General features: G+C 40.6%; 6 protein-coding genes across 6 annotated transcripts in view; 1 reads left to right on the forward strand and 5 right to left on the reverse strand.

The window, feature by feature from the left end:
* LOC308094964 (small ribosomal subunit protein uS7) overlaps nt 1-5,902 on the reverse strand; it is a 6,334-nt gene extending 432 nt beyond the window's left edge. Inside the window, exons 1-5 of the mRNA XM_080441796.1 lie at nt 5,851-5,902; nt 3,575-3,681; nt 3,088-3,297; nt 1,858-1,986; nt 530-628 (exon numbers count right to left, since the gene is read on the reverse strand). Of these exons, the coding sequence (XP_080297922.1) occupies nt 530-628; nt 1,858-1,986; nt 3,088-3,297; nt 3,575-3,681; nt 5,851 (546 nt within the window). The 5' untranslated portion in view covers nt 5,852-5,902. The remainder of the gene's footprint in view (nt 1-529; nt 629-1,857; nt 1,987-3,087; nt 3,298-3,574; nt 3,682-5,850) is intronic.
* A 1,701-nt stretch (nt 5,903-7,603) lies between these two features.
* Nucleotides 7,604-18,411, reverse strand: ppt2b (palmitoyl-protein thioesterase 2b). The gene is made up of 8 exons (XM_080442107.1): nt 17,912-18,411; nt 16,270-16,423; nt 15,610-15,705; nt 14,140-14,247; nt 13,165-13,248; nt 10,650-10,734; nt 9,815-9,869; nt 7,604-8,860 (listed from the first exon to the last, which is right to left on the reverse strand). Exons 1-8 carry the CDS (start codon nt 18,095-18,097, stop codon nt 8,717-8,719), a joined length of 912 nt encoding a protein of 303 aa, XP_080298233.1. The 5' UTR covers nt 18,098-18,411; the 3' UTR covers nt 7,604-8,716.
* Nucleotides 18,412-19,869: 1,458 nt separating this feature from the next.
* Nucleotides 19,870-34,524, reverse strand: cratb (carnitine O-acetyltransferase b). Its single transcript, XM_080442885.1, has 15 exons — nt 34,161-34,524; nt 33,122-33,349; nt 32,511-32,629; nt 31,237-31,290; nt 29,858-30,023; nt 28,442-28,616; nt 27,758-27,848; nt 27,167-27,254; nt 26,515-26,615; nt 25,342-25,461; nt 23,273-23,395; nt 22,717-22,852; nt 22,529-22,591; nt 21,944-22,081; nt 19,870-21,376 (listed from the first exon to the last, which is right to left on the reverse strand). Exons 1-15 carry the CDS (start codon nt 34,200-34,202, stop codon nt 21,173-21,175), a joined length of 1,848 nt encoding a protein of 615 aa, XP_080299011.1. The 5' UTR covers nt 34,203-34,524; the 3' UTR covers nt 19,870-21,172.
* A 13,373-nt stretch (nt 34,525-47,897) lies between these two features.
* Nucleotides 47,898-52,348, reverse strand: nrm (nurim). The gene is made up of 4 exons (XM_080442111.1): nt 52,091-52,348; nt 51,026-51,219; nt 50,381-50,557; nt 47,898-49,384 (listed from the first exon to the last, which is right to left on the reverse strand). The coding sequence occupies exons 1-4, from the start codon at nt 52,239-52,241 to the stop codon at nt 49,070-49,072; spliced, it is 837 nt and encodes a 278-aa protein (XP_080298237.1). The 5' UTR covers nt 52,242-52,348; the 3' UTR covers nt 47,898-49,069.
* Nucleotides 52,349-52,787: 439 nt separating this feature from the next.
* On the reverse strand, nt 52,788-55,140 carry limd1b (LIM domains containing 1b). Its single transcript, XM_080441593.1, has 7 exons — nt 55,105-55,140; nt 54,652-54,753; nt 54,332-54,399; nt 54,135-54,194; nt 53,702-53,832; nt 53,519-53,570; nt 52,788-53,101 (listed from the first exon to the last, which is right to left on the reverse strand). Exons 1-7 carry the CDS (start codon nt 55,136-55,138, stop codon nt 53,018-53,020), a joined length of 531 nt encoding a protein of 176 aa, XP_080297719.1. The 5' UTR covers nt 55,139-55,140; the 3' UTR covers nt 52,788-53,017.
* Nucleotides 55,141-58,938: 3,798 nt separating this feature from the next.
* The window catches only part of cdcp1b (CUB domain containing protein 1b), a 14,767-nt gene continuing 2,300 nt past the window's right edge, over nt 58,939-71,405 (forward strand). The window contains exons 1-13 of the mRNA XM_080441302.1: nt 58,939-59,177; nt 62,467-62,691; nt 63,593-63,943; nt 64,063-64,281; nt 64,514-64,864; nt 66,451-66,666; nt 66,910-67,266; nt 67,563-67,922; nt 68,386-68,583; nt 68,993-69,355; nt 69,667-70,026; nt 70,713-70,797; nt 71,361-71,405. The exon at nt 71,361-71,405 is cut by the window's right edge and continues 2,300 nt beyond it. Of these exons, the coding sequence (XP_080297428.1) occupies nt 59,111-59,177; nt 62,467-62,691; nt 63,593-63,943; nt 64,063-64,281; nt 64,514-64,864; nt 66,451-66,666; nt 66,910-67,266; nt 67,563-67,922; nt 68,386-68,583; nt 68,993-69,355; nt 69,667-70,026; nt 70,713-70,797; nt 71,361-71,405 (3,197 nt within the window). The 5' untranslated portion in view covers nt 58,939-59,110. The remainder of the gene's footprint in view (nt 59,178-62,466; nt 62,692-63,592; nt 63,944-64,062; nt 64,282-64,513; nt 64,865-66,450; nt 66,667-66,909; nt 67,267-67,562; nt 67,923-68,385; nt 68,584-68,992; nt 69,356-69,666; nt 70,027-70,712; nt 70,798-71,360) is intronic.

Raw genomic sequence — 71,405 nt, forward strand, 5'->3', positions numbered from 1 at the left:
AGCTACTATGCCACAACCCCCGTGGTGACGACACGTTGGCAAGCACTATAGAAACATGTTGTGCATATGTACGTAGTGTAAATGAAGTGTATACGATGAAAATAAAAATATTAGCTGATCTACAAGCTCACAACGTGCCACATCGGATTCGGAATGGAATGTTAGTTAAACAGAAATGTCTCTGAGTTGGTGATTGACTGAACCATGAAAGACGGTCAGCCAATGAATAAACAAAGAGCTTTAATCTGCGAGCACTCTAGCACACCAGGACAACGGGACAATGTCTAGGCGTGACTCTAGCCTCGCTTTGTGAAGGATAATATAGGATAATATTCTGAAACTCAGCTCTACAACAGTTACTTTGAGGTATTTCACACCATTTCAGTGATAAAGCAGGGCAATAAGCTGCTAGACAGAAGAGGCTTAACCAATTTCAACCTGGCATCCCAGTTTTGGGCATGTCATATTGAAACATTTTCAAAACATTAAAAGAGAAAGGTCAAGTATTCGCTTAGTTATTAAAAGGTACCTTGGCTGCATTGATCAGCTCATCAGCCAGACACTCGGCGATAGTCTTGATGTTCCTGAAAGCAGCTTCTCTCGCTCCCGTGCACAGCAGCCAGATGGCCTGAGAAACACAGGATAACAGCATTAGATACGGAATCAAAGCTATAGAATACATTAACATGTTATGTAAATAAAATGTCTCTTAGTTGGTGATTGACTGAACCATGAAAGACGGTCAGCCAATGAATAAACAAAGAGCTTTTCTCTGCGAGCACTCTAGCACACCAGGACAACAGGGGACTGTCCAGGTGTGACTCTATAGCCTCGCTTCGTGTAGGAATTACAATGCTGACTGATAGCAGACACTAACCAGCTCTACAACAGTTGCTTTGAGGTAGGAATTGAAAAGAAAGAAAGAAAAAGGGTAGCACATCCCAAATCAATATTATTCACATTTCCACTTTTATTGGCACAACCACAATAAACTTTGGTGTGTGCTTGTGATGTACTACCTTTTAGGGATTTTTTCAATTCCTATTTTTGATATGTATACTGGATTTTGGGTCTAGCACCCCACTGAGAAAACCATTGTTGATGCACAACCTCTTTTTCTTATTTGGGAGGTATTTTACACTACCGGTAGTTCAGGGATACATTTTAAAGTTCAGAAAATATTGAAGACGTCCAAATCTGCATTCTTAAGCATATTGAACACCGACTGGAATCCATTCCAGACAGAATCTGTTTTGCGGAGCAGTAGGTGTTAATGGAGCAAACGCATGAAAGATGTAAAATGATTTGTTACCATGAGCTATACCTGAAAATGTGGTTGACTGTCAAATTTACCTGAACTAGTAAATATATATGTGGACTTCTGAGCTATGATTCCCCTCTACATCCACCCTGGTGGCCTGTGAAAGATGGTCAACCCTGGTGGATGAAGAGTGGGTGACCCACTGTTTGGTGTACTATAGAGACTAGTGATCTCATCAGGTTCATTTAATTTTAGAAGGATTTCACAGTATTGATGCAGGGGTTCTGGCGCAACTTCACTCGCTAGCATATTGCATGAAAAATGTCATGGTGGATAACTGGAGAAAAGGAATTCCAGCAAGACTTGCAGCAACTTTGACACGTTTCAGCCTATGATTCTTCATGAGGACCTTGATGGAGGCCACATATTTACTAGTTTACAAAGAAAGTGGCTTTCCTACAGTACTACAAGTGTTGCTGAAAGTCCTTTCCTCCAAGAGGATCTTCACTGCCACTACACCGAGCACAATGGTCCTCCTTGTGGTCAAAACTGGATGCAGCAGTTGTGATACTGGACAGAGGCTGTGGGCTAAATACCTGGTTGACTCTACGGAGGGGGGACACATCCACAGCCTGTCTCCTGACTGTTCCGGCACGACCAATACGAGTAGAGTCCTCACGCGGTCCACTGTTGATGATGGCGTTCACCAGCACCTGGAGGGGGTTCTGAGAAGAATAGGAAATGCATCAGATGGGCACGTCAACCACACCACACACACCTTTCTGAATTAGACTGGATGCAGTGTTATCCTTGGTATTTCTCTTTATACTAAGGCGAGTGAATTGGCAGTAGAAAGGTAGGGGGAGAGAAACACTGGCTTAATCACTCAACCTGGCATGACTAAATTAGCTGATCTACTAGCTCACAACGTGGCACATGAAATATGAACATGTTAGTGAAACGGAAATGTCTCTGAGTTGGTGATTGACTGAACCATGGAAGAAGGTCAGCCAATGAATAAACAAAGAGCTTTAATCTGCGAGCACTCTAGCACACCAGGACAACGGGACAATGTCTAGGCGTGACTCTAGCCTCGCTTCGTGTAGGATCATATAGGACAATATTCTGAAACTCAGCTCTACAACAGTTACTTTGAGGTATTTTGCACCATTTCAGTGATAAAGCAGGGTAATAAGATGCGAGATACAAGAGGATTAACCAAATTCAACCTGGTAGCCCTGTTTTGGGCATGTCATTCTCAACCTGTGGGTCCCCACATGATTGGGTGAGGGGGCGGGGATCCCCAGTTTACTTTAATGTGACAAGACTTTTAATACTTTAAAAAAAATAATGCATGTAATCAACACTATACAACAAAAAACGGTCAAAAGGACCAATTGTCAAAAAATATAAAAAAGATCAAAAACTTGTGAAAATAGCTCATCTACAAGCTCACTTTATTTTCACAATATTTATCTGTGGAACAGAGTTAAACTAAATATAATGGCCTGAAGTGCTTGCCAGGGTGGGGTGGGGGGGGGTTACAATGCGATTATTTTGGGAGTCCCCAGTTCAAAATGTGAATTTTTGAGGGGGTTCCCATATGATTATTTTGGGGGGGTCCCCAGTTCAAATATAATTATTTTGAGGGGGTCGCAGCCTGTAAAGGTTAGGAACCACTGCACTAACAGAGCAAAGGACTAATTAATCTTGGACAAAGCAATCACAATAATCGGGACAATAAAAAAATCAATTGACAATTACTCTTCACCTGGGGGACTACAAAAAGATTACTTTTTCTTAAATTACCATCCATCAATACACACCTCTCCTGTCAGCAGGTGGATGATCTCGAAGGCGTGCTTGACGATGCGCACGGTCATCAGCTTCTTGCCGTTGTTGCGGCCGTGCATCATCATGGAGTTGGTCAGACGCTCCACGATGGGACACTGGGCCTTACGAAAGCGCTTGGCGGCATAACGGCCACCGGAGTGGGGCAGGTACTTAGCGTACTTTTCTTTGACAGCAATGTAATCCTGGATGGGAATGAGGTGGGGGTGTACAAATTAAACTTGTCATTATAAAGCACTGTCAATACTTAGTGGGAAAAAAAACTTCACTGATGAACATGGTAAAAGTAGTGTCTCTGAGTTGGTGATTGACTAGGTCATTAAAAGACTACAGCCAATGAATAAACAAAGATCTTCAATCTGCGAGTACTTAAGCACACCAGGGCAACAGGAAAATGTCTAGGCGTGACTCTAGCCTCGCTTTTAATCATTTTAATACATTTAGAAAACAACCCCAAGTTACCTGCAGGGAGATGTCATTGATCTGGACATCATCAGTGCTCCATTTCCCAAAGAGTTTGATTTCTGGGGTCTCAGCCACAGCTGGAGCGGTCTCCCAGTTCTCAGCCACTGCAGGAGAATATCACATACATTTAAAGCTCAAACTCATGTACACAGGCATACACAAAAAATACATTAAGACGTCCCGTTTACAGCCCAACTCCAAGGCGAGGAGGCAGCTAGTTAGCAACGTTTGAAGTGTGTGTGGCAATGTTTCATCCATCTGCCAGAGCAAGACCAAAGAAGACGGCGTTAAATGCAATTTAGTAAACTATAAATATAGATAGATTAAACAGGGCTGAATACGTTCACAAAACACCCCAGATATGACTGATGGCAACCTGACTCAACAGTAAGGGCCCAAAGCTCACGTTAAACGGCACTGTTGCCAGATTTTGCGAGAGAATTAAGCAACTAGTTCTATGAAAACAAGCCCAAAAGAAGCGACGATGCTACGGTTATTTTCAATCTACAAGCAATGCAACGCATTGTGAGCTTGTAGATCTGCTATTTTCCCCAAAGAAATCTAGTAATTTCGGAATATGTTTGAAACATTTTAACACAAATCTGGTACGGCCGGGGTCCCTGGCACAAAATGTTATCAGAAGGGGGTCCTTCTCCTTGACTTGAAAATGTTTTAGATCCACTGGTTTTATCATTAGGGAACAAGCAAGTACATTTTAGAAATGGCAAAAAAAAAAACGCACCTCGCAACTAATATTTACACGCAATTTAACAAGAAAACATGGCAACACTATTACACGGCATGTAGACACTCACTCGGCTACCCGTGGCAATGTCTCTGAGTTGGTGATTGACTGAACCATGGAAGACGGTCAGCCAATGAATAAACAAAGAGCTTTAATCTGCGAGCACTCTAGCACACCAGGACAACGGGACAATGTCTAGGCGTGACTCTAGCCTCGCTTTGTGTAGGATCATATAGGACAATATTCTGAAACTCAGCTCTACAACATTCTGAAACTCAGCTACTTTGAGGTATTTTGCACCATTTCAGTGATAAAGCAGGGTAATAAGATGCTAGATACAAGAGCATTAACCAAATTCAACCTGGTGGCCCTGTTTTGGGCATGTCATTCTCAACCTGTGGGTCCCCACATGATTGGGGTGAGGGGATCCCCAGATTACTTTAATGTGACACTTAAGACTTTTAATACTTAAAAAAAACATTACTGCATCAAAATGCATGTGATCAACACTAAACAAAAACTGGTCAAAAGGACCAATTGTCAAATAATATAAAAAAAGATCCAAAACTAGTGAAAATAGCTCATCTACAAGCTCACTTTATTTTCACAATATTTATCTGTGGAACAGAGTTAAACTAAATATAATGGCCTGAAGTGCTTGCCAGGGTGGGGGGGGGGCTTAAAATGTGATTATTTTGGGGGTCCCCAGTTCAAATATTAATTTTTGAGGGGGTTCCCATATGATTATTTTGGGGGGTCCCCAGTGCAAATATAATTATTTTGAGGGGGTCGCAGCCTGTAAAGGTTAGGAACCACTGCACTAACAGAGCAAAGGACTAATTAATCTTGGACAAAGCAATCACAATAATCGGGACAATAAAAAAATCAATTGACAATTACTCTTCACCTGGGGGACTACAAAAAGATTACTTTTTCTTAAATTACCATCCATCAATACACGTCCCTGGCACAAAATGTTATCAGAAGGGGGTCCTTCTCCTTGACTTAAAAATGTTTTAGATCCACTGGTTTTATCATTAGGGAACAAGCAAGTACATTTTAGAAATGGCAAAAAAAAACGCACCTCGCAATTAATATTTACACGCAATTTAACAAGAAAACATGGCAACACTATTACACGGCATGTAGACACTCACTCGGCTACCCTTGGCCCAGGTATCATTAATGCGTGCCAAACAAACAAGTCAAGCCAACTGCACCTTAACCGCATGTCTATACGATTAAAATGACCATGAAATAGAACATATCGAGAATATGGAGGCGACATTACTTTGAGACTCCATGCTTCTTCCCCCATGCGGCTAGCGACCAGATTAGCCACATGCTAATGCTCGGTGCCGCTGTGTTCGGCAGCCACACATTTTATAGAAATAAAACGACTTCAGGAGCGTTTGGGACGAGTTACTCTAATTGACTGTAAACTAACGTTGGGTGTTTCCTCTATGAATGGGAGAATAGTCGTTTTAAAGACGTGCGAAGGACTTATATTGTGATTTCTGTCACTTACTTGTGTCTGCCGTTCTGCACCACACTTCTCAGAGACGGAAAGGGGCCTTTCCGAGGCGCTTCGTGGTAATATCCGGTGGGTTGGCTGAGTATTTCCGGTTCGCGGGGCGTTTATGTAATTGTAGTCTTTTTCAACTGACCCACTTTGTGTGTGTGTGTGTGTGTGTGTGTGTGTGTGTGTGTGTGTGTGTGTGTGTGCGTGCGTGCGTGCGTGCGTGCGTGCGTGCGTGCGTGTGTACAGTACACACACATACACACCTACACTAGAAATGAACCCTCCCCCCGCCCAACTGTTTCATTGCTACTAGTAGTGTTGAAGTCTTGTTTATTGGGGGTTACCGTAGGCCACCGTTACTATCAAAAAAGCCATTTTGGGAATTTGGGCCAATAAATAGATATGAATTCTATCTTGGAGCCGTAGAACATATTTGAGCCTTATATGTCGGTAACACAGCAGCATATATTGAATTTAGCCTATCAACATTAATTATTAAAATGTACTTTTTTAATTTAGGCTACATACTTTGGAGCATGTAAGAATAACTTTAGGCCTCAACAATAATAAACATTAAAATGTAAAAAAAAGACCCCCCCCCCCCCCCCACATACACACACAAATAATCTTAAATGTAGCAAAGTGGAAGTTTTAATCACAAAATGTATTAATGACAATTAAACATTTACAGACGACATACTTTGGATACTATAGACATTTTAGAGCACACTCACAATTGCTTTTCTTTCATTTGCATCACTTGAACAGTTGAAACAGTTGTCCATGTGCAAGACTTATTTATAGCCACGGATACACCTGAACAAATATTTCCCTTGATTCCTTCCATATACCTTCCATATATGCTTCTACAATCAGTTCATTCAAGTGGGCTTAAAGCAAAAAAAACGTCAACAATATTAAAATATACATAGCCTTCACCACACAACACTCAAAATGCAACAGCTTTAAAATGTTTATACTGAATATTAAGCAAACAAATTCACCATCAATACTTTCCCTTCAGGTTAACTTTGTAACCTCTTTGTGCAATGCATACACTGGTGATAAATTGTACTTAATACCTATGCTTATACTTAGTTGCTAGAATATACTTAATGTCAAACTAGTCAGACCAAGTGCAGATGGCTATGGTGAGACTCCAAGTCTATTTACTTGTATTTGTATTCCTATTTTGAATCTTACTCGTATCTCACTACTCTTTACCTGTACCACGGTTCATGCTGTTACAAGACCTGAATTTCTTCAGGGGGAACAATAAAAGGTCTATCTATCTCTATCTACTTCCATATTCTCCTATTTTTCTTATCAAAAACCTGTAGAACAACAAACAGCCATGAACATCCACAATAACACAAGTAGCAATAAATACAAACCATTCCCTTTTTTGAAAAAAGACAGATAAGAAGGTAGATTGAACACCTGAGATATCTAAATGGGATGGAAGGTAAAGTACAACACATGCAGATTTGTAGGACAGGTAAACCAAAAGGGCTGCAAAGTTAATCATGTAACAATTGTATATCACAATTTTAGGTTTTAGATTTATAGAATTTGGCAATGTTAAAACATTTCATGTCTTTTAGAAAGAATAACTGTTATTCTTATAATATTTACAAAAGTAATAGTTATCACTGTAGCCATAAGTGTGCACCTGTATAAATAGCGTACAGCACTGCTACTTTGCTATTTTTCTATAACCCATCCCACCCCTCACCCACCCACACACTTTTTAGCACCATTACTAAAGGCAGTGTGTCATAGCACTTCGGTTTGAAGATGACCTCTGAGATACATGGAAAACATTCTAAATTTAAGGCTTTGTCTACACTTAAAAATTACTGCACGATAAATGAATGATGATAAAAATGTGATATTCATTATCAAATCTTAAAACATAAATAGGTTTGGTAGGTTAAAACACAGGGAAACATGATCTCTGTGGTTTAAAAAGGTACAAATCACTCAGTTCTTGTCCATCTGTCCATGTACACTAAATGTACTGTAGACCAGATGTCAAGGAAAGGTTACTCAGGCACTCTTGTGTTGTGTGATACTAGACTGGGATCATTTCGCTTAGCAGGTTGCAGATCAGGTCCACAGAGAATCAGCGGATCGGAAGTTATTTGTGTAAGTGCGTGTATGTACTAACTGTATGTATGTGTGTGTGTACAAACTACCAGATACCGTTTTGGAGTAGGCAGGCTCTAGAACAAGGAGCTGCCCACTGAACAGTGAATAAAAACCAGGCTCTCCACAGGAGAGCCCGGTGATGCGAGCTTATGTAGAATACTCTGAGGTATGACGGTCACAACACACACATGGATACCCAAGTAAAGGTGTAGATGTCTGTGGGAAGTACAAGTAAAGGTGTATATGTCTGTGGGAACTGGGAAGTATACACAAGTAAAGGTGTATATTTTGGATGTAGAGAGGTATGATATAGGTTTGTGCAGGCAGTGTTTTACACATGGTGGAAATAAGGGCGAAGCAACCTGCTGAGTAAAGAAAAAAAAAGTGTGTCTACTGTATATAAACACAGTAAAACCCTTTGTGTTATTTTAACTCTGAAGAGTGCACACATGTAACCAGATGTAGGTGATCTGGTTACATTTATACACTCTTCTGAGATAAATCCAAGTGTCACTGGGATTGTGTGTGTGTGTGTGTGTGTGTGTGTGTGTGTGTGTGTGTGTGTGTGTGTGTGTGTGTGTGTGTGTGTGTGTGTGTGTGTGTGTGTGTGTGTGTGTGTGTGTGTGTGTGTGTGTGTGTGTGTGTGTGTGTGTGTGTGTGTGTGTGTGTGTGTGTGTGTGTGTGTGTGTGTGTGTGTGTGTGTGTGTTCCAAAGCTCCATGCTACACCAGCCACTTCTCCATGCATGTGTGGAACACAGTTTCATTGGAGTGCCAATAGACGTGCTCTACTCCAGGTATAGAACACAGGATGAGGTCACCGCGAGCCACCAGGGTCTTCAGACCAAACACGTCACTTAAGTACAACTGGAGTAACAGAGACAGGAATATAGGAGGCATGTCAGGATGATTTAGTCACATATAGTGTTGTTAAAATGCATTATACAATACAAACAGGACAACAGAAAAAGTATTGATTATTTTGTGGCGATCTCATTTCAATGAGCTTTAGTAAATAAAGCTCACTGAAGTAAACACACAACCAATCAGGCCTTTCAGATCAGGCAATGGTCTCCTAACTGTACCTAAATTAAAATAAACATCTAGCGACGGTGCATTTAATCACTATGTTCCTACGCTCTGGTTGGTTTAAAGACTTAATTGATTCAGATAATCAGACATAAAGGAAGACTGTTCTACTGGTTAGGAAAACAACAGCCCCTTTAAGTTGAACCTGAACTGTGGAATTACTTGATTCAAGCTCTTGATTTGAAAAGGGATCTCACAATGTTTGTTCATATTTTTAACATATTTTTGGGGATAATCTTTCATTCTCAAATTACAGTTATTGCCAAATCCCCCGTCCACCAGTGTACTTGATCCCCCAGTGGTGCCTGCCAACCACCACTGTTGGTCTATGTGTGTGGTTATGGAGTCACCAGCCAATTTTTTTTCACCTGACAGTGAGAAGTTATAAGTGTGTATCCCTCCCTGAGGGCACCCTGATCAACCAGTAGATGTCGCTAGTGACAAAGACACAAACCACTGCAGTCTTCCCCTACCTGTGAACACTAGTTATGAGTGCCTGGAGGCACAGTTGTTGGGAATAGAACTCAAGCCTCTGCAGTGGTGAGTGTTTTACCTCTACAACACCCGGTTGCCCCAGGATCTCACAATGTACAGTATACTAGCTCACAATGTGTTGGTTTGTGATACGGTGTGAGCTTAAAAAAATCTGCTATTTGGCGAATGTTGTCCCAGAATAGGGACAGTAGGTTTCATGTGGTTAAAACAGCATTATGAAGAGTTGATTCTACTCACATCTTGGTGTTGCATCTCAACAACTGTCTCGTTGTCGTCGTAAAACCCGAACTGACTGAAATGATAACAGAGAGAGATCATATGAGAGGATTATCTAAAGATGAGGCATCATCCAGAGAGAGCAAGTATCTAAGAAGGAAAAAGTTGGGTTAGAGGTGAACTAATTAAAATAGCTGATGTAGAATAGCTGATGAACGTGTTGCAGCGCAAACACGTCGTGAGCTTGTAGATCAGCTATTTTCGTGCAACTAAGTATCTTATTTAACAAAAAAAAACATAAAAACTTTCTTATCACCTTAGGGAAAAAAGTTTTTTTACAATCCAGACAAATATTACACCACATGGTGAAATGAAGAGAACAGAGAATAGTTTTTCAGTAATGGGGGAAAACTAATCTTAATATAAGATCTTATTTATTTATTTAACATGTAGAGCAAAAGATACAAAGATACCCTCAGGACCCTCAGATCATAAGAAAGGAAAACTGTTCAGCAACACCTGGTGGTAGAATTTAGAAAAATGTAATAAAAACCAATCAAAGCAGCTTTGTTAATCACTTCAGCCATATTTTATACTCGACGACACTATGACTGTGTGCTCAAAAGCAGAAACAATAGCTGACATACAACCTAGTGCCGCACTGTGAGCTTGTAGATTTTATTTTATTTTAGTAGTAGTAGTATTTATTTATTACTTTTTTTAAACCATTTAAATATTTAGCCTATAATGACATGCCCAAAATTGGTACACCAGGTTGAAAGTGGTTAACCAGGCGAACCAGTTTAACCCAAAATATACAGAAAGATGTAAACTAAACAGGATGGCAGACTCTCACCTTGACTGCCAGGGTGTGATGACGCCATCATCTGGACCTCCAATCAACACCAGCTTGTTGATCTTCAGGAAATTCTTCTTCCACTCTGAATGAAACATCATAACATAAACTTACATACATACATACACCTAAAAACATATGACTATATGTAAACTCGATACAAACTCTGTTATGGTAGGTATTAACCACTTGGCGCCACTCTTTAGGGCATGCTCTTTTCGAGAATAAATAAAGGTTTCAAACAATCAATCAATGTTATTATAGGTGAAGATTTTCCAAAGAAATTGCAACATTAAAAAAATGTTGTTCCCCCCAAAATAGCAAAAATAGCCTATTTACAAGCTCACAATGTGTTGCGAGCTTGTAGATGAGCTATTCTTGCTGTTTTCACAGCATGGCTCTGCAGGAGGCTAGCCATCTATGAGAGGGTCTGTGTGTCTGTCTGGAGTTAATCATGTTGAAATAGGGCTGAAGTGATTAATATACGTTAATTATTTATAAATTGCTATTATTAATGATTATTTATGTGTTATTGTCTCCGCCGAAGGTGGAGAATATGTTTTCGCTTTGTGTGAGCAAACATTGTTAGCCAAGCTAACATTGGGCAAGCTCCACGTGACACGTGTCAATTTGTTGACACCAATGCCTCTGATTGGCTAGAGGGACGCGTGACGAAATAAAATTCTATAAATAGGTGTGTCACTTCAAAAAGCCCCTACTTTTTGAAGTGAGGTAAAACAGGATCAATCAGACTTGATTGGAACAGTACCTTCAGTAAGTCCAAGTCACCCGTCTGTGCGTGTGTGTTTCCCTCTGAGAACACCTAACATTGGTCAAGCAAAGGCGCAGAAGGCCAAAGCTAAGAAAGCATACTCATCTACAATTGTAACGTAGAAGAGGACTAGAGTTGAAATGATCCCACAACAAAGCCGAACTCTTAATACGTGTCAATATGTTGACATCAATGTCTCTGATTGGCTAGAGGGACGCATGACGAAATACAATCCTATAATAAAAAGGTGTGTCACTTCAAAAAGCCGTTTACGTTTTTGAAGCGAGGTAAGACAGGATCAATCAGTCTTGATTGGAACAGTATCTTCTAGTCCAAATCACCCGTCCGTGCGTGTGTGTGTCCCTTTGAGAACACCTGACATTGGTCAAGCAAAGGCGCAGAAGGCCAAAGCTAAGAAAGCATACTCATCTACAACAGTAACACAGAAGAGGACTAGAGTTGAATTGATCCCACAACAAGACCGAAATCTTAATACGTATTAATATGTTGACACCAATGCCTTTGATTGGCTAGAGGAATGCATGACGAAATACAATTCTATAAATAGGTGTGTCACTTCAAAAAACCGTTTACGTTTTTGAAGCGAGGTAAGACAGGATCAATCAGTCTTGATTGGAACAGTATCTTATAGTCCAAATCACCCGTCCGTGCGTGTGTGTGTCCCTCTGAGAACACCTAACATTGGTCAAACAAAGGCGCAGAAGGCCAAAGCTGATCAAACACACCAATCAACTGCTGAAACTGTTCAAGACAATGAAGATGAAGAAGACAGACAAGTATTTGAACAAACCAGTCAATTATGACGACTCCCATATGATAGATTGCTTCAATGTAAACAGAGCATTGCTTCAATTAAACAGAGCTAAGAATCATAAAGAAAGAATGAAATTAATCAGAGCCAAAAAATCGCTAAATGACAAAAGACGAAGACTAGCCATGAATGCTTACAATATGACACAGCAAAGATTGCTACAATCTCTGGAAGAAAAAGTAGAAGAGTCTGAAGAGAACATCGAAAGGAAAAAAAGGAACTGGTCAGAGTATTTAAATAATGAAAGACAACATCAACAAGCACATAACACGAGTAAGAAGAAACGATACAGATCACAAGAATTAGAAGTTAATGAAGCTGCTCTCGCATTCTTAAAGAAGATGTCCGAAAGTGGACCCAATTATGTCTGTGGTTCCTGTGAACGAATGCTCTACAGAGAATCAGTGGCAGAGTTTAAACCTGGAAATTATACAGGAACGATAGATATTGTAAGTCTCCTAGGCAAAAACCCAACTGCAATCAAGCAAAACAACACTTGGATGTGCCACACGTGTCATCGGGCCATTAAACTTGGGAAACTCCCTACACAGGCTTGGGCTAACAACTTATTACTCGACCCAATACCCCGAGAACTGCAGGACTTGCACCTGCATTTTTTTAAACATTTTTTTAAACATATTTTTAAACATATTTTTAAACATATTTTTAAACATATTTTTAAACATATTTTTAAACATTAGAAGACAAAATATGATTTTTAAATCATTTTTTTTTTAATAAATATTTCTTTAACATACACCTTTTTATTTAACTACAGTATATATCTTTTACTCTACTGTATCTCATTAGTTATTGCTATAATAATATAATTGCTATAGTCTGCTGGCGGAGACTTGTGCTCCGAGGAGCACATTTTCTAGTCTTATTATGTATTAGGTACATCTGCTGACCTGTTGAATTGGGATTAGACCTCTCGCTGTTGAGTAGAGCCAAATAGTCACTGTTGTTCACGTACATGTCCCTGTGGTGTGGGTCTACGGGAGAAAAATAAACATTATATCAAACAAATCAATTCCAATGGCCTTCTGGTGTAACAGCAGCCAGATACACATACCATCTACTTAACTGTACTGTACTTATCAGCATCCTGGGCTCATATCGACCTCCTGAACTTTGCATGTCTATTGCTCCTACCACTGCACAATGGCTAATCAAAACCCAAGAGGTTCCGTTGATAAAATTATCTTGGAAGAAATAACTTTTCTTCATGCATCACTCCTTATCAGGCCTCAGGAGCAACTGATAATTTACAATTCCTGTGGCATTGGACCTGAACATTGGAATGAACAACAGAATAGTGCCTGGAGTCGTCTCTCACGAATCAAAAATCAAGAGGGATTATTTGTCACTCACTCATACAGGTAAGGGCAATAAAATGTTGTAGACCGTGCTAACACAACAATACAACAACAAGATCATAATAATAATAAATGTAGTTATGTATACATAAGATAATATAAATAAGATAAAAAATTAAGTTAGGTAATTAAGTACAGGTAAGAAAGCTCTTTACCACATCATCATGAACACTAGCGCTGTCCCTATTCTGGCATGAACATTCGTCAAAAATAGCAGATCTACAAGCTCAACGTGACGTGTTGTGAGCTCGCAGATGGGCTATTTTTGGCAAAGATATATGGTGTACTGTAGAGGGAAAAGGGAGGGTATAGCCCTGGGTGACCCTAATCAATAGTGGTTAAGGCAGTTAAGGTCAAATTGTTTTAGCAGCAATGCCGATTATGCAGAATAAATATGGGGCAGGATAGTTTGAACCCAATTTATCGAATGTGCAGCAGGGTATACATGAATTTCACTTGTCTATGTAGATTTGTTCAAGTAACATTTTGAATCTCTCCCTGACTCACCATTCCAGTAGTTGCAGATAGAGATCCGTTGACCCACCGAGGTATAACACAGATGGAACAGGTTCGATTTCACAAACTGAGGGAACAGGTACCTCAGATAGTCCGTGTCTGGTGGAGATAAAATAATCAATATCAAGCGATAAAGTTCAGATTGCAACCAAGCAACTGATGTAATTGATGTTTGCATAACTGATGAGCTGCATTTTGAAAAGGATGCACTTTGGCTCAAGTCTTCCAATCTTCAATCTTCCTTACATCCTGTCGCAGCACGTGTTTCAAATAAACCTGTTTAGAGTGCTTTATGGTTTCTGATTACATGTTTATATTTAACAAGAGGATAGGAAAGTAGAGCGGGAAAATTGTTATTTTCTTTCAAATTGTAATTCCTAACTAACATGATAAAATACTATTTAATGCTGCTGATAACTTGTGAATACATTTTTATTTTGACCAATGACCAAGCTGTATGGTAGAGCATGTTAATACAATAAAACGAACACAACTACAGTGGTTGTAGTGGGTCTCCTTGCTCTTCTATTGACACATTTAGATCCTGTGGTCGGGTAGGACTACTACTGGTAGGACTACAATTTATCCCCTGTCCAAGCCAGCTTTCTGTCATAGCAGTAGAAATGCCAACGATCATGCGGGGGACCCGGGTTTGAAGCCCAGGCAGGCAGTATATCAAAGTTACGGATTGGAGCTGTAATAAATCACCAACAACAGTGCTCCACTCCCCAATCCCCCTCACTGCTCATGGAACACAAGTAGAAAACAGTTCCCCCTTTATTTAACTACTTCTCCAAAGTGAGTGACACCCACAGCCACAATACTAGAGGGAGTGACAACGATCTGGTACTACCCAAATATAGAACAGACATGGGAAAATTCTCATTCTAGACTCTGCCACCAAAATGTGGAATGCCCTGACACCATCCCTTAAAAGATGTAAATCACTGGTTTCTTTCAAAACTTGCCTGAAAAAAACAGGAGACCACAAGGGGAGATAAATGCATTTTGTATGAAAAAGGTAGTGCACGCACATCCGTTGGCCCAGGTGCTTAGACAAACAAAGTATAATAAAAAAAGAATAAAGTCTGCACACTGGTGGTTGCAAAAAGCTCCAGAATGTATTGCTCGTCAACGTTGACGAGCAATAAATTCTGGAGCTTTTTGCAACCACCAGTGCGCAGACTTTAGATAAATGCATTTTCCCATAGAACTGCTGCCGTTTTTCCTTTTTCTCCTTTGTACATATATTGTTTTGTATTTGTTGATGGCATGTATTATTGTGTTATTTGTATGCTATGTTGATGAATTACATAGGACCACAATGGAAACAAGTTCCCAGGACTCTTTTGTGTTATAATTTTAGCCTTAATGTCTACTGTACCTGTACCACGTGCTGTTTAAAACTTTGACTAATAAAGTATTCAATCAATCAAAACATGGGTTTGTTGTGGAGCTCACCTCCGTACTGTCCAGCCTGAGGTGAAGAGAGTGAGATGAAGGAGTGAACGTTGTGGTCTGGGAGTGTGGAGAGGATCCCTCTGCAGATCAGCCCACCTGGAAACAACATCAGAAACACCAGAAAATTAAACACGAACTATAGGAAGTCAAACATGAACTACAACATGAAGTACAGGAAGTCAAACATGAATTACAGTAAGTCAAACATGAGCTGCACTACTCGTAAAATCTACTACTAGTACTACTAGTAAAATCCTGAGGTAATTTAACTCTGAGAATGTACTCAACTATCTGGTTACATTTGTACACTCTGAAATTTAGACTGAGGATTTTACTATGTGTCAAAAATGCTGCTTAGGAAAGGTCAAATTAGACCCTTAAGATTTATAGATGTATTTATCTAGTCAATAAAATGAGTCTGACACAATGCTGTTCAGATACAGTAGTTTTATAACCTCATGATGACACACCACTGCTCTTTCTCTGTCTTCACTCACTCATGTGCCAATACGAAACACACACACACACACACACACACACACACACACACACACACACACACACACACACACACACACACACACACACACACACACACACACACACACACACACACACACACACACACACACACACACACACACACACACACACACACACCTTGGGAATAGCAGATAAAGTGGACCCCTTCTTGTGCATTTTGCATTATAGGGGAGATAGCTGCCTTGAAGCCTTCAACCTGTTTCCATAGCGGCTGTAAACTGGCGCTTCTGTCAAACAAGTCAATAACTGATACGTTGGTTCCAGGATGAGACTGTAAAAGAGAAGGTATGGGGTTAATAAAGACATTAAGAGTTAAGATCAGCCATATCAAATTCTATAATCATGGAAGGAATGGTTAGGTCAGCTGATTGCTCAGGTGCTTTAGTTGAAGGAACATTATCTGTTGGAATGTTTTGATAATTGATCTACATGCTTTAAAGATTGATTACTCTGACATTAGGTAAGGAAAAAAGCTTCTGAGTGAAAGAATGGTATAGAGCATTCAAGGGAAAGAAAAAGTGGGATAATGTGTCCATTTCATTTCATTTTCACATTATTTTGTGCAAACTTCACATGAATTAGCGCAGTTACATATTAAATAAATAATAAGACTGAAAGTATGAGTAGAAGTATCAAATATCAATACAAACTGGTGTGAACAGTGTACCACAGCCTCTTGTGCAAAAGAAAAACATATCAAATAGCAGCAGATATCAGATATGCATGAATTGTATGGGAATGGGAATATATCTACAGCAGTTACATCCTACAGGAAGTGAGTGAGTACCAATATAAACCCAGAGTGCTGGGTTTATAGTGCAGGACATTCTAGGTACCCTTTCTGAATTTCTCCCCTCTCTGCTAGAGAAACAAAGGTCTGGTGGTAGGTCACTTGGAGGGGAGGTGTTGATCATCAACAACTCCTGCATGATCAACAATCCATCACAAACGCCCCCTTTTGAGGGGATTACTGCCCCAATGTCAATCACTGACCCAACCCAACAATGATCAAAAATTAAAAAACAAATCCAAGGGATTACTTCACAAATAATTTGGATTCAATTTCAGCAACTAACTACATTTCAAAGTCACCTAACCCAACCCTGAGTAGCTACAGTATATGAGAAATATCAGAACATAATGATGGTCTAATGAAATAATTAATGTTTATCAAGGTACTGCAAGTTAGAAAGAGTCTGGAGGATGTTAGTGTAGCAATATTTAGGTAATTAGGTAATTTAAGAAATAGTGTATGACTGGAGAAGATAATGCTCATATATCTGGAGCAGGCTGTTCTGTGTTGTGTTTTATTACTTCTTCGATCTAGCTCCATTAAGAACCTCTCACTCCGCTATAGCGGAGTGAGAGGTTCTTAATGGAGCTATCTTCGATCATGCCATGTAATCATCTTGGTTGTTCTAGCAAAACAAGTGTCCAATAACACTTGAGTCTTGACAATAAAGTAGCCGCAAGCAACTTAGATTCTACAGATAGCGTCTAAAGGGTTAACAATAAAGTACCATTTCTAAAACTTAAAATGAGACATTTTGCCATAATGAAAATTATGATTCAAACTAGAAGCGAGCAAATTAAATGAATCATAACAAAGTCTAGGTCACAATTTGGCCAAGGCACATCATGTCCTCGAATGATAACGCGAGGACATCATGCTCATGTTTCGTGCAAACTGCCTCCTCAAAGTGTATTCAAGTACTGATCGACCAACAACATTGTGTAGCAACATGTATGTTTGACTCACGTCGTTGATGAATCGTAGTAAAGCCCCAAATTCTCCAGAGCTGTCGAACAGTCCATGGATGACGATCACCGGCTTGTAGCCGACGACCGCAGCCCACAGACACGCACCGAGCAGCGGCCACAGCAGCTTGGTCGCCCCGCTGATTCTCCTCCTCCGGCATGAATCTGACGAATATGAACCTTTCATACTAGATCGGTTAAAACGTATGTGCACTTCTAGATAATAAAACCTTTAAAACCGTTTAGTAACCCCCCCAAAAAAAAAATCTGTCTAGAAAAAATATTAAAATATACTGGTGTTTGAAATTGTTATTCCCATTTGTTTTTTTTCCCAGCAACAATAGCGGTACTGTATATTAATCAAATACTAACTTAAGTCTCAAGGCTAATATGAGCCCGTCACTTTGTATTTATTGCATTCCCTTTGTGGATCCACGTGTAAATGAATAAATATTGTGTGAAAACAGCAGCTGAGATCTGATCTCTCCACCTCCACAGGTAGGATGTTTACACACTAGGCTTTGTTTACTCCGGATGATCTGAACGAAACGTGCGTCCGTATGTGACGTCATTTCCGGTTTCAATGTGGATTCTCGCAGTGGTGGAAGAAGTACTCAGAAATACAGTAAAAGTAGCAATACCACAACATAAAAATACTCTGTTACAAGTAAAAGGCATGTGTTCAAAATGTTACTTGAGTAAAAGCACGAAAGTATTGGCATCAAAATATACTTAAAGTACCAAAAGTAAAAGTACTAAAATGTTTGAAAATAGCAGATGTGAGGCTTTGCGAGCTTGTAGATCGGCTATTTTCAAATAGCCTATGTATAAAATAGGGCTAAAGAAGTGGTTAATGTATGTTTTATGATATAATAATTTATATACGCAAAGTAACTAGTGACTAAAGTGTTCATATAATAGTGGAGTAAAAGTACAATATTTGCCTCTGAGATGTATTGGAGTAAAGTATAAGTAAAAGTAATGAAAATTGGAAATACTACAGTAAGGTAAAAATACTTCAACATTGTATTTAAGTACAGTACTTGAGTAAATGTACTTAGTTACTTTACACCACTGGATTCTCGCCCCTCCTGTTTTTAATTAGAGAATTTCTGGGAACTCTGATTATATGGATGGCAATCCCACCCTATCCATATATGAATGCAAACTGTCTTTACCTTGTAAACCTTGTCTTTGTTGGAAAGGCTTCACAGAGAGGCTATGTATGAATCTAACAGTATAGGGTCAGAAGCTGGTGATAACTGGGACTGCAAGGGTTTGACTGGATCGACAAAGAAGAACCAGACTGCTCTCAGTCAGGGATGGGGGTTGATAGATGTATGTGTATGTGTGTGTATGTATGTATGTATGTATGTATGTATGTATGTATGTATGTATGTATGTATGTATGTATGTATGTATGTATGTATGTATGTATGTATGTATGTGTGTGTGTGTGTGTGTGTGTGTGTGTGTGTGTGTGTGTGTTTTAAATCAAGCTTCCTTAACAATGTAACTATATCTAATTACAGCAGATTTTAGTTACTTATTTTTCATAATCTGACTACGTAATCCCAATTAGTCTGTGTGTGGGGCAATAAAAGAAAGCCACAATATCTTAATAAATCCAACGGATTTAATTGACCAGTATGCAAGCAAATACAGAACAGCATCCTTCTCCATGGAAAAAAAGCAGGTTTACATACATTTCATAAAGAAGCGCGAACATCCAGAAGATCTGGTTCTTCTAGTCCAACAGGGAGTGCAAAACAGAACAGAACAGAACAGAACAGAACAGAACAAAAAGACCTCTCATTTCTTACAACCTTTAACAATGGCAAGCTTTGCTTGCATTTGGTCCTTTCCAACATCTGTTGGCTGGCTACACAAAATGGCTGGTTGAACATTATTCCAACTGAAAAAGCAATGCAATTAATGTAAAACAAAACAATTAGTGTATTTAATGTTACAAGTAATTTCATGGCTTTTCAAGATGTTGAAGTTAATTTGAATGAAGACATGCTTAGTGTGTAAAAGAGTGATGTTGGCTTCTTTGGCAAGCTACAGTATACTGTCCATTTCACTTTCGTAAGCATTAATATAATACACCTCCAACAATGTTATAACCTATATAATGCAGTTTGTTTCCTTAACTTAGCTCATGCTAGCACTTAGAAGTCAAAAGAGGAGCATCCATAATGAAACATTAGCACCTCACAACCAAGTAGCCTACTTGGAAGTCGGACATTCTTAATGCTCTCTGAAAACTGAAATAATGTTGTGTACTAGGCCGGCATGCATTAGGAGACAAGTCAAGTAAAAAAATGCACAAATGTTCCTGTGGCTGGAAAACTCTGATTTAACAAGGGTTTGGTAAAAGGGTCTGGACATTCACTCTGAAAAATTAGCAAGTATGAGCGTAAAATATATGTAATTACCAGATATTATAATCTGGCTGTTGGAACTTAAAAACTGTCATTGTTATCTATCACTCTATGCCCATTTTACATGTATATTATTCAGTAATTACCAGTCATTATACAATAATGAGTTATTACATCTGTTTTGTTTATACCATACTTGTTCATTTTGAGTCATTAATGAGAAATGAACTGCCTTGATCATATTTGATTTAATTTTTTATTTGAATCTGAATCTCTACTCTGACCTGTATCAGTCTTGTTGTTTCATGCCTTTTGCGGTGTTGCTACGACACCTGCATTTGGGGATCAATAAAGGTCTATCTGTCTATCTTTACATCCACATCTAAAGTAGATTATTGATTTGGTCAGACACAGACACACAGCACATACTGTAGATACACAGACGCCCAGCACACAGCACATACTAGATCAGTGTTTCCCAACCTCTTTTCCTTGGAGCCCCCCTTCTTACATCGGAGACCCAAGTGCGCGCACGCACATGCACATGTGTTTTTCAGACATGTTAAACTCTTAAGCCCTATACTTGTACGGCGAATAGCGAAAATAGACGATCTAAAAGTTCAAAATGCGTTGCATTGCGATGCTGAGATCCGCTATTTTTTTAAAGGAATAAAAATAATAATATTTAATAATAATTAGTGTGCTTCACAATGATGTTACATGTGGGAGCTAGCTATGATTTGTGTGAAACTTTGGACTACGGTACCTCCAAACAGCAAAGGCCTCACGTCCCTCAGTGATGTTGGTGCGCCCCCCCCAAGGGGTGCCAAGACCCCAGGTTGGAAAACACTGACACACTGCACATAGTCGCAGCAGTTCTACACAGTAGGCTGCAGTAGTTCTTGGAGCTGACACAAGGTGTCTTTCAGGGTCAGTGCTAGTGTTTCTGCATGAGTCTCCTCACAGCAGTTGAAGGCGGTTATGGAGAAGTGCACATGGTCTGCCTGGGGGTTGTAGCAAATGGCATAGCCGTCAGGAACAAGGGGTCCAAAGCACATTACACTGTCTGTGTTAGCAGGCACCTAATGAAAGAGGAGAATGAATGGCATCAGACAAGTTGATGACATTTCAGTGCGGGCCAAATAACTGGTTAAAATTTATTAATTATTGAGCCACAGTGTCGGCTATATAGAATGTTCTCTCTTTATACTTGTTCCAGCCATACTGTTGTTAATGCAATCATCACATCGACATGTTATATGTGTATGGAAGCATTTGGAGAAGTTAAACATTTAAGCAGGAACTTCCAACTTGGTGAGACAGTAAATATGGAACAATAAGAGTCATGTGCAACAAAATAACCATAAACATACCCATTTTTAGACTTATGGCCTCATGTTTAAAAATATGTGTTGCATCTTTCTTGATTCCTCCTTCTCTGTATGTATCTATCAATTGTTACTCTGTAAAGCACTTGGTGATGAGTATCTGTCTGTTAGATGAATTAATACACACACACACACACACACACACACACACACACACACACACACACACACACACACACACACACACACACACACACACACACACACACACACACACACACACACACACACACACACACACACACACACACACACACCTACCTGTCCTGTTCGGAGCCTCCAGTGGGTTGCCAGGCCGTACGCTGTGTCCATGAAGAGCTTAGGGATGCTGAGGCCTTCTTCAATTGCCTGAAGTTTCAGTCCCAACAGGTGGAGGTCGATGCCCTGACCCATCAGAGCCTGTAGAGAACAGAAACAAAACCTCATATCTAAAATGCACAGTAACCACTGTTAGCTGGTAATGACAGGCTTGGTTTACAAGTGCACTATTATATACAGTACATGCAACTATATGGCCTATGATTTCCATAATGTGGAAAACGCAGATGGAATCAGGACATAAAAGCAGATTTAAACACGGAAGTTGAAGAATTTAGTATAGTTTTCAGTAGAACAACCGTTTCTGTCCTTAGAAGAAATCCTGCCACCCGTCTTTGTCTTCCGTTTCCTTTGCATGTGTATGAGTGTATGTATCAAGGTGCGCACATCAGTAAACATACATGGGTATGAGATAGTGTTAGAAATGGGCAGGTGACAAGCAACAAGAAGCCAGCATTTTCTATAAGTCAATAAATACAGCATTAACGGCTAAACACAGGGCAGAACAATATCCCAAATTAGTTTTACCTTCTGTGTCAGAGCAGTGTAAGCGTCCACAGCCTCGCGAAGCAGTTGGAGCTTTGCTTCCCGCTGCAACACAGCATGTTCAACATGAACAATTCATCCTTCTTTCCTCTCTTATTTTCTGATTTAGATCATTTGACAGCCTATAAAATAAAAGTGTCATTGCGTGACTGTGATTTAAAGTCCCTCACCGAAACCTCTGGATCATCAAAGGCCAGGATGAACTTAAGTGTTTGGTTGGTGGGGGAGCGGATGAATTCTGTGCGTCCTCCCCTGAACATCCTCTGGGTGGCGATGTCACAGGCAGGAGAGACTTCTTTGTGCACTCTGGTAACAAGCAGAACAGAAAGAGCTTCATTTAACATGTATGATGTGTTGCTTGCCAACCATCATTATTCAAGTATACAGTGAGTGCATTTTCTGCAGTGCTTCTGGTTTATAAATCAATGCCTTTGACAAGTGGTGTGGTTCTGCATAAAGCATTTGCACAACAAACATGAAAACACAAGAAGTTTAACCACGTAAATCCCATATACTTAATTGACTGGAATCTCTTTGCCGAAAATAACCGATCTACAAGCGCATGTTGTGAGTTTGTAGATCGTCTATTTTCGCTGTATGTTCACCTCAGAACTGGGACGCTAGAGTTCATGTGGTTAAAGAAATAAACGATTATATTTTTCATGAAATAAATGTGAATAACTGATGCATAGATAGGTAGGCAGTCCGATAGACACACAGACTGACCTGTAGTAAGCCAGCTGAAGAGCCACTTGGATGAAGGCATTGGGGCTGAGATTGTGTTGTTTAGGAAGTTCCTTCCCAAACCTCTTGAAGTTAAATACATTCACGTCAAGGTCATTGATGAGTCTGTGGGAAATTGCAATTATTATAATTTTGTATTACCAATGGCAGATCCTTAAGTAATTTAAGTTTTCTCATTTGTGCAGTACAATAACACAACCATGTTTCATGTTTATATATTTCCTCAGAATATACACCAATATAGGTGCACATTCATTTACAAAACGAGCTACCTCAAATCCCACAAGCTTTATTTTTTTTAGTAATGAGCTGTGACTCTTTTAAACTGCTGTCATATTGTTGTCATAATCTCTTCCAAACTAAAAGTGTATTTAGGGGAAGGCTTAGACGAATATTTGGGGACTGTGGAAGCTAAATTATCTAAAGGTTGTCCTACTCAGACAACTGTGGACAAATATATCGTCAGGATATAGTCAGTACAAAAGGTTTGACATCAGGGAAATACAAATCTGAACAGAATGAGCAGGTATTTTACAAGGCTGATATGTTACAGTATGTGTAAAGTGGAATAGTAATATGCATGGTGATGGCAGAAGATGGCAGCACAAAGTCAGCAGTTAGATGAGCCTTGCTCAAGGACACTTTGAAACAACAACAGAGCTGTTATTTGACACACACTGTTGACAGACTGTGTGCTGCAATCTAGCCTGTGACATTTTATTTATGGGACATTCTCTCTAATCTTCAGGGTTGTAGAGGGGTGGGAGTTGGATGCAAGGGAGCAGCACTCCTTACACTTCTAAAAATAGGATTTTGCTTTTGGTCAATTCATTCAGTTGATTATTTGAAAAAGAAACACAAATCAAATCAATCAATCAATCAATCAATCAGTTAATAAAATTGATCTCGTCTGCGGATGGTCATCATCGCCCCCTGCAGCTCATAAAAGGGAACAGTCTCACATTAATGCGATACTGGTTTGAAAACCAACTCCCTTTAATGTTGTTATGGTTCTGAACCATTTAGGACAACCAAAAGCAGGTGCAAACTGCAACGCTGTCAGATCGGACCTAATTTGAACTGAACCTCATGGTATGCTTTTAACGTAGCCTACCAGTTTACGTACGTGTTCACTGTCATATAGTAAACATGATTGATTTACTGTATGACTGCATGTTTATTTTGGTCTGTCCAATGAATGAAAAGCCACAGGGGTTAAAGATACTCAGAAAAGACAAGTCAGTCTCTCTTTAATGAAGTATTGTGCTGTGATATGATTTGTACAAAGCAATGTAATAGTTTTTTAATGTAACCACTCCTGTCATTTATTTTAAATTCATAAACATTTATAAAGGCGGGACATAAACAAACGGGAATTGTTATATACAGTACAGAGTAATCACACAAATCAAGATGTGCTGAGGTGTACTCACCCACTTCTAAAAATAGCACAACACTGCTAATCACACTAAAGCCTGAGTTATGCTTCGGTGACTTTGAGATACAGTGAAAGGATACCATTGAGGCTCTGAGGCTTAACAATAGTGCTTAACAATAACAATAGTGTTTTATCACTGTCTTTGCGGGTGCTGGATTTCAGAGTCAAACACACAAACACAGTGGCGCTTGCACCCGTGGCGGGGCTGTTCCTTCTTTACGACCGCAAGTGTCCTGAATTCACCTGATGTCAATGTCGTTACACCAACAACAAAATGTACCATATTAGATACGCTTCCCCAAGTGAAAACTGGTCTGAAACACATTCATACATATCATACACAGTACACAGTAACATCAATAGTGTTAACTCAAAAGAGTGTACGAATGGAACCAAATGGTCGTCCATTTGGTTCCATTCATTTTGACTTTTGACTTTGTTGAATCGAATGAGTTTGTTGAACCAAAGGGACATTTGGTACCATTTGTACACCCTTCTGAGCTAAATGAATAATAAGGATTTGACTGTGTATGACAAACCCTGCATTACACTCACACTGGCACACCTAGACTGTTCACAAGGCTGAGGTGAGGTGGAGAAAATAGTAACTTACATATCCAGGTTTTGCTTGGCATGTTCGATGTCCCGTTTGATGTCTCGGTCGATGTTGAAGTAAAGCTTCTTTGGCATTGGTAGTGGAATTAATGGAGCTCTCTTGGGGTCTGGCTGCTCACTGGAAACATAGGGAAAATCTAATGAGATTAGCGTGAACTAACCAACTAGTCAATCGACAGAAAATGTATCCAATTAAAATGTAGTAAGGAATAATCCGCCCTGGTTTATGATCGCGGTGATGCATCATGTAAACACTGTATATTTCCATTATGTTCTATTATCTATTACAACTTCACCCAAATGTGAATGATTGCATTTGTACCACATTATAAAATTACAGGCTACGCTGCCTTAAAATCCAGCCCTATATTGCACTGATCAGAGCAATGGTCACCGAGTATAGCCATTTGAAGTGTTAAACACTGCTGTAGTGCCCCATACAGTATGTGTGCAATTTAGTTTTTTTTATGCGACAATATTCATGGCAGACCCCTGAACAGCCCCATACCAGGGTGGCCCCTGGTATGACTGTTGATGGCAGATCCCTGAACAGTGTTTGTGCCGAGCCCCCGTGGGCCCCTGGTGGCACTACCGTCATGGCAGGTCCCTGAACAGTGTTTGTGCAAAGTTTGGTGCGGATTGGATCAACGGTGTGCCTCGAAAGTCCAGATATTACGTTTGTGACCGTGGTCCGCCCACCCCCCCTCTACGCCATTTTAATATAGGATTCATTCTCTCTGCTACTAATACTCAATTGAATGAATTCAGAATGTATAAACATAATAGAGCAGTGGTTCTCAAACAATTTCCTGTCAATGAACCCCATATTGATAGGTATTAGACCGCAGACCCCCATTTGAAAAGATTTTGCGTCAGGGACCCTGGCCCTTTTGTTTTGTTAGATTAGATTTAGTACAACATTCTACAACTGTCTCTATACTGTAGGTAGGGAGAGAGAAACCTATGATCTGAATAGTCATTCTTATACTTTCTCTCATTGGGCTAACTTCTAGCCAGTGAAATAATAGTGACATTAAACTGTTCATTTTGCTGGGGACCCCCTGGAACATCCTCAAGGACCGGACCACACTTTGAGAAGCACTGTATTAGAGAAGGGAGTAGTGAATAAACACAGAAACCAAAATGAAATAAAAAACATTCACTGTCTCACCAGTACTCCAGTATGTGATCCAGTAGCATTGCAATCGGTGGACCTTCAGCAGTAGCTTGTTCATACAGAAGACCCCAGGATCCATCCTCGCCCACCACAAACTACGCAACCACAACGAGACAAACTATTGACTTAATCATGGATGGTAGACGTTTCCTATGTATTTGAGGTTTTGTAGTAAAAAGAACAAAAATACTATTTATTTCCCTGCAGTTTGTGTTCCTGGATCCAACTTAGTTGTGCGCCGGGGTCAAGTGCCGAAAATAGCCTATCTACAATCTCACAAAGCATCGCATGGCTACGTGTTGTGAGATTGTAGATCGGCTACTTTCAGCGTGCGACACCAGTGCACAACCACATATAAATCAGGCTTCACGCACTGTTACACATTGATAAAGAGCAATGTGAACCCTACATCCACTATAAAAGCTAATTTATAATGTCTGTTATTATACAGAAAGTGTTTGATTGATTGAATACTTTATTAACAGTTTGCAAATAGTACAGTGGTACGATTATACAATGGTGCTAAAAGGATAACACAAAAAGCCCTAAGGGCTTGTTTCCACTGTGGTCCTGTTGTTTGACAAATTATAAATGAGCCTCTACGATAATGAAAACCCTATCTTTTTAGTAGATATGACTTGCTCACCTGCAGGGTTTTGTCAAACCAGCGATTGCCACTATTAGAGAATGTCCCTCCTCCATGTAGAATCTGGGCTGCCTTTCGACTAGCATACCTGACAACGTATACGATACAAGGAATTATACTGGGCTTGCAGTGCAGTGACAACTCATAACCGTAAAACCCTTAACAATTAACACAGGACTGCCAACAGTGCACATGGAAAACTGGTCTTACACTGGTGAAATGGACATTAAATTACACACATTGAAACAGTTGACTATATATATGAATATTAAGTGACTTCAAATATAAAGTTTTTTATCCTGCATGCATGGCAGCCTATATGTATAGTATATGTATATGTATCTATGTATTTTAAACCCGGAGTTAGCAACACGCACCGTGAGGAAATTGGTGTGGTGTATTATATAGTATATATCATATATGTATATATCATCTATACAGTACAGAATATGTATAGTAGTCAAGAGAGGTATCATGAGTGTGTGTGTGTGTGTGTGTGTGTGTGTGTGTGTGTGTGTGTGTGTGTGTGTGTGTGTGTGTGTGTGTGTGTGTGTGTGTGTGTGTGTGTGTGCGTGCTTGCATGGTACATACTTCTTATCCGATATCCTCATGACTGGAGAGTCCAAGCACAGAGTGAAAAGTCCCTTTTCAATCATCTGCACGGATTCTTTGTTTAGCTTATCTGAATCATCCAAAGACAACGGGAAGAAATAAAATGCATCAGTCAGCTGCCAAAGGGACATTTATTTTACTACATTTGAAGTTGGCAGAAGATGATATTTTCTAAAGATTCTGGAGTTGGAGTTGTTAAGAGTTGTTGAGAGTATTCATGCTCCCTGAAGGATGAATCCTACTGATTTTGGTGACACCATGGGCTCTAGTGTCACACAAGACATGCTTACAGACTCTTATGATCCAGCGTGGGCAACATATACATCCGTTCTGAATGGCAGTGTAAATGGGTCTTTACCCTAAGCAGGTTCAATGACTGAGACCTGGTGAAAGAACCCCAAAATATGCAATCCCCTGTGCCTTTCCCAAATCATAGAGGGATAGGAAAATATGTGTGTTAACCACTTTCAACATAGTATCCCTATATTGTGCATGTCATTATAGCTTGTGTCGCAGCACATTGTAAGCTCATAGATAGGCTACTTTAGCAATTTTTTAAAAGGGGATTAAGTGGTTAGGTTGTCAAATGCACGACACACACTCCTTTTTTCCCCCTTTCATTTCTTCTTCATTGAGAAGGGCACACAATCACGACAAGTGTACCTTTGATCAAGCGATTGTAGGCTGCTCCCCAGGTATGGCGATGTTCACTGGTCAGAATCCCCATCGGCTCCTTGTCAGTTTTCCAGGACTGAGACCTGATCCTCAGCAGCTGACCATGAATCTGACTCTCTGTCATCCGAGAGCCATCACTGTTGTACACATCCAGCTGGAAGAACTAGAAGCAGCAAAAAAGACTGTCGGTAGTCGGTACATGATAATCATACTAATAATAATAACTATTGTTACAAAAGCGGTTTCCCTGCTCCCATACAAACTCTGGATTCTTCACTGTTCATCTAGCTGTAAGTTGTGTCTCTTGCACTTTCGTGCAAGAGACACACGTCAGTTTATGTTTTGTTGCAATGCGGTGTCAGACATGGGGGCCACTTTCAATGACATTACACACCCTGATCCAGTGTTGATTTCGTCGACTAAAACTATGACGAAAAATGTCCGTCGACTACCGTTTTTCAAAACGAAATAAAAACGAAATAAAAGCTAAGCTACGATGACTAAAACTAAGACTAAATATATTGACAATTTTGTCAAATAAAACAAATAAAAACTAGACTAAAATGTTAGTGAGGGACTAGTGGAGAAGAGATCCAGTAGAACTAAGACAAGACAGTTTGGTTACGCTCGGGTGTTGCGCTCTGAAAATAGCAGATCTACAAGCTCACAACGTGTGTAAAATCAGCCAGTACGACGCCATCAAGGCACCGCCACAATAGATTATAGTCGACTAAATCAAATGTAGATTTAGTCGACTATAATCTTATGATATTCTGACGACTAATTTCATATGACTAAAATGACTAAAATATGACTAAAACTAAATGGAATTGTATTCAAAAGACAATGACTGAAACTAAATCAAAATTTGCTGTCAAAATCAACACTGCCCTGATCTGTGTCCCCAGTCTGGCCCTGTACAAACATAAAATCACAAAAGGGTAGCTGCAACTTGTGTTTTGCGCACTTTGTGCAAAGCAAGGTGAGATGGGGTGGGATGAGGAGGGATGAGGTGAGATGGGTTGGGGTGAAATGGGGTGAGGTGGAGTGAAACTAGGCGGGGCGAGGTGGGGTGGGTTGAGGTAGGGAGTTGGGTGGTTTCTGATCTCCTGAGACATGCTGTGATACCGACACATAATTGTAAAGATTATTTGTGGCTGAGTTATTATGTAGAATGGTCCTTTTTTGGGGGGGGGGGGGGTTCTACTCATGATACGTGCTCTGACATTAACACATTGTTGTATGTAATAGACGTACTGAGCTGTAATGCATCTATTAGTAGTATTGTCCATTTTTGGGCCAAAGTGTGTTATTCTTTTGTTACTCACAGTAGGTTATGACATTTTATGTATGAAACTTTACCTTTACCTTGTACTTTTTAACAGAGTGAGATTTGCGTCATACCTGGTAGTTTCTGACCACTGTGATGTGTGCTGGAGAGCGTCGTGTGTTCCCGTGGTGGACGATGTAGTCGTGTTTTGGACCCGGGATCCGGCAAGAGGAGAAAAGGAGTGGAAACAGCTCCATACACAAAGGCTTCCCTCGCATCAATTCCACAGGAAGCTGACCTCTGATGGGGACAGACCAGCATGGAAAGGATCATAGAGAGACTCTGTGTGTGTGTGTGTGTGTGTGTGTGTGTGTGTGTGTGTGTGTGTGTGTGTGTGTGTGTGTGTGTGTGTGTGTGTGTGTGTGTATTGCACAGGTGTGAAAATAAATAGTGTATACAGAATATGATACAGACAAAATCTACACAAATACTGTAAAAGGTAAACAGTTCAGTACGATAAGAACAGAACATCAGTATACATTTGGTCCAAACAGTGCAGTGAAGAGAAACCTTCTAACTGACAGACTGTAGGCGATACAATCGCATTGTATATCCCCATGTGACTGGAAGCCAAGGTCACCTGGGGATTCTGACTTTGCTATTTACTGTTAGCTATTGTTCACAATTGCATTCAAATAAAATGTTTTAAAAAATAATAAAAGGTGCAATGTGACATTTCAGACAGAGAGGAAGGTTTTAACCATTTGTACCCTAGCGTCCATATTCTGGGCATGTCATGGGTGACCCCAGTCAACAAAGTAATAAGGTTTAAGAGGTTAACATGCTGCTGGTGCTTGGCGTACAGACAACTTAGCAGATACAGTTACATACTGTACTGGCACTGTGGCGATATAAATTTAGATTATGACTTTCTTCATGCACCAAAGTAACACAAGCTCATGCCAAACAGGTTAGATGACTAAAATAGGTGGACAGAGAAAGTGATGAGGATGATTTTTTCAGTGCTATCTGGCAAACGTCTGTCAGTCTGTCTGTCTGATCAGAGTAAGAAATGTACACTGTCGCGTCGGGTCGTTGTAGGGAAGCGTTGAAAGTTCGACTGTCGGGCTTGTTGTTGAAAAAGACATCAAGCCATAGGCTATTTTTAGCACCATAGTAGCCGTCTGTCGGTGTCGGCTCTCAGGTGCATTCAGCAACTTTTTTTCACACCTTCCAACCGACTGGTCTCTTGACTTCATTTAACTGCCAGTCTGTAGTAATCTGTAGTATTCTGCTTGGTGGAGAGCTACCTTACAGTGGTTAAGTATGCTGAAAGGTAAACCAGTTTGAGTCCCAAAAACGTTTTTTTGTCTTTTTTCTGGCAGCAATTGTATTGTTCTAAGTATCTGACCACACCCATCTGGCTGGCACCAGAGAAAAGTGAAAGTTAAAAGTCAGGAACAGTATTCTAAGACGATATTTGGCGTCGGTCTGTCAATCAGGTTAATCTTACGTATTGATTTTGGCTTTGAAGTCCAGTACTCCAGCGATCAGTTTGGATGCAAACCTGTGCAAATAGAGATGAAAGCAGTGGAAAAGCAGGTCATTCAGCTGTGCTGTAATAAACAAATTACCACATTAACACACAGTTCTGTAAGTTGTGTAGATGCCATTGTCAACACACAATGGAAAACATCCAGAGATGATTCATGTCATGCCTTTAAGAACAGGTGTAAATATACACAAGTAAAACGTGTGTGTGTGTGTGTGTGTGTGTTTGCTTGTGTGGTACACACTACGTTCAGATGATGTCAATCTGCAATCTCACCAAGAGCCCTCGTCTGATTTCTTTTTTATAAACCATGGTGAAATCAATAGGCTCTGTACATAACTGTAGTCCTAGTTTTCAAAAGATGGCATACCTTCGGTTTCCTGTTTCAGTATGCCACCTTCTGAAAACTGGGACTACAGTTATGCACAGATCCGATTCATTCCCTTAACTCAGTCTGTAATCTCACTCTAAAGTTTACAGTTTCCTATGGGGCGGAATCTGCCAATGCTTTGTCAATGCAAATGCGTGGATTCAAGGTCTTGCGCATCTTTCACTCGAATCCACGCATTTGAATTGACAAAGCATTGGCAGATTCCGCCCCATAGGTAAAATAAAAGTGCGGTGTGACCGTGCCCTTATTCCAGAAACGTGTGAAGGCATTTTCATCCCTCTGTGTATTATTCTAACTACTAGAACATACTACTACCAAAGCTTAACACGTTGCATTGCGACATATTGTTAGCGACATGTTTCACCAAGTGGCACCGCTGTACTACAGAGTATATAAATAAATTAGACTTAAAGGACAACTTTATTTTTTTACAACCAAGGTTTATGTTTTAGATTGTAATTAAAGTAAATAAAAGATGAGAGTTAAAATATTTAAATTTACTGCTTTCTATAGTTTTAGCAATTTTATAACCCGGCGATTTCTTTATTATTATTTACAGCAGCTTTTCTAGCCCCCAATAACTCACATCTGGCCATCAAAGTCCACCGTACTTTTTTTATTGTGTAAAAAATACATATTTAGCCACCCTCAGAATTGCTTAAACTATAGAAAGCAGTAAATTTAAATATTTTTTACACTCATCTTTTATTTACTTTAATTACAAGCTAAAACATAAACCTTGGTTGTAAAAAAACTAAGTTGTCCTTTAAGCCTCATCACAGGTGGTAGATGTATTCTTACTAGAACCGTTTATAAATATATTCTTACTAGACCTGTCACTTACACAAGTTGTGACCTCCAGCCATTATAGTCCCTCCTGGGAAGAGAGATGGCGGGGTTAGAATGCACAGGAAGGGGCTGTCTGCTCTCCAGATATGCCAACTGAACCCACCAGTCTGCAATCTATTGAGAAGACAGATCATACTTCAGAAAGCAGCATGGCTGCATCTAATCAGGTAATGTACATCAACTATAGATCAACTGAGGACATCAACTCTATTCACAATAACACAGCCCAGCTCAAGAGGCTCGGGTGAAGACAAGAAGTTGAATAGCTTGTTTAGCCAAGTATTATCATTATTATTACATACAATAAAGATTATGTTTGGCAGTTTTTTGCCTAATTTAGATAAGAATGAAGAGAGACACAGGAAGTTGACAATGTCCAACACAGGGTTTCTTTCTACAGCAGGATTTTTTAAATCCTGGAATCGAATTGGGGGCATTGCAATTACGTGTTTGATCGGATCCCATCAACTAATAATGACACGACCCCTTAGACAAGTATTATGTTGTTGCTGCACGTTTTAATCTCTTCTTTATTATTTTAGGAACGACGTGTCTTATTTGTTTTCGTGTCCCATTTTCCCCCAAGCTGATATCACATTCACAGACCCAGTTGTTGGAGTGTCTGGATCTTTTCTCCAGCCCCTCCTGCAGATGCTGACCGAGACCGCCGGGTTTTCCAAACTGCTGCAGTATCTTCCGTGTATGTTGGATCTCCTCCGGGGGCAGAAGGGGCTCCAGGGCTGTCAGGTAACATTGTAGAGTCTGTGCCAGCGGAGGCACTGGCTGGGTCGGCACCACAGTCGAGAAGCACAGCTCCTGTCTCAACCACACCCCCTGGAAGAAGATTGTGTGTCTGTTAGCACTGTTTCCCAAACAGTAGGTCGGGACCCATGTCTGTGTTGCAGAGCTATTTCTATGGGTCGCGAGTAAACATCCCTTACTTTTCCCCCCCCAAAAAAATCCACAAAATTCAGTTTGTTTTAAATTAAAAACAAATTCAAAAAATTTTCAAAAGAATTTCATAACTGAATGAAGCAAAATTTTAAGAAATTTCATGAATTAGAAAAAAAATTACTTAGAAAGAGCTCACAACTTGTCAAAAGATCTGCTATTTTCACAAGCACATATTTGGCACATCAAATTTCTCTTTTGGGGTCTCGAGCTAGAAGGTTTGGGAACCACTGTGTTAGAGGCTTTACAGAGTCATCACTGTGGCTTGTTTTTAAATGAAATGCCCTTGCAAGTGCTAACTCTACCTCTTGACAAGTTTAAAAGTTTAAGTAGGCTATCTGTGTATCCGATTGCACTTTGGTTAAGACAGTGCACTAAACTGGAGTGAATACAGAGATGTGCAGATATAGCTCCACACTGTGCTTTGCTGATCAAATCAAATCAAAGTGTAGAACATTGATAGGAGGACATAATCGAAATAGGAAGTGCAAAATAAGGGTGTAGGCTAGCAATAAATTCGTTCGTTTTGTGGCCCGTGATACTGTATTAGCTCACAACAGCAACAATAACAGCAGATAGATACTACATATATGGTCATTTGCTTCCAGCCTGTCCAGTGCCGAGGCAAGAGCAACTTTTAGTTGACTTTTAAGTTGACAGTTAGCCATTTATAGCTAAAATGAACACAACTCACCCGAGACAGGAGAGTTCCTCGTTGTAATTTCCTCAGGATCATATTTCCTCAACGTTTGAAAAACTTCAGAAAAACAATTCTTTCTTGCTTTTCTTCTCTACACTTGTTTATTCTTCTCTACACTTGCCAGATTGCACAGATTGTTATTTGTTGCAGGCGGGAGCCTGCAGTTAAATGTCAAATGAGGTCGAACTCTCTCTTCAAACTCATTTATTTATAGCGTCAAACAACAACGTTCTCATCGCCCACCACGACAGAGCTACACAAATATTAGACATAAAATGGAGTAATCCACTCTCCTCCACTCTAAGCAAATGTCGCATGCAACAGTGCACGCACACACACACACACGGACCACTACTACACTCTAAGACCACACATGTCTCGTGTGTTGACGTGTGTTATGTTAGGCTTCCGTCAACACATCTAAACCTACCAGGGTTTGGCCACAAGGTGTCATTGTTGACCCATTCTGACGGACCTAGCTCACAGTTGCACACGCACACACGCACGCGCGCGCGCACACGCACGCAGTACGCACGCACACACACGCACACGCACGCACACACACGCGCACACGCGCACACACACACACACACACACACACACACACACACACACACACACACACACACACACACACACACACACGCCACTTGAGACAAACAAGCAACAACACAAGAAGAACGTGGTTGCATTTGCAGAATGATTTATTATTTTTTTGAAGTCAGCTTCTTCAACCTTTATAGAAAACATAAAGGAAACCAAAACTGAATTTGTTTGAAGATGGCATGCACATTTCTTTGTGTACAATATGATTTATAAGGTGTGATCAACACAATGCAAACAATGCTGTGATATTAATTAGCCTACTACAGTATGAGTTCACGTGAGTTGAAATAAGAATTTAATTGTTGAATTGAACCTTCATTTCATGTTCCTCTCAGGGATGTTTTGACAAATATACAGTATTTCTCACAATACAAATACAGACTAAAATAATAGTAACACCTAGGATATCCATCTTATGTAGATGAATATATAATGAACTTATATTGTTTTTTGTTATATGAACTGTAAGGCTTGATCGAGTCCCTTTGGGAATTGAGTTTAAGTTAACTTGATAAACCCATCTTAAATAGAAGAAAATGTGTTTCTATAGTAACTACTGTCTTACATAGCCTACTGTTACAGTACCTGCCTTACATACCTGTCTACTGTACCTGTCTTACATGGCAAAATCCTTGTTAAATTTGAACACAGCGCCACCTCAAAGAAAGTTGTTCAAAAAGGCTTCAGATAAGACAGAACAAAAGACAAAATAAATTCAAAATCAAGATCACCTGATCTTTATCTCATTTGAATGGGCAAATCCAGCAGGCACAGGACCTGATGATAATATAATTATCAGGAGTCTCTTATGGTGCTGAGGCAGTGTTGACTTAAAAGTTACAAAATATATGAAGAGTTTTATCCCAAAAAGACACACTCACCATTTTCAAAATAAGTCACACACAGTCTTAAAATGGTTGATAGCACAAAACTGACATGAGATGATATTGAAATATTTCCCCCTAAAATGGATATTGTATTTTGGAACAAACCCCTTCAATTCACATTGAAACTAAGAAATATATTAGTTACAAAAATACATAATATTTATCAAGTAACATCCATTACTTAAACCATGGTTCTTTATCACCTGACAGTGCAAACTGGATGGTTAAAATAACACTGTTTCACAGTCACCTGCACAGTATACAGTACCATGCTGTTAGATTAACAATCTCTCTTCTCCATTTTCCTGTCACTCTGAGAGTAAAACTAGCCTACATGTTTTGTCATTCATCATACGTTTCTATCATAACTGCACATATATCTTTCAGTTATAAATCTCATTCTTCCTTATGCTAGAGAAGACAAAACAGTTAAAGATTACAATTATTCACAACAATTTCAAAATAAACAGAATAATACAATCACAATCAAATTGTGGAAACTTGTCACATGGTCGCAATTTGGAGAGGTACCAGGCTTCTAGCGAGAACTGGTCTCATCTGTAACACAGAGAGATGGAGATAGAATGCACATGTAGACTCAGTCCATTCCAATAGCAAACAATGGAGGTATGCCCATATATGGGCATATACTGATGACATCAGGGATCTCCATATATGGGAATAAAAGGGACAAGGACTGACAGATAAAGACATCTCCATATATGGGCATAAAAGGGTCAATGACTGACATATACACAGATCTCCATATATGGGCACAAAAGGGACACGGACAGACCGATACTGAGATCTCCATATATGGGCACAAAAGGGACAAGGACTGACAGATACAGAGATCTCCATATATGGGCACAAAAGGGACACAGGCAGACGGGTACAACGGGTACTCTGAAGGCCCCCATCACTACGACTCAGACATATTGGTCGGATCGGCGGTGCGACGTTGGTGCAGAACCTATTAGATATAGATAGTCTAATTGGGGTTATTAGTATAGTATATTGTTGGTACACTTTCAATAGTAGTCCTTTCCCCACTTGCACTGAAAGCCATGAATCCACTGGCAAATTGTTTCATATTGGTGTAATATAGGAACAGGAGCTGGTGTCGATTTCCGTAAAACTTAGTTCCATAAATTTCCCCTCTCACGACATCTCGACCATTCACCCACAGCTGAAGTGAGAATGAAAGCATCATATTTCCGTAAAGTAGGACATTTTGTTCTATGCACATAACTGCTTCATAACAGCAATGATTGATGGCATAACTAACAGATTCACTGAAAAATAATATACTTTAATAATAACTTTCACTTTAATTTCCTTATCATATGTGTGACAGTGACAAGCGTACTGATAATCAGCTCAGCTTTTTTCCAAGTGGAAAAAATAAAAAATAAAACATCCCCTTTGTCCCGACTGCATCCCGAGGACGCTTTCTGTTCGTTCCAAACACAAATATATATTTGGAAAATATGCATTTTAGTCTTGAGCATTTTTGCCTAGACACCTCTCAATTGAGCATTATGTACTGTACCCATAGCAGTCATCTAATGCGTGTGAATGACTATCCACAGCTTTCACAGAATATTTTCTATCCAGCAGTGGTATGGATTCTATGAGGGCCAAGGGGCTAACACTTGAATTTGCTGTGTGCTGTGAAGTCAAACGACAGTTCAGCCTGAGCCAGATTCAAATGCAGGCGACCACAGACCAGCTCCTAGACCGTTTCCCATGCAGAGACATTGGTCCGTTCATCCAAAGCTTCTATCACACCTTGTGTTTCTTAAGGAGGGGGTGGTACTGACCCACTGTCAGCACGCGGCCTGTCACTGAGGTCACGATCCTGCTGCTCCTGGACACAGACACTCCTCTCTGCTGCTCCTCCTCTTCTTCCTCCTGCACCTTCTCCTCTTCCTCCTCTGCTGCCGGGTCAAAGGGGTACGAGGAGCAGGCCAACATGGAGGTCTCTGACGGGTACTCACACACCTGCTCCAACTGGCTCTCATCGAAGCACACCTTCACCTGGTGATGAGGTGCAGAGGAAGAGACGGAGATAGATGGGGGGGGGCACAAAGTGGAAAGACAAGGAAACGATAGCAAAATATTTATTCAGACAACATCCATAAAACCCAAGCTATAGTAGTTGCAAAGAAGATTTAATGCAACAGGCCTAGTTTATTTCTCTCTCTCTCTCTCTCTCGCTCTCTCACGCACACATGCACTGCTTTGCTCCAATAGACCTGTTGAGAGTGAGGCTGCGTGAATCATAATCCTCCCTCACTGAACCTGATTAACCCAGACCAACACAGCAGGAGGGAGAGCAGAGGAGAGGAGAGGAGAGGAGAGGAGAGCAGAGGAGAGGAGAGGAGAAGAGAGGAGGATTCAAAGGAAATATAGTCCATACTCCATATGTTAAATAGACGAACAAATGGACAACAATGGAAGAAAATGTATGAGGGAAAATATATTTTGAGTGCCCAAATAATATCTAAAATATATTGTGAAAATGTATTATATACATTATATTGAAATGTTTCAATTCTTAATTACAACAAAGACCAACAGGTGATCTGAGAATCACAGACACAAATGACTAGTTGCTCACTGAGGTCTTACAGGTGTGAGGACTGTGATGATTGAGAGAGAGAGGGAGAGAGAGAGAGAGAGAGAGAGAGAGAGAGAGAGAGAGAGAGAGAGGAGAGAGAGAGAGAGAGAGAGAGAGAGAGAGAGAGAGAGAGAGAGAGAGAGAGAGAGAGAGAGCATAATGGGATAGTTTCCCCTGGACGTAAAACAAAAGATGACTGAGCGATTCCTCTCTTCTCTTGTATTTATTCAGTGAAGTGTTTAATGAACACTTTCACATTTAGTCTAGTGAATAATAGTTACACTTGACTGGCTCCATTGAGATCTGAAACACATTCTAAACGGCGCAATTCACACAATAATGTGCTCTCACAATATATGAATATACTGTACATATAGACTACTTTGAGGCCAACAATCATTTCATCAGAGTAATTCATTTTTCAAATAAGAAAGGGGGTGGATCTTGTCTTGGAATGAGACTCTGCATCGGCACTTTGTTCTTCCTCTCCGTTGTGGTTTTAACCTCATGAACCTTAGCATCCCTATTCTGGGCATGTCATAAATAGGCAAACATTCAGCAAACATTCGGTGTAATTTAGGCAAACATTCACCAAAAAATAGCAGATGTACAAGCTCAAAACATGTTGTGTTGTTAACATGATCGGCTATTTCTGGTGAAGAAATTGGGGGTAGAGGGGGAAAAGGAGGGGACCAAGTACAGACACCTGGTGTACCCCGGTCAACGAAGTATAGGGTTTAAGTGGTTAAATGATATCAACATTGCAAGTCTGTCGAGGGAAGTTATTCTGAATAATTACATGATTTAAACTCATTTAGACATGACTAATATTGATACTGTTTTCAGTCTGTTGTGTTTAAAGGAAATGAGAAGGTTTGAATGAGGAAGTGGGTGAGAATGTAGCATGACAGTAATAGTGGAACAGGATTTAAGACTTCAATACTCTCATATGATTATCAAACTGGCCTTTCTCTTTGTCTCCTCTCTCTCTCTCTCTCTCTCTCTCTCTCTCTCTCTCTCTCTCTCTCTCTCTCTCTCTCTCTCTCTGTCACCCACTTCAAACTAAGCTAAAGCCAGTGACTCGCTACAAATGATGTTATACTGTGGAAGTTCAGTTCAGTCAAAAGGGGTTTGCCAAGATTCCAGAACAACAAACAAAATCCCTGGCAAAGACAACAAGCAATGGAGGACACAAAGAGAGACTTGTCTGGATGGCAGTAAGAGCTGACTCCACAAAAACAGCCCCAACTGCAATTTTGTTTGGTACAGTACATGCACGGTCAACAGTGTCTGACCTCATATATGGACAGAACTGTTGGTTTTAAATGCCTTATATGGTGGGCAACTGTGTCTTTTTAGATCTACCGGTAAATCAGCTTGGGCAACTAAGTAGATCGAGGGATAATTTGAAAAACCCAGTCAGAGACATCTATGAATTTCTTTGATAACACTTTTCTCTGCATAAAGTCCTACTTTATTATTAATATGAAATGAATGACTGAGTTATTCTGTGCATTATTCTGATTAGCATCCTATAATAAGACTTAAAAGCGGTGGTTATTTTCACTGTCGACCTGGCTGGAAAAGACAAAGTAGATCACATGCAAGAAAAGACTGTCCACCCCTTAGACTAAACAAAAGGGAAAAGAACACAGTCATGCTTCTATTAAGTTATGATTAGAAACCTATGGATAATACATCTGGTGGATGAGGATGACATCCGTTAAGTTGCCCTACATATTTACAGCATGTCCTTTGCAGTCCCATTTAAAGAATTCTCCATCTTAACCAATTAAGCCCTGTATACTACGTCATCCGACGAATAATAGCGAAAACAGTCGATCTACAAGCTCACAATGCGGTGCCATTTTCAAACGTTTTGGATACTTTTTCACCTGTAATGACAAAGAATTGGGACGCAAGTTGAAACCATATTTAATCATAAGACTCTCTGGTCTCAGTACAGTAGCTGACCGGTGAGCACACCATCCACACAATGTCAATGCCTCCAGTTTCATTCAGTTTCAGTTTCATTCCAACACTTTCTCTGCTCTTGGTTTCCTGTCTCTCTACAGTCTTAAGGAAACAAATATGGAAATCATCACATAATCAGTCATTGTAAAGCCAATTAAATCAATATGTTGACTAAACTCCATACAGCAATGTCATGGTCTTGTTATTTGTAGTCTCTTACCAAAATGTGTGCATGCATCATGTAGGTAGGGGGTGTCATAGTTCTCCTGTTGTCATTGACACATGTATGTAAACTGAACTCACACTGACCTTGACTGTTAATACTTATACGACATGTAGTGTAACACACACAACTGTTATGTTACTAACTTATAGGCTAGTATCCTATAGGCTAAGACAAATGCTAAAGTTTTATAAATGAGCTCCAAAAAACTAAAAACACTAATACAGCACAATTTATTGCTGTGTACAAAATACAATTTAAATGTATGTGTGTATGTATGTATATAACAGTAAATATGCATCTCTTCGCTACTCACACAGACTTCGTTCTGGAGTGTGAAATGCATGGAATTTAATTATCATGCCAAAACTATCTCTGTAACATGCATGCATGGTGCACATTATGGTCAGTGTGCACACAGTAAAATCCTTATAGTGTTATTGTACTTGTGGGTCCATTTGGTTTCGATTGTACACTCTTCAGAGTTACATTAACACTAAGGATTCTACTGTCTTGGCCACCTGAACGAATCAAAGGTCCATGAAGGATCAGACAGATGGAAGAGACAGCCAAGCAGGTTACTCAAGTGTTGGTGAGGATTTTACGCTTGAGAATCAAGTTGTCGTGGTTGATAAGGCTTTAACCGGCTTAACTGGGCTGTGTGCTACTGCTTCTCAATGAAAGGGGATGTTCTTCTAGTGAAAGGGGATTCTACATGAGCAGATATGACCTCCAGGTAGCACTGGGTCAAAAGGTTGGAGAAAGAGAAATGGAGGGGTCATGTCCTCCTAGAAGAGTGTCCATCTTGCTGGGAAGTACAGTATGTTTGTTTCTCTGACACTTTTTGAAACAAAATGCTGTATTCATACTGACTTACTTAGATGTTGACCACAATTCTTTTTTGGGAAATTCCATTCATGCTCAATAGAACCATAATTGACATACAGTTTGTTGTACAGTGTCTCTTTCACTTTCAGAATCAACTCAAAGCTGTTGACATGACATACAGTATGGCGTATATCATATATGTATGCAGAAATCTGTCCAAGTAGCTATAACTGTAATCACTGTTGTTGTATATGGTCAAACACTAAAATAGGTGGGACTGTGCTAAAGCTTGATATATGTTTAGCTATTTTCGTTCTTTTAAACAGTTAAATGATTGATATTCATGATCTGGAAGGCTATTCTTTTTGCTTGTATATTGCTCTATATACAAGAAGTCCACACTTTATAAACCTCACAATACTTAGTATAAATGAATATAAATGGTCATCTACATATTATCTATTTTATATCTATAATAAAATATTGTATCTTCTACAGCTCCTACTCACCCGTTTGGGATTCCCTCTCTTCTTCATCAAACACGACTTTTCCAGGTTCTGATATCCACCAATCACTTCGATCTCGTCCGCGGTGGGGTATCTCTTCTTAACTGGCTCAGCTTCAACAACAGAGGGACTGTGGGTCTGGTTGGCTGTGGTTTTGTTCATGGGGGTTTCCAGTGGTATAGACTGAGCTGGCTCTACGGCAGCTGACTTCTTGGGGGTGACGGTAATGGTGGCCCCTCTCTTCACCTGGCTGCCCGTGGCGCTCCTGATGGAGAAGAGGGGGCACCTGGAGGGTGATGGGGAGGCACAAGGGGACGGGGTAGGGGAGGACGAGTTTGGCGAGCAGGCTGGTGTGGGTGAGCTGCACACAGGTTTCAGAGAGTTATCCGGGGACTGGCTCCTATAGGTTCTGGGGGTGATGGTAGCGGTCCTCGGCTGTTTCGACTGGGTATGTTTCAGTGTTGGCGAGCTCACCGGGTGAGGGGAGTCTGATCGTCTCTCTGACATTTGTTGATCATCCATTGTTCCACTTGTAGGACTCAGCTGGGTTCCTTTGGTGTTGCGGTTCCTTGGCAGAGAGTTCTGTGGAGTGCTTTCAGCATCGCGTGATGGCCTCATGACTTCCTGCTCTGTCAGGTAGAGCTGCTTCGTGTGTTGCTCTAAAGTCTTTACCCCTGACATATCTTCTCGATGGCAGGCCTCCTGCTGTGCATGGTGAGTTATGTGGGGCTTCACTTTTACAAGCTGTACCTGTGGAACGTCCACCGTCCTCTCCCTCATGCACAGTCCTGTTCTAGAACCCACCGTTTTGAAGTTGTAGATGCGACTCATGGCGGCCAGGGAGTCGGGGTCAGGCGGAGAGGGGGAGAGTGATTCAGAGAGAGAGAGGGGGGGGACACACTCTACCTCGTCTGAGAGTTCTTCCTCTTCCTCCTCCTCGCTTTCTCTTCCACTGCTGTCGTACTGCCTCAGCGCTTCTTCTCCATATTTCAGTGGGTCATCCTCGTCTTCGGACGGTTGGACATTGTCAAAAATCTCTTCGGAGGTAGCAGCGGAGAATGCATTTGTCAGTTCCTCTCCTCTGGCAGCTTGCGACAATGATAGAGGAACAGGAAGTTGAGGGCTGTCTTTCAACACGTTGACTTCCTCTTTGATGTCAAACGCTGCAGTGGATGTCTGTGCCACAGGGCTGTCCTGCCCACATTCCACCTCGTGCACACTCTTCCTCATTTGAGATGTAGCTTCCCACTCTCTCGCTCTCATTTCAGTTCTGCTGTCCTCAGACCTGTCCTCTCTTGTCTGGCTAGCAGTCATTTCTGCCCCATCACACGCTCTACTGTCCTCCGTCCCGCTTTCCATGTTTGTCATCCTCTCCTTCTCTCTTTGCCTGATTTTCTCTCGCAGGGACTCGATGCGGCTCAGGGGCTTGCCGATTCTCCAGCTGTTCCTCCTCTCAACCTCTCTCCCTCCATCCCTGTCTTGACCCTCGTCACTTTGACAGCCCGCTCTTCTGCTTTCCAACTTTTCCTCCGCAACATAGAACACAGTTCTGGGGATTTGAATTTCCAGGGGAACAGGGTCGGCTTCCGTGGGGGTTAGCCCTTTTGGGGACCTGGGGACGGCATCGTGCATGAGGTTCTCTGAGCGGACATCGCCACAAATGTGTGCCATGGTGCTCTCTTTGTTTATGTCATATGTTATGTCATATGTTATGTCATATGTTCCCCTGGAAGCCCTTTCACCTTTTTGGTAAACAGTCGTTTCTCCAACTCTCTCTATTTTACTGATAAGATCTTCAGTGTGCTGTGACAGTACAGACTGGTTTGTGTGGTGTTCCTGTGGACCTGTGCTGGACCACTCTGTCCCTCTATGGGGGTCTCCGGGCCTGTGTGCCACTGTAGTGAGTAGGCTGGCGCACTCAGTAAAAGCTGATCCATGTCTATAATGTCTGTCATCAACACGTGGGGGACTGGCTGAGTCTACAGATGCAGTGACGTCACAGTTCTGCTGCATTGTTTCACTGGCGTTTGTGCCCTCTGTTCCCTCAACCCTCCTGAAGCCAGAACCCCATTTTTCAAAGCCCTGAGGTTCAACCTTTGACCTGGGCTTCACCTCTCTCTCTGTGGCTCTCACTCCCCGATCCTGTCTGATTGGTACCCTCCTTGCAAAAGAGATTCCCTCTGTGTTTTGTACAGATGCTACAGTGAAGCTCTCATCTCCGACATCATCTTTAATCTCTGTAGACTTCTTGTCAACAGTCCTCACTCTCTCACCCACTGATAGTCTTTGTTGGTTGAGGTTATAAGCTCCAGTCTCATTTCTTTCAGCATATTCCTCTGATTGCCTGCTTGGTTTTACAACATACTCATCACTGTCTGTATCAGAAAGCAGAGACCAGCCCTGTTTAAGTTTTAGGGTTCCTCCCACATCGGAGGTTTCTCCCCTAAGTGAGACCAACCTGTCTGAATGTGCTCTCTCAACCGCTCTCCTCTCATGGTGTCCCTTTTTGACCATGCCGTTCTCCTTGGCACAAACCACCCGGTCAGAGAAGCTTGATGAGCGTCTGGGAACGACCCTCAATAGAGCAATTTTCTCATCCTCCTTCCTCTCCTCTGCTTGGTCATCGTTGATATCTTCATCCTTGTCAGGACTGTTGAAATGATCTGAGCTTTTAGAGCGAGACGGCAGCTTGGGGTTATCTCCAAATTTACTCAACAGCTGACTGACCCTCCCTCCTCTCTCCTCCACACAACCTTTCCGGTCTTCTAGTTTAATAACCGTGGCCTGGCCCCATGGTCTCTCTTTCTCCTTGAATATCCCTCTGTCTCTCTTTCTCATCATGCCAACATCTGTTCTCAGCTCTCTCCCCATGCTGTCCTTTCCACTCTCTCTGATACACCTCCTCTCTCTCTCCCTCTCTTCGTCGTCTCTCCTCCCTGACCCTCTGCCTTCCTCGCCTGCTCCTGTGCTCCTCTCCTCGGAGCCAATGGCAGGTTGTATGATCAGAACCTCTGAGGCTCGGATCTCCGTGACACTGCCCCCACTGGCCAGCAGCTCTCGCAGGTCCATCGTCACTCCTCTCCTCTCCTGGTCTTCCTGGTGTCTCTCTCTCTCTGTCTCCCTCCGTCTGCACCTCCTCTCCTCGCTTCTTTTCCTCTCCTGTTCAATTATGATGATGTTGTCGGCCCGAATGGTCCGCAGGCCTGGAACACCGGGAGGAAATAGAGGACCAGGGGGTGTTGAGTCTCTCTCCTCCTCTTCCCTCTCTTCTTCTTTCCTGTCTTTAAGGGATTCCCTCTCCCTCTCTCTTGTGATATTATCCCTGATCGACTCTTTCCCCATGCTACTGTTTCTTTCCCTGCCCTTGTTTTTGTCTGTGTTTTTCTCATGTTCCCTTCCATCTCTCCTCTCCCAGCATCTCTCCATTTTAAGCTCTGTCTCTCTCCCTCTTCCTGTCTCGCCTTCGTGACCTCTGAGGCAGGGCCTGTCTCTCTCTGTCTCCTTATCTTTTCCTACCTCAGCTTCCTGTTCGCTCCCTCTGTCGAGATAAGCCACTTCCAGGGCCTTCCTCCATCCGCTCTGGGTTCGAATGAATGGGTTTTTATGGACACGGACGATAGTTTCTGCGGACACCTGACACTGCGGTTTCGTGACCCTGTCCATGCTTTGCCCCTGGTCTGGACTGAGGGACGGCTCACTAACCAGATGCACTGTAACAGAGAGGTCTGTGTCACCATCACAACTGGAGAGAAGGACATTCTCCCGGTCTCTGTCTTTCTCTTTGTCACCCAACCCCTCCTGCTTGGCTCTCCTTCGCTGGATGATCCCTCGTTTCCAGGCAGGCATGCTGGCAAGTTTCTTCTCCTCTTCCTTCTCTCTCCGCTCCCTCTCCTCCTCCTCTCTCCTCTTTCTCTCCAGAAGAAGTTGTTTCCATTCTGGCAAAGAGGAGACAGACATAACAGAGAGAGAGAGACAGACGCCTTTCTTTGGGACGAGATGTCAGGATGTCCTCTCTTCAGGCCCCAGAGGAATGGGTCTGTGAAAAGAGAGTTGAATATATAAAAAAAGGGTAACTTTAGATTCACTGTTATGCATTAATAGGGCATAGGTGTGTGCTGAAAAATACACAATTAAACTTTTATGACAAACGATTTTTTATGACCTAATAAGCAAATATCCAACAAATGACTACATTCAAAGTCTCACTGCACTATCAGGGCATATGGCTATATATTTTCTGCTGTTAGACTGCCAACTGTAGTTTTATATATAGTTTTATATTTTTGTACAGTTTTTCTGACAAAAAGCCTACAGGTCTTTCCAGTTGGCATGTCAAGACATACATTGCACTTGTAGGCTACTGTAGGCTTTTGCAGCCCAGATATCTGAGTAATCCTCTACATTTTGTTTTTAATTAATACAACGCATACTCACCTGAATCGAGTTATTCCAAATCGATTTCTATATCGGACTCGTCGACTGAAGAGCTGACATCTCTACTTGAATAAGCAAAGACTGTGCGTCTTAAAGCGGCTATGCGTAAATGCTCTCCTAGAACCAATTCGGTGCAGAATCTCCTTTGACATTAACTAACATGTTAATCTATGTCAAGACGGAGGATTTAACATATTTGTATTAAGTAACTCAAAACCCACCAAACTTAAAGTGAACCGCAGCATGAGAACGCCTCCATTGATAGTAGTAGGCTAGTAAATATCCCCAGCTTCGGAGTTACACGACTCTAATCCGATAATTACATTAAAGTCCGTCAGGAGAGTTTAGAGGCACACACCATATTGCCCGGCTTAAGAACGGGCGTTTAAAGAGCGCTGTCACCCACCCCCCTCATCCTCATGTCAGCCTCAGTGCGCTGCTAATTGGAAAGGAGTGGGAGGTGGAGGGGGGAGTTCTGGAAGGGCTATTGTGTTGTGTGTGGACACACTAGACAGTGAGGGGGCCTAGTCTATGAGTTATTGGAGGCAGACAACTCTCTGGAATCTGGATACGTCCCAAGTGATCTACATTTTAGATAGGTAGCTCTTTATTGAAATGCATTTTTGGGTAAATTCAGTTGTCAATGCCTTTTTTACAGCAGTAAAGAAGCAGACAAAAAGACGGATATAGAAAAAGTATAGCTACAGCAAAGGGTAAGAAGGGGGGGGGGTCTAATGATAGCTAATGGTAAAGATGAAATTAAAATAAAATAATTATCATTAAAATGGATAATAAAAAAGAAAAAGGATCAGCATGGTACAATCCACTGCAGGGCTATGAAAGGAGTAGGCCTACAGACACCAGGTGCTGCAGAAACAAACAAAAAAACAACTTGCCTGCAGCTGGCCCACTGCACTTGGACTATGTAGGCCTACTTAACAGTGTATGTACATTATTGAAACGAATGCACAGCAGTAAGAAATAACAATAACAGACAAACCACCAAATAGTCAAGCTACAATTGATCTAGCCATATTGTTCACAATTCACATGACGGCGCTCACGCGTCATGGCACAACTTGTTCCTGGTATTTGAATTTTCTCCATTTACAACCTGTACATCTACATAAACGTTCAAATTTCAAATATAAAGTATTTACCCCATGGCCACGGATGTAATACGTTAAAACGCCTGGGTCTAAGTACCCGTATCTTCCGTATTGTTCAATAAAAAGCATTTTAATCCGATTGTTGGCCATGTTTTTATAGACTTATAATGTCTCAGAGTGCAGTACACCACCCAACCGATAGGGTCACGTAGTTGAAAGCATATGGTGAAAAAACTGAGAAAATGGCCACCGATCGGATTAAAATGCTTTTTATTGAACAATACGGAAGATACGGGTACTTAGACCCAGGCGTTTTAACTTGTTACATCCGTGGCCGTGGGGTAAGCACTTTAAATTTGAAATTTGAAATGGAGTTAATTAAATTAAAAAACAGGAACAAGTTGTGCTATTACTGTCATGATATGACAGTAATTTTTCAGGGCTACAAGTTACAACTGATCCATCTAAATCACCAGGAGATGTAACAGCAACTAATTAATTAACTATTACGTTTATGTATAAAAAAAACTATTGTCTGATATAGAAATAACAAGGCACATTTCATTTATTCAACAAGTTGCAAATACTCTTGATTAGAGCCATTGATTAGTCATTACAGTGATTGCATAGATGGTTGTAAAATGTTAGCCTACACATGATACAAAATAAAAATAAATCAGTAGGCTACTCTAAAAATCCAAAGTCAGCATTTCTGAGGACAAAAACACATCCTGCTTACTAAAATAAGCAGAAGTTCTGTCTTGAACTATTTTGCGTTATTCAAATACTGGTTGACTGATTGACTGTATCAATCCTATACATTCACTCACTTCAGAATCAATCTGTGATTATATATTGTAGCCATGTCTAACATACTTTAAAAAGTAAAACAAAACCATGATCCAACAAAGATCAGACATTTTGTCTTCAGTGTGAAAGCAAAACACAAATATCAATACTATACTCTTCTGACAAGATTATTATGTGTAGACACAAAGAATGTTAAATATAAATCAATAGGCTATAAAAAATATACTCTGTGCTTGAAAAAAACATACATTCTTTATTAAATAATACCTCAAATGGTCTATAGGTACAGTGAGGGTACAGTGACACAAATACAATAAAAAGCTAAATCCTTAAAAGTAAAAGAAAAAGTCATGTCAAAATCAAGTTGCACATATTTCAGTTCCAGTGTGGTCATTTTACATTCAGGGCCTCATGCTCAGTTGGTTTAAAGCTGCAATCTGAAACGATTTAATGAATAAAAATGTATTATTTATTTATATTATTTATTTTAACCAATCTGTATGGTAGAGTATATTAATACAATGTAACTAGTATTACATCTGCAGTGGTTGGGGGTGGTCTCCCTACTCTTCCACTGAGAAATTTAGACCCTGGTGTCCTGTGTAAGAGTCAGGACACTTACTGGTTGCCCTGCTTGAAGGTCATTAGTCCTTAGTCTCCCCTGGTCAGTCCGTCGTGGAAGAGCAGTAAATAATACAACCTATGGATTTCAGCTTTAATGTGAGAATTCAACTCAGCAGAATGGGTGTGACTGGTTGGTTCATACAGTAGACTCTCAATCAGACACTAATCAGCGATTTAGCTCCACTGACATATTAAACTCAATTTGTCTATAAGTTAAGCCTTAAGAGCTGAGGTGAAAGGAAGCCAACTCCACTCCAGGACAGGCAGATTAAATCCCTTTCACTTGTGTTTGTGATTGTGATTAACATGGTCAGCAGTAACGCTGCCCCCATGTGGCTGAGTGCAGAGCTGCAGCTTCCTGATAAGCCTGGAGCTCATATAGGCCAGGTCTTGCTTGTCTAGAGAGTGCGCCAAGGCCAGGTAGGTGGACAGACTCCCCGCCAGCAGAAGCCTGTCCAAAGACAGGGCAGGCAGCAGCCATAGGATCACACCCAGCTCCAGACAGACAGGGTGACGGAGGTGAGAGAAGAGACGCTGGACCTGGGCTGATTTGAGCAACAAGGGGTCCCCTAGACCCAGGCAGTCATAATAAACCTGAGAGAGGGAGGTAGAGAGGGACACATTAGTTGAGAAGATAGACCAGAGAAGAGTGTGAGAGGGAAGAAAATGGAGAGAGAGAGAGAGAGAGTAGTTTAAGACGTAATCAGTGTTGTGCAATTTACTTATAAAATACTTTACATATAAAAGTTATCTTTCTAAATAAGTTAAACATGTTGTAACATTGAGTGTTTGAATAAAACATACGACTGTGTAAAAGCTACAAATGGATGGAGATGGAGATTTCTCTCTTGTATGTGATGGACAAACTGCACTCAAGACTCATCTGTTGTGCTATTTTATGTTGATGTGCCACTGAAAATGTAGTGAAGTAGATTTTGTCCTGGATGAAGTTTACTTACTTAAGTAAGGAATGTATTCCTTCAACAGTGCACTTGAAATACATTTACTTATACAGTAACATGTAAAGGACACATGTAATCCCTTACACAGTTATGTATAATGACTCTCATAATAATAGAATTTTTATATTATATATTTAATAACATTAATTGAGTTGTTGATTTTTGGTAATCTCATGAGAGCACAGAACCTTTTACAACGGTGTGAGCTTGGAAAATCCTGTACGTAATCACACTGACAGCAATAATAATCCTAGTGTAGTGAGCATCTATTTACCCACTGCTAAATTCCCCAAGTATTCACTTTAACACTTTCAGCCAATGTGAGAACTTAAATACTGTTTGTTCAGTGCCTTACAATTGTTATAAATATTTCTTCTATGACTACTACTACTATTATTCCTATTAGTGCTGCTGCTGCTGCTACTACTACTCAATTTATTTTTATTTGCAATCATGTAATAACCGTAAATGCCATATTTCCCCTCAACTGCATAGACAGCATTTGTCACTTGAAGAGAAAACCTGACCTCTAGGGGACACAATGAAGAAGCCCCTTTGTCCTTTTAATGAATCATTACTACATTGCAGAGGTTTACAGACAGGACTCAGGAGTCAGGACAGCTTTTACCTGTTTGATGCCCAGTAGTTCAGCGTAGTCAAAGATCATAAGGATGCTACAGATGATGGCCCAGCAGACGAAATGCAGTGTGAAGCAGAGCAGAGGAAACCAGATGCTCCAAGGAGCATGGCGCACCGACCACAGACATGGGGCGCCAGTCACAGGCTGCCAGAAACGCATTAGAACCTTATGAAAAGAGGACAATCAGATTCTAGATATAAAGTTTGCACAATATAAACAACGGAACAATGAAAAACAGGGATGAATGAAAATACAATACTATACTGACCTAGTCAGTTCATTCAGTGTGACTGGACTGACCTTACGTCGGTCTGTGTATTTCATTTATATTTCAACAATAAATAACACTCCAAAATCAACCGCCAAACTGCATTCAGTGTAACGCTGCATTCTTGTCATTTGATTTACAGAAAGAAATGGCACTCAGTTCATAAGACAATCATGATCTTATTTCATAACTTAAACATTGTGTGTGTGTGTGTGTGTGTGTGTGTGTGTGTGTGTGTGTGTGTGTGTGTGTGTGTGTGTGTGTGTGTGTGTGTGTGTGTGTGTGCGCGCGCGCGCGCGCGCGCGCGCGCGCGCGTGTGTGTGTGTGTGTGTGTGTGTGTGTGTGTGTGTGTGTGTGTGTTATACCTGGAGTGCCAGTGCAGTAGTGCAGCAGTATGCAGACCTGTTCAGAGCCCCCAGGACAGACTGACACGCCTGCTTGACTGGAGGCCAGGCCAGCACACTGTGCTGTGCAGTGAAGACCACCAGTAGACCCAGGTCCACACACAGAGAGCTGAGAACAGAGCTGTCCCGCAAGGCTACAGACCATGGTATGGAGTCTTACCATAATAAAGATCAAATAAATTGGGATCAGTTAGATTTTATATATTTAGTTATTGTTTTTTGTATTAAATCTGGTTTAGCAACTTTTATTTTACTCACATGAGAATCTGTCTTGCAGGCATGCAATAACATATTCCCCAATTAACATCACATGATGACAATATAAAGACACACTCACACAAAGGCCTAAAGTTATAAATGTGATCACACACTAATACAGTGCAGTGATTTAGATCAGCTTCTTGCTGATAACTGCATGCTTTTCTGTTCAAGTCACTCCAATGGTTTGTCATGAAAACTGGGATCAGATAATAGCTGAATAGCAGAAAATAGCTGATCTACAAGCTCACAACCCCTTGTGTGGCGAGCTTGTAGATTTGCTGTTTTTGAAGAATGTTCACACATTTTGCCAAATGTTTAACTTTTAGCCCAGAAGAGGGATATGAGGGATCAAATTGTTCAGACAAAAAAAGAAAAGAAAAGTAGCGCCCAACGTGGGGCTCGAACCCACGACCCTGAGATTAAGAGTCTCATGCTCTACCGACTGAGCTAGCCGGGCGGTGAACTCTCCGAACACGTAAGAGTGTGTTATTCTCGCGAGACGATGTTAAACTTTCCCATTTTTGTCCAGAGTGACTTTTTCTGGTATATTAAACTTATTTTTTTTGTGACCGCCAAATAAGTTTTATTAAGGACTATTCGTACAGGAACACATTTCATGCAGAGCAGCGTCAAGGTGTAAACGCGCAGTTATGTTCAGGGCATCACTTCACATGATTATTTACTTGTGATTGTTAAATCCTATTAGTGATCTTTTCATTGATACTTTTAACATGGTCGCCTGCAAATAACATGACGGAGGCTTACCGTGACAGAGTGTAGTCTCTCCTGTGATGTTATGGTAAATGGCTCGAAACGAAACGAAACGTATAAAATCAGCCCCGGTGATGAACACGAATGCGAAGTTTAGCAAAGCCAAGATGCAGAGAACCGAACCACGTACCGTGACTGACGCCATTTCACATCTAATTCATCTTCATTTGACAGAAGTTGCAAGAGGTTTCTTCCGGGACAGGAATGCACTCACGGTACAGAATATTAACACACGATGGCGCTGTTAGCCGATACTGGGTGTTATGAGAGTGGCACTGGTGTGAAGATGATAATAGGTCATGGGTTCGAGTCGCACTCGCACAACAAACACGTTTTCGATGCGGAGGGTATTCTTCGTTACTATTCACCTTTTAAAACCGTGTTCCTTTTAACTGTAATGCACTTTTCGCATCATTTTCGATTGTTGTAACTTGTTTCCTTTCATATAACAGTAACACTTTTATGTATTTATGTGCCTATTCTGTATATTTTTATGTAGGCTCATATGCCTTATGCCTACATAAAATGGTTCTGTAAAAAATACACTTTATTACAAGTTTGGAACAAGCTGGTCAAAATGAAGAGCACAAGTTGTTTATTGTTGAGAACAGAGGTTAGTTTAATGTTATTAAAAGTAGGATTAAAAGCTGTGTATTGTTGAGAACAGTTAATAAACAGTTAACAAGTTAATAAATAAATAATAATTTATCTTAAAGCGGGATTACAAGGTGGTAAACATTACTGTCATTTTTCTTGTGATTATAATTAGGTTACACATGTATCATGCAATATGCAAATGTATTAGCAGTGAACTTTTATTTTATTGCAGATTGGAATTGCATAAAATGTTATAAAAATCTCTTAAACATTTACATTTCAGTAACAAAACAAGCAAATAAGAATGGGAACCCCCTCTTGTCCTTAAGTGAGGTTCATCATAGTATCATAGCATTCCACATGGTAACTTCTATTGAAGGACACCACTCGAATGGACTCTGTTGAACCCTAAACAAGCAAGCAAACAAACAAACAAACAAAAACAAAAGCATAGTGGTTTGATAATACCATGGAAAGCCATTTTGTCAAATTGAACTTTTATAATGTATAAGACAAACACTACCAACAAATATTCTATAATTATATTATTGTTTACCAGTTAAAATAAAAATGTGTGTCAATTTCTTTGTCTATATTAGTACTATCATAGTAACCACTGATATGTAGGATATTGGTCGTGTGAAATGTTGGTAAACGAAGAATGTAAGCTTATTAATAGATGCACTCATGGAAATTACACTTTCCATAGACAAAAATGTCAGAAAATGTACAATAATGAATAATATAGATGCATGATGATAATATAGATGAATAATATGGTGCAATGATCATAAATACTCTATTTCAGGTTTCTTTTCAGCTCACCTCAGAGGGCACAATGGGCATGCCACATGCTGTACACCGGGGAGCCTGCAGCCTGAAACCAACAAGGAGAGTGATGTCAAGTGGTAACAATGAGCTCATACTGGGTGTGACTGTTTCAGGGGTGTGATGAGACAGCACTGCCCTTTGTTGTGGTGTCATATAAATGTAGTAAACGGAGGCTACCTGTGGTAGTCCTTGAGACAGTAGATCTTGTCATCGCTGCCTACAGTGAATGGTAATCCCTCCAGGTTTCCTCTACAGATGGCACAGCAGAAGCAGGCTGGGTGGTAAGACTTACCACGAGCCTGTAAGACCTGTCGAGGGGCGAGAAATCACATATAAAGAATTTGAATTGGTTCAAATCTGTTGCTGGTTTGTTACTATTTTGAGGTATGCATGCTAGAACATAAAAGAACATGTTTTTATGTTGAAAGGGTTAATGACATTTTTTTTTCCAACCCCAAAACTTATGAGCCAAAATGTTAGGGTTCTTTATTGTTACATCCATCTTGTGTACATGTAGGCCTACATAAGAGTTAAAATTACTTTTGTTCAGGACCTCGGACATTGCAGCAGCATACTATACAGTGATAAACAACAATAATACTGTACTTACCATGTCATTAACTAAATGTCCACAGGCGTTGCAAATTTCTGGTGGATGAACACCCGAGTACTAAACGACAGGAGAAGAACACATTCCCCAAATAATAACTGAGGAAGTAGTCTTGATTGACATATTTGTTGTTGAACAGAACAAGAAACAATGCTACAGTTTCACATCAGCTTATAGGCTATAAGAGCAATACTTACCAAAAAGTCATCCTCGCAAAAGATCCTCCCTGACATGAAGTAAAAATTCTTTCCACTCAGCTGTTTACCTACAAATGAATAAACTGGTCATTTGATAAAATCACCATTACTGCTCTTATTCAGAATGATTACTATTATCCATACGTAGGAATGAGATCCTGTAGGCTAGTCATAGTGTCAGAATGTGCTTACAGTATGCTATGAGCATTAGTGTATTCCTGTTCAGATATTGTTCTTGGTGTGTAAAGTCATGGGTAGCTGGCGACCCAAAAGAAGTAGTATGGTAACAATAATTAAAAAATAAGATAAAAAATACTCACAGCAAATGCTGCAGGTGAAACAGGTGTCATGGAAAAGCTTCCCCATGGCTTGACATGCTCTCCCAACACTGTGCACTGCTTTGCAGCAATTTACACAGTTTCCTGAAAATCCACAGCAATAAAAACATTGCAGAACACAAAGTTATTGACCTGAACACACACTGTATTATGCTTTCTGAGTCTCTTGTCTTCAGTGCCACAGAAAAATAGTTATTCATAAAAGTAGTACAGAGAGTGAAACCCAACACTCCATCCATTCACAATTGCACACTGTACACACTGACAATAAACTGTGTGGCACACATGTTGGACGGAATAGATATATTGGCCTTAAAGCACAACAGGACAGAACATACGTTAAAGAAATATCCACACTTGCTTTGCAAGCCATTCCATTTAAAATCACAAAACTCAGCTGGGAAGGTTAGTTTGAATATACACGTACACCCTTACCAAAGAAGAGATCAGAGCTAGCATGTGTGTCCATATCGTAACACTGCTTCAACCAGTTGCCTGTGTCTGGCTGCTCAAGCCTCTAGTATGACTTCTGGGGGCGTCTAATTTTACGTGTGGTGCAGACAACTGTAAGAAGAGCTGGGATCTCGGTTTATGGGTGTTGCATTCGGTGCTTGTGGTCTCTGCAGAGGGCAGCCAGCCTTTAGCCCCTGGCTCACTCAAGGTGACAGCCTGAGTGAGTGATGACAGATGAGGACAACTGTTATCTGCAAATCGCAAGTTGGAGCATTAATTAGACGAGTTCTGTCTGTGTTCTGCTGTTGCTGTTGTTGAACTAAAGTTTTTGTGTGAATGAACAATTAACAGTTAATTGCAATTTTACACTTGCAATTAACACTTTGTTGTGTGTGCTGTGAGTCAAAAGAAGTTCGTGTTATGTCCACTCTTAAACACAATAAAGATGAGCCACTTAAGCCGCTTTTCCATCACAGCTTAAGCACGACACTGTCCAGTACAGTCCAGAACCGCACTGCACCGCACCAAAATGTCTTGCGTTTCCATTGCACAAAAGTCCCCACTCGCAAAATCCCCACCCTCCCCTCCCCTCCCGAAGGAAATCCCCACCCTCCCCTCCCCTCCCGAAGGAAATCAACGCCCCTTTCTTTAACACACCAACTTAGCCTCAGGCTACAGGGTTAGCCTAAATGCTAGCGTGCTTCCTCAGAGCTAGTTTGGCTCTTAAGTTATTATTTGGCCATGTTCACCCTGACTTTAATCTTCGCTATTGTTGGGAAGACCTGTGTGGTGTCTAAACACGTTGCCAAACATTATTAGCGTGTATCGTCGCACATTCATTGTTGCCAGGTTTAGCAGAAAAAAATAAGCAATCAGGTCTATGAAAACAATCCCAAAAGAAGCGACTATCTACGGCTATTTGAAAATAGCAGATCTACAAACTCACAACGCGTAGCGATGCGACGCATTGTGAGTGTGTGCATCTGCTATTTAAAAAATATATATACATATATAATGTTGACAAATACATATTAATTTGGGGGTCCTTGACATGAAAATGTTTAAGAACCACTGGTTTCAACAACATATGGAAACAAGCCCCAAATAATCAACTACATTTTAGAAACAAGCAGTGGTGGAAAAAGTACTCAAATGTTTTACTTAAGTAAAAGTATCAATACTGCAATGTAGAAGCATCTACAAGTGAAAATCTGGAATTACTTGAGTAAAAGTACAAAAACTATTGGTATCAAAAAATGTACTTAAGGTACCAAAAGTAAGTACTAAAATGTTTGAAAATAGCAGATCTACAATGATGCGATGCGTTGTGAGCTTGTAGATCGGCTATTTTCAAATAGCCTAGGTATAAAATAGGGCTTAAGTGGTTAATGTATGTTTTATAATGTAATCATTTATATCTGAAAAGTAACTAGTAACTAGTAACTATTACGTTTTCAGATAATAGTGGAGTAAAAGTACTACCAATATTTACAAGCAACTTTACAGAAACATAAGCCCAATGTCGCTTATAATAAGTGGACATGGCAACACTGCTACCGTAGTGTTTACATTTTACAGAGACCTGAGTGGACAGACACAGCTGTGAGCCGACCAATCAGTAGCAGTCACAGCTTTAGCCCCGCTTAGCCCAGCTCAGACCTACCCAAGACTGGGTACTTTTTAGGCACCAGTTTAGTACCACTTACACACCACTCTACCCACTTCATTGTAGTGGAAACCGTTGCTGTGGTGGGCGGTGTGGGGTGGGGCTAGGTAAGTCCATGTATATGGAAAGCCGCCTTTAATGTGCACAGTATGGACCCTTGTGTAACCAGTTTAGTGGCCTTGTTGTAAAAGCGTTCGCTCTTAGATTGGGAGCTCGAGGGTTCAATCTCCGGCATAGTCATACCAAAGACGATGAAAATGGTACCCTGCTTGGCTCAGCATCAAGGGTTGGACCCCTGCGACATAGTGTCATGTCCAGGGGGTGTACTTGTTGTACATCAAGCAGCCTCAAGCTACGGAAGCAAAAGATAGAATCCTGACCTATGGGCCAAATGGCTCTGGAACCATTGGTTCCTAAGGCTACTTACTTTCTTACTTAGTATGGGCCCTTGCGTGAAACACTGGACCAAAATCTGAGTAATAGTAAAGATAGGTATATATTTGAAATACTAGTGGTGGCAATTAAGAAAAGTATTACAAGAAAATGGCTGAAACCAGAAATACATAAAAATGTGAATTACCAAAAAAAGAAATTACAACCACCTTAGTACATGTGTTGTAAAGGCATAGAAATCAAACCATTAGAGTGTTGGTTCTGTAGACTGAAATGCAACACAGACAGTTTGGCCATCTATTCTATGGTCTAAATATAATAGTCTAGATATAGTATATGATGGAACAAGAGCTGTATTCTGAGAAAACAATTCAAAATGAAGAATGCTGATCTGAGTCAATGGATACCATTTGACTATTAATGCTCATAAATTGTGTGTTGCTGCCCCCATGTGGTCTGAGCCCTCTGATAGTTACATGTTCTACTGAGTATGTCCAGATGAATAAAGCAGTAGGGAATTTATTACAGTAATGGGCAATCCTACAGTTGCTCTGGTACAATCATTGGATTAGGCTACTGTGAATATAAAGTTTTGAAATATTCAAAAACGTATCTCTCAGAAAATACTTTTCAAATAGGCCTTCTATACTTTTATTATAGTTTTGAAACATTTCTACAGCTATGTTTTGAAACTGTGTGGGAAACAGTGAAACACCATTCTCCTATATCCTCTGTTAAACTGGTTTCACCAAAAAGTTCAATGTCAATGTGTGTATATGAGTGCATGTGCGCGCGCGAGCGCGCAATGCGTGCGTGAGCAGCATGTGTATGCGTACATACATGACCACACAAGTATGACTGTGAGGACACATCCGTGCATTCGTGCTGCACATTCGGGCCTCCGGCTGTTTCACTCAGGAATGCTGGCGTCATGAGGCGTGTGGAGGCAGGAGGATGCCTCTGTAATACTGACAGTATTAACCCCAATACTCCATGAAGTGACAACAAACTCCATGTAAAACAAAATGGCACTGAACGGACAGGTTTTTTATAGATATTGAACTGAAAACACACCAGCCCCAAATCAACAATTGTCAAGTTTTCCCTCATCTTTTAAGTCAAAGTTATGCCTATCGGGCTTATATGTGTTATTATGTGTGTAGCTCATTCCTTTAACATCATTAATAAACAGATGCCCTATATATTAGTTCTGCAGGCTCCATCCACTCCCTTTCTCTTTTTGCGGACACAGCATGATGCAGCAGTCAGTGCCAACCATCCTTGGCATGTGACAGTGTTTATAAATAGGGCAGCCATCCAGAAGGGTGCCAACAAAGGATGACTCCTGTGTAAACCCCCCCAGTTATTTGGTATCGGCTCGGGGGCAGTCTTGCCATGTCGGCTTATTATAAGCGACTTTGGGCTTCTTTTTCTGTAAAGTTGCTTGTAAATATATTGGTAGTTGCGGGTTTCAACGCGTTGTGAGCTTGTAGATCGGCTATTTTCAAATGGTTAGTTTAAAGTGCTCATGTGGCCTAATTGTTGCTTCTTTTGGGCTTGTTTTCCTAGACCTGGTTGCTTATTTGTCTCGCAAAATCTGGCAACATCGCAGCGACCACGGGCCAGCAGCACAACAGGGCCTAACCATTCATTGACTGTCAGGTTTCAACAGGTAACTTACCTGACAGAGTCACGCCCCCTGAGAGCCACGCCCTCCGCTCTGCCGTGCAGCTCGGCTCACATCAGGAAGTTGCAGCAGGAGGACTGCTGCTGTCAACGCCGTCGTGAGCATTCAAACGGATATATTATAACTCTATGGTTCAAACGTGGGGATATTATGTTGTAATGAAAATTCGTATTTGATAGCAGGCATATATAGTTTTAAAAAAAGTCTCGTAGGCTTTTATATATATTTTTGTATCTAGCAAAATGAGGTTCTCTGTGATTTGCATGTCTATACTCCTGGGAACCATGATGTTACTCTTCAACTTCGCAGGTGAGAACATAATAGTCTCTAAATAGGATAGAAGAAGTTTGTGTTTAATAGGCCTTGTAAAAGCATTGTTTGCTTTAGACCTCTGCTACATTATTTAAGTAAATCTATATAGGTTGACATGGCTAGTCTATTTATTACATTCAAGTCTGTTAATGCACTGTTAGACACAATTAGTAACATAATTTGCTTGGATTCAGGTTAGGCTTTGTAAAAACAGCATGGCTGTCAAAAGTTTAGTTTTTTTTAACAAACATCATCTCAACCAACACCAGAGTCTAAAAGACTTGTTTGGCAATGTAATAATTTGAGTTGACAGTGATGAAAATAAAGACTGTAATGCCCTGAATGAATATAGCTGCCATGACTTTTGAACTCTTTTTACTCCAGGATAATTTCATGGCGCTTTTGGAGGCATTATTGTCAGTTTGTCACCCCCCCTATAATACCCCATCAATGATTGACCACCAATCTGCTGAGATATGACTTTTTACCAGCTAAACTGAAAGAAGATTTCTGATAGATTTGGTGCATATAGACCCCATAGGCTACACATTAACCTAATAACTTTCTAATAGTTTTTCTGGATAACTCATAAACATTAGGGACTATCTTATTATTTCTGTATTTCTTGAACGTTAATTAGTTTACTGTCAACACTACTTCACCACAGCAACGTTTCACTGTCTGGCACTGTCTGTGACACACCCATTGTTTACAGTCACTGTCCTTTAGAACTGCATTTATTGTATAGGCCAGGGAGGCTTTTCTCCATTTCATAGCAAATGCTATGATACGGACATTTTCAACTTTCAAGTCACCAAGTTTCTGGTGATTTCAACTGCTGCATCTTGTGTGTGAACTGAAAGGGTTCAAATGCTGAATACTGCAGTGCTTCCTGTTAAAAAATAAACAAATAATAGTACTTTGACTGGTAAGGGACATTTTGATTTAAATGTAAATTAAACTGTCATAATTTTGTCCTATAAAAGGGGATGTTTGATTCTGTCTGGAGGCTTGTGTTGCACAACTTCCAGTAACAATAAAAAATGCAAAACAGTTTTTGTTTTCCATCAAGAAGCAAAAGTGTTTTAGTACAATGCGACTGACTGCTATTACACATTTACATTTTGATGTCGATTCTGAAACAATATGCTTATATTGTGCAGCCCTACTTACTTAGTCTTACCCTCTCTGTCCACAATGTCCTGTAAGTATAAACCAGTGGTTCTCAAAGTTTTCATGTTACGAACCCTCAAATTAATAAGCATTTGGTCGCGGACCCCCTTCTGAAAATATTTTGTGCTAGGGACCCCCAGATAAAAGATTTGTCTTTAAATTATTTAAAAAATCCCAAACAAATAAAAAATCCCAAACAAATAAAAAAATGGCGATCTACAAGCTCACAATACATCACATTGCGTTGTGAGCTTTTAGATCGTCTATTCTTGAATAGCCAAAGTATAAAATAGGGTTAAAGTGGTGAAACAGATTTTGATGCTATAGGCCTATTAAATAATTTAGCTGGGGACCCCCTGGACCCCATTTTGAGAAGCACTGCTATAAACAAAAAAACAGCCCAAAAATATGTAAATCAATGTAGCCTAAAAAAAAACTGGTCCTTAGGGACCCTTGTAGTGTCTGCTGGTTTTTAATATAATTAATTCATTATGTTCATCACCAGGTGTCCTATGTCTAATTAGTCTTAATAAAGTACACACCAGGAAAATGTAATCAACTTGCTGTCAGGATAGAAAACCAGGGGTCCATGACAATCAGGATTTGAAGGAACCTCTTATGTAAAACATGCAGTAAGTAGTTGTAATGTTTGCAAATAGCCCACTGCTTTATCATCACAGCATAAAGAGTCCACTGAAGATGGCTTCACCTGTGCCATTAATTTCCCCTTGTGCTGAATAAATAAATGATTTGGAGACCCTGTTCTAGTTGTGTGAGGGCAAACAGATCTGTTCTTCAAATTCTTTTGAAAAATGTGTTTGGTTGAACACACCAAATGAATAATATTAACTGTGAAGACTGCAGTGTAGTCCTCATGATGAAATAGAAATACTTGCTGATACACTTAAGTTTCTGTCTGAGTGTGTGTGTGCATCAAATGAACCTCTGTGAGGACCTAAACAGGGTTGGAACCAAAAGTAAAATTTGCCCCCAGCACTATTACTGCATACAATTACAGGAAATGACTGGTAACTGTTTCAACTAAGGTTGTAAAAGGATTAGGCTACATATGTACCTAATGTGGAAGTACAGGGAACATGTATCAAGAGTCACTGAGGAGAGTCAAATATCACAGAGAAGGGCAGTCAGATATACATGTTTGAAAAACAGGACAGAGGGCTTGTTCACCTCAACACCCCCCCCCCCCCCCCAGCGGATGACTCAGGACTAATTCAATGAGTCTTCTGTGGTCTCTGGTCCACTGGCACTGGTACAGTGCTATAAGTGGTCACAGAGACAGGTGTGCCGGGAACCATTCTGTTTGCTTAAGCGTTGACATCGACCAGGTTCATAGGCTTATACCTTTTGTTATTAGGTGTGTATCCATGGTGCTCGGTTGATAGCGTAACACTGTAAGTGACACTTGGACACTGCTCTGCTTTGTGTGTGTACTGATGTGTCCAGCCACCTGACACCGTTTTCCTCTCTGTTGATTTGAATGTCAAGCTAACCTGAACTATCTATCTAGCCACACCATTCTCATGTGGATCCACACAATGTGATTTATACAGCGTCTTAGCTGTCTTGACTGTAAAGAGGGTCTGTGTGTCTGTGTGTCTGGTGCTAATAATCTCACAAACCGCTGGACCGCTAGACTTTTATGAAACATTTCACTTTAATAAGTCATAGAAACATATGTCATAGATAGCTTGCATCATGGATGACTGACATCACATGCAGTCTGAGATCCACATTGTAGTGCTATGTGTAGAGTATAGCTCTCTTTGTCTCGAGTTTGGTAACAAACATAATGGAATAGAATACTACTTCATTGTCCAATCCGGTTGGGAGAATTGTTGAATTACCGATTCACAAGAATAAAAGATTTTAAAGCTACAATCCGTACGTTTTATGTCTCCTGACAGAGAAAGAGGTAATTGTAACAATGTTCTAACTATAATAGCCAATTCGGTGTGCTTCATATAAGTTTATTGTCAACCAGTAGGTGTCCTAAAGATAATCATACTACAGATTGGTTGAAATGATATTTTATTCATAAGAATGAAGTCCTGGATTGTCGCTTTAACCTTCACCCTTTTTGCTGTTTCTTCAGAATGTCTACAGGAGACGGTGAAACTTAAGAAAGGCTTTGTGATGACTGTATCCACTACCCTGCCTGATGACCCATGCACTGTGTGCACACTCAGCGGGGTCAATAACACCCAGTCGTCTTGTCATTCCACTCTGACCGTGGCAGCTGAAGAAGAGGTCACCTTGCTCTTCAACTGCTCCCAGCCGCTTGAGAAGGCATACGCTGTCAAGGTTGTTGGCAGTATAGGTGAGTTTCTCCATCCTATAATGATGTTGGAATACATTGCTCCATTGTTTGAAATCTTAAATTATTTCAGTCAGCTTCACACACTACACAGTAACATCCCATTGACCAGTGGTGGAAAAAGTACTCACATTTTTTACTTAAGTAAAAGTATCAATACTGCATGTGCATTGAATGTAGAAATACTCTGTTGCAAGTAAAAGTACTCATTATGCAAAATGTCCCATTTCAAATTTTCAAATGTAAACAAATCTTTTGAAAATAGCCCTTCTACAAGCTCACAGGCTACTGTACAAGCTACTAGATCACAATGCATCGCGATGCAACGCATTGTGAGCTTATAGATCGGCTATTTTCAAATGGCCGAAATGTATAGGGCTGAAGTGGTTAATGTATGTTTTTGTAATAAAAATCAAAATCTACAAAGTAACTAGTTAACTAAAGTGCAAAATAATTGTAGTGGAGTAAGTACAATATTTGCCTCAAGATGTAGTGGAGTAGAAGTAAAAGTACAGAAAATTGGAAATACTCCAGTAAAGTAAAAATACCTCAAAATTGTGAAGTACAGTACTTGAGTAAATGTACTTAGTTACTTTACACCACTGCCTATAATAATGTTGGAATACATTGCTCCATTGTTTGAAATCTTCAATTATTTCAGTCAGCTTCACACACTACACTGTAACATCCCATTGACTGCATTAATATGAATGCAGTCAATGTATTGCAACATGCATGTAATCAAAGGCTAAAGTTTCCCAGAATAGGTATTCTGAATTCTGAAGGTAGTAAATGAGAACATCCAGGTTGTTCTATTGATTAAATCTACCCTCTCAGCACTCAAACTGTAAAACCAGTTTGGACATTTTCTTTTCTTAACCTCTCGTTTTGTTTACATATTCAGAATGCACTAAAGACTCCTGCAGCCCTACTTCTGGAGAAGCTGAACCTTCCATCCTCACAGAATTCTCGCGAACCTTCACCTGGAACCTAAAAGCACCTGAAAAAACTGTCTTGGGTGTGGACATCCTTGGGAAAGGAATCGAAGAAACCAAGGACCCAAATTCATGTCCCGATGGTTTTCAGTACTCTGTAGCCCAAGACAAACGGAACGGAGATGTCTGGACTCAAGCCTACTGTATAGACGGTTCTGTGACCCATTTAGACCTGCCCAGTGAAGTTGCTGTGTCTCTACAAGTTAAACCGAAGATAGAACCACCTCCTACTGTATTCACCGTGTCTGCCAAGCCTTTGAGTAAGGACATAGTCAAACCAGATTGTTTCTTTCTAGCTCGGTGAGGTTTTTATTCTTAAAGGAAGAAAGAGTGCATATACTAACTCACCCTCTCTCTCTCCCTCTCTGTCTTTCAAAAGGTCAACCAGTGGTTATAACCACTGACATGGGGACCACTGTGATAATCACTGGTGAGGCTGATGGACCAAACTGTAACGTGTGCTTAAATGAGGATTCCAACCCCACCTGCAGCTCTACGGAACTGAAAATATCAAATCCCCCAAATGCCCAGTCCTCACTGGAGTTTAGCTGCCCTCAGCCTCAAGATTCATTTAGTGTTCAAATCCAGAAGAAAATAGGTGAGGGTTGATTCAGAAATGATGAAAGCAAAATGATTGTGTTTTAATATGTATTAAAATAAAGAGCAAAGAGGCTGAATAGACAACATTCATGTATTGACTATATATATATTTTTTTTCTAAAAGAATACGGAATTACCTTTTTGTACACTTGCAATTGTTGTTTGATCAGCTGCTAAATGCCCTGAAATGTCAAGTGCATTAATGATAATTTCTAATTTTAAACACCCAGAATGCACCAAGACCTCCTGCAGTCCAGCTTCAGGAGACGTTCAGCCAGGTCTCTTCGTAGAATTCCCCAGAAGCCTCACATGGGAAGTCAGTTTACCAGAGAAGACAGTACTGTCTTTGGACTTCCCTGGTGATGGATTAAAGGAAAATACTGAACCAGAGAAATGTGAAGATGGTTACAAGTACACTGTGAGAACCACTAATAGTGAAGGAGAGGTCCAAACTAATTACTATTGCAGGAAGGGAACTATTTCTCATCTGGATCTGCTTGGCAAGACAACGGTGACAATACAAGTCCCCCAGGGTGAAGAACCAGGCTCGACTGCATTCACTGTAAAAGCAGTGCCCAAACGTAAGTCCTACAAAGCTTCATTTATACACAAGTGACCAAAATGACTTCATTAACATAACTGAAAATTTCATTTAGAAAATAACCATACATATTTTATTAATTATTAACAATAGTTATATATTATCAATTATATTTCTTATATAATAACAAGAGTAGGGTCTATAACGGTGTGATTTCGGTCATCGATGACTCATCTATATTGTATGGCTCCATATTTGGGAACGGTTTCAGCCCGATCTGAGCCCAATTGACTTCAATTATGAAATTAAAGCTACACATTTCAAACAATATAAAACATATGTGGATAAAGAAAGTGCATGTACTTCCTTGACCTACTTGCAGTGTGCACAAGACATTTGGCGGTGATCAGTCCAGTGGTTTGCGAGATTAGCTCTGCATAAACAGACCGATGATCCAATGATTGGTAATGATTTGAGTCTTGTATGTCATAGATGTGTAAACCTCACTAGTCACTAAAGGAGATTAAATACCTGCTGACCTGAAGTGTATTCCTGAGGCCAGATACAATGCTTATATGACTAATAACTATATGAATGTTGTAGCTTTTTTAAACTAAACATGAAAACGAGACATCACTCAGTCACACAGGTAGAAGGTTGTTGTTAATAAAAACAAAGATGGGGTCTAAAAGGCATGGCTCTCTATGTGGCCTGTCAAAGACGTCATCATCTACATTTATGACATATCTATGATGTATGACACATTTTGGGCAAGGTTTGAGCCCTATCCACCCCCCATCAACTTCCTTTATACAATTCAAGTTAAATATTTCAAAAGGCATGCTGCCAGGAAATTTGGCGCTGATGCTATAGGTCAGCCCAGTGGTTTGCGTGATTAGATTGTCTATGAATTGAATATCAAGGACCTCATTGGAAACAAGACCGCAAGGACTTTTATGAACGGACCTTTTAGACAAAGTATTAGACAAAGCCCTGGACAGACAGACTCTCAGACCCATTTCTAGACTCTGGAATAGCCTGCCCATCCCCATCAGATCTGCCCAGTCCATCTGGGTTTTTAAATTCCACTAAAAACCCACTTGTTCTCCATGGCTTTTAATTGCTCTAGAGCCTATCAAATTTGTTTTAACTTTGCATACATTTTCTTTGTGCGTAGATGGGCACATGTGTACATTATTTGTTGATGCTCTGTTTTGTTTTAACCGTGTACAGCACTTGGGCCAGCTTTGGTTGTTTTAAAGGTGATTTATGAATAAAGTTTGATTTGATAGACTGCTTGCCTCCTACAGAGCCATGGCATAATAACAAGCAGTTGATACATGTGTATTCTGTTATTCTGGTATATGACCTTCATTGTATGATTTCAATAGGCACTCTTTACTATGGTAGCCAACTGCAAAATAATTCTTGAAAAATAATGATTCTTCTTATATTAGTCTTATACTGTATATACTTAAATTGAATTAATTGTGGATATGGTTTCTTATGTAGGCTATGCCATCTATGACAATAAATATGAATTAATCTGGGGCCCATTGTGGACGATTAATACTGTTATGTAATATTTCGTAGCTAATCTAATCTCATCCCTCTGTCTCCCTTCAGAGGGCAGAAGGATGTCTGTGATGCCTGACCCTGACACCAGAGTCACCATCAGTAGGCAGGGCAAGGAGCCACCTTGTGAAGTTTGTGTTGGTGAAGAACCCCAGCAGAAGTGCCACCCGACGTATCTGATCCTGAATGACGCTCGAAACACCTCAGTAGAGTTTGACTGTCCTCGACCACAGGACTTCTTCAGTGTATCGATCATCCGAGACATCGGTAAGAGGCTTTTAAAAACAACTGGAACATTTATTTGTCTTCAGTTTCCCGTAGCTAGTTGTATTCTTACTCTTCTATCAATGTTCTTGACACAAAAGTTGGGATCTTACAGTACATATTGCGATATATTCCGTACTAGAAAAAATCATAGTACATTTTTGTGCTGTATTGTTTTGGTTGGTGAATGGTGTTATTTCAAACAGTTAAATTACTCTTCTGTTGCTTTGCCTCCCGCACATCTAGACTGCACAGAAATCGCCTGCAGTGGTAACATTGTTCAGGCTGAGTCCTCCCTGTTCCCCGACTTCAACAGAACCTTCATCTGGGATCTGAAAGTAGTATCTAATCGGGCCTTCCAAATGGAGTTCCCAGAACCAGGAATGAAACAGATTCCCAATGGGGAGACGTGCACAGATGAGCACACGTACACCATTGTCACCTACTTACGCAGTGGACCAGCCACCATTGGAACCTTTTGTCGAAGTGGCACCATCAGTACCATCCAGGTTCGCTACAAGGGTCGTATGTCTCTACAGGTGCCATGGGACAAGAAACTAGACCCCCTGGACTTCAAGCTGACAGTTGGGCCTGAGACCAACAGTAAGTGCTGTTGTATACCAGGTATCACTAGCTCTGGTCCTCTATGCCATAGAGTATATGGCATCTGATTGACCTGTTAATAGATTAACGTTACTGTTCATGAAGATCTCCCCCGGCGAATGAAATAGTGTAGTCCCACTGGGATTCCCCAACAGTGTGGGGAGAGAGTTGGTTCAGAACGCAAAAGATGTGTTGCTGGTATGACTCACGTTGTTGGTATGCAGCCTTTCTGTGAACTATCGAATTATTCAGACGTCTGTCTCTTTCTCTCTCTCTCTCTCTCTCTCTCTTACCAGTGTTGGCCATAGTTAAAGTGGATCTCCCACGGGGCGCATCAGATACTGACTTCATCTCTACCAACTACCCCGGAGATTTCCCTGACAATCAACAGATGAGGTGGGACTTTGTAGTGCCTGGCATGCACAACTACACTGTGCGCTTCCTGGAGCACACCGACCCAGAATGCCTCAGTAAGGAAGTGAAGGTGGAATACGAGAAAGAGGACAAGAAGGTGACTGAACTGACCCTAACGAGCCCTCAGCCGGCGCACAAGCAGGGCAACTTTGACATGTCTCTGTGGAACTGTGAGACCAACCTCACACTGCAAGGTCTTACCCTGAAGTTCAGAGTGTCTGGCATGAGGAGTGGACATCCAGGTGATTTGATATTCTTTGATGTTTCAGTGTTCGCACTTGTTGATGGAGACTTGCTTTTTCCATGTAGGGTTTGGTTGTGACATTCTGATACTGCTTCTAAAACTAAGCTTTTCCCATAGTTTACCATGCTGAGTAAATAAAAATCATTTTAACATTCCATTTGCTTTTATAAAGCGAATCAGATGAACTGATTCCCTTCATAAAATAACCAGATTTGTAAAACATTAAGAGTTCTACAATGCCAGGTTAGTTATTTTATTTTAGTATGACCTGCATGTGCCTGTACTCAAGATATAGTTGGTATAAAGTGCATTACATCATAAGCAGTAATACTTATAGCCAGATGCTGGATGTTTTTTTTTCTTTTTCTGGTTGTATAACAGAAGACGCGTTACACATCAGTCAATCTGCATGTATTTCTGATATTCTGATATTTAACGTTTTGTTGGTGTTTTCTGTCCAGTTCTATGTACAGTAGATCTTACCAAAAGGGACGGCCTGTCCCTCCAGCTGGAGAAGGTGGGTTCAGATCCCTACTGTGAGATGAGCATTGATTCTGTTGTTAAAAAGAACATCGTTGTGGCCCCGGGCACTAAAGCCAAACTCTCCTTCCTCGACTGTCCAAATGAAGATCTACGTCTCACTGCCAGTAAAACTATCGGTAAGATTGATTTATCTATTCTACAAAATCAAGACAATTAAAAATGAACGGCTAGAACAGAAGTGCTTTATCAGTGTTTAGAGCTTTGAGATCTGTGTTGAACACATCAATTGCCCCTTTCTCCCACAATTGTTGTGTAAACTGATGTATATCTTGGAGTCTCATTAACATTACTTTCCCAATGTCCCCATGGAATTGCATCTGTTGTAATATATCTAATTCTATCTTCTTATCGAGAGCGACAATAGAAGTCCCAAATAACCATCATTAACCTTATTGGCCCTTGATATCCCTCATTGTGGTCTTATTTACTCTCGATATATAGTACAGTTGAAATTATGCTCACTAGTGTTGCGTAAAGAAATGATGATGATGAAGCCTTCCATGTCATTGTACCTCTGATCAACAGGCTGTCAGAGTCTGGAGTCTTGCTCAGTGAGTGGCACGCCCCTCACCGTCCCCACCCTGGACTCCTGTCTGCCCATGCCCCTCCACAGCTTCACCTGGCACCTGAACATCCCGGAGGACAGCACGGTGGACCTGCTCCCCCCCACAGGCTCTCTCAGACAGTCCCTACCCGGACAGGAGTGTAACGGCAGCTTTTCCCTGCATGTTGCTGAGGCAGACGGATCGGCCATCGGGGATTTCTGCCCCAAGGGAATCATCAGGAAAATCCAGGTCCATGCCAACATCTCTGTCACTGCCACAGCCCAGGACTTCAGTGAGACCAGAATGCCTTTTCTTAACGTCTCCTTCAGCAAGGAAATCAGAGGTGTGAACAGTTACAGTTAATACATTGTTTTATCTTAGAGACGATGAGACATTTATTAATCCCCAAAGGGAAATGTGGGCATTTCAATAACTAAATATTGATAGAGCAGCACTAGAAAAGTGGAATATTAATAAACATAATCATCTTAGTCCTCTTTGATAGTTTTTAGAATTTGTCATTGTGTAAAATGTTGTAATATCTGTACTGTATGCCTTATACATTTTCACATGGGGGCGCTGAAGGACAGAAGGTGGAGGCTTCTGGTGGCGACAAATTTGCTACATTATAACCTAATTTCTCTGCTTTTTCAGAGAGCATCATTTACACTGTGAACCCCAAGATGTCTTCTCCAGGCCTGTTGGCCACCCCTAACTGGCCCAATGGCATGAAGCCGTTCTCTACAGTGTCCTGGATCGTCAATCTGCAGAGCCAGTACGCTGCAGAGCTGCAGTTTGTCAACGTCAGCCAGCCAAAGTGTGGTCAGAGGCACACAGGCATCAAGGTCCAAACCCTGGGCTCCAAGGAGGAGATGTTCAGCCGCAGGGAAGATGAGAAGCTGACACATGACAAGCTGCCGGTTCCAGAAAGCTTCTATCTCAACATGTCCAACTGTTTGCCAGATGAGGGCTACTTTGGAGCTGTCACCAAAGTCACCTTGCAGAAGAAGAACAGTAAGGACATGTTGTATTTTTACCACGCGTTGTTGTAAGATGTATACATCAGATATATGCAGGGTTCGAGGGGTGGACATTTTCTTAACCACTTCAAGCCCTATATACTTCTTCGTATGACAAACAGTGAAGATGGCAGATCTACAAGCTCACAACAGGTCACATGTGAACTTGTAGATGTTCTATTTTTGTTAGAATTTTACAAAATAATAATAATTTGCCCAAAATATGGATGCCGGGGGTAATGAGGTTAACATACATTTTTAAAGTTATGTTAAATTGTGATATCAGACAGTCTACATTTCCCGAACGGAAATGCATTTATTTCAGTCTGACCAGTAGCATGGACGAAACATATCCCCACCGGTGATAAAAATGAATGACCAAAGGGGGGATATCAAAAGCAGAGGATCCCCCCAATTCCGCCCAGCAACTCAAACCCTGGATATCTGCATTTCTGTGTATTTGACCTTTTCCTTGCAGTGAAATGCACTCTTACCTCTGTTCAATATAATATCATTTGTTTTTCTAATTGAAATGTGAGGAAGGGGATACCAGAGGAGAATGGAAGACAACAAAAAAATAACATTTTAACCAGAATACTACCATTGGATGTCTTGAACTATTTCCTGTACAGATCACAAGACTGCTAATGTTTGTGTTTTTCTTATTTATTTATTCTGCAGACATCCTAGCCACCATTCTGGGCATTGTAGGAGCGCTTCTTCTCCTTCTGGTCATCATATTGGCTGCTGTGTGCATTGTGACAAAGTGAGTACGACTCTCTTTTAACAGACTTCTTTCATTGTAAATCTATCACAAGCATTGAGGCAACATTATCATTGTTGTGAGTGGCATGCTGGCTCAGTAGGTAAAAATGTTGTCTCACATCAAGAAGGTCCTGGCTTTGAATGACGTGGAGTTAGAATGTTCTCCCTGTTCACATGGGGCACCTGCCAGTGCTCTTGAGCAAGGCACCGGTCTAGAGCTGGAGCTGGTCCCCAGGTGCTGTTTGGTGGCTGAACACTGCTCCTGATAGTTAGGATGAATTCCATGTATGTGTTAATAAATTAATGAAGAAGATAAAGTAAGCTATGTTGGCAGCTGTTTGTTGTGGTGCAAAGACTGTATCTGCGGTCTTTGCACCACCAAAACCAAGCAAATCCTACTACCAAATCTTTTTTTATCCATCCAATTAAAAACATTTTGATTCCAATCTGGATAGGACAAAAATATGATTTGGGCTGCCAGTCTGAACATAGCCAAAGAGCCTCTGGTGTTGTGTAATGTCTGCTCTCTCAAATAACGGCTCTTTTATTTAATCTTCTGAACAGGAAAAAGAAAGGGAAAATGAGCACAGAGAATTCTATCTACATCGG

Source organism: Gymnoscopelus braueri, assembly GCF_963280865.1.
Source record: "Gymnoscopelus braueri genome assembly, chromosome: 11".
Taxonomy (NCBI): Eukaryota; Metazoa; Chordata; class Actinopteri; order Myctophiformes; family Myctophidae; genus Gymnoscopelus; species Gymnoscopelus braueri.

Bases quoted from the DNA above. Each gene is read 5' to 3' on its own strand.
- ppt2b (XM_080442107.1), bottom strand. From the start codon at position 18,097: ATGAAAGGTTCATATTCGTCAGATTCATGCCGGAGGAGGAGAATCAGC. The intron at 16,424-17,911 runs GTGAGTCAAACA...TCTCTTTTACAG, and splicing joins TACTACGATTCATCAACGAC to TCTCATCCTGGAACCAACGT. The intron at 15,706-16,269 runs GTGTGTGTGTGT...TGTTGTTTCCAG, and splicing joins CTTTATCTGCTATTCCCAAG to GTGGGCTGATCTGCAGAGGG.
- cratb (XM_080442885.1), bottom strand. From the start codon at position 34,202: ATGATCCTGAGGAAATTACAACGAGGAACTCTCCTGTCTCGG. The intron at 33,350-34,160 runs GTGAGTTGTGTT...ATCTTCTTCCAG, and splicing joins GAGGAACTCTCCTGTCTCGG to GGGGTGTGGTTGAGACAGGA. The intron at 32,630-33,121 runs GTCTGTGAATGT...TCTTCTCAATAG, and splicing joins CCAGACACTCCAACAACTGG to ATTGCAGACTGGTGGGTTCA.
- nrm (XM_080442111.1), bottom strand. From the start codon at position 52,241: ATGGCGTCAGTCACGGTACGTGGTTCGGTTCTCTGCATCTTGGCTTTG. The intron at 51,220-52,090 runs GTAAGCCTCCGT...TATTATGGTAAG, and splicing joins AGAGACTACACTCTGTCACG to ACTCCATACCATGGTCTGTA. The intron at 50,558-51,025 runs GTATAACACACA...TCTTTTCATAAG, and splicing joins CTACTGCACTGGCACTCCAG to GTTCTAATGCGTTTCTGGCA.
- limd1b (XM_080441593.1), bottom strand. From the start codon at position 55,138: ATGGACACACATGCTAGCTCTGATCTCTTCTTTG. The intron at 54,400-54,651 runs GTGAGTATTTTT...ATTCATTTGTAG, and splicing joins TTTCACCTGCAGCATTTGCT to GTAAACAGCTGAGTGGAAAG. The intron at 53,102-53,518 runs GTGAGCTGAAAA...TTGCTTGTTTAG, and splicing joins TGCCCATTGTGCCCTCTGAG to GGTTCAACAGAGTCCATTCG.